General features: G+C 31.8%; 2 protein-coding genes and 1 long non-coding RNA gene across 3 annotated transcripts; all 3 read left to right on the top strand.

Moving 5' to 3' along the window:
• Nucleotides 1-32,012: 32,012 nt before the first annotated feature.
• LOC146882279 (uncharacterized) lies at nt 32,013-33,560 on the top strand. Its single transcript, XR_014985143.1, has 4 exons — nt 32,013-32,073; nt 32,398-32,455; nt 33,242-33,282; nt 33,365-33,560. It is a non-coding gene; the product is annotated as an uncharacterized LOC146882279 (long non-coding RNA).
• An 8,751-nt stretch (nt 33,561-42,311) lies between these two features.
• LOC146882278 (uncharacterized) lies at nt 42,312-45,506 on the top strand. Its single transcript, XM_085667740.1, has one exon. The coding sequence runs from the start codon at nt 42,312-42,314 to the stop codon at nt 45,504-45,506; it is 3,195 nt and encodes a 1,064-aa protein (XP_085523866.1).
• A 115-nt stretch (nt 45,507-45,621) lies between these two features.
• Nucleotides 45,622-48,477, top strand: LOC146882277 (uncharacterized). The gene is made up of 10 exons (XM_085667575.1): nt 45,622-45,903; nt 45,988-46,194; nt 46,274-46,522; nt 46,599-47,231; nt 47,327-47,562; nt 47,637-47,798; nt 47,873-47,977; nt 48,047-48,122; nt 48,204-48,299; nt 48,382-48,477. The coding sequence occupies exons 1-10, from the start codon at nt 45,622-45,624 to the stop codon at nt 48,475-48,477; spliced, it is 2,142 nt and encodes a 713-aa protein (XP_085523701.1).
• The last annotated feature ends 23,612 nt before the right edge of the window (nt 48,478-72,089 follow it).

Here is a 72,089-nt window from a genome sequence, read left to right as displayed (position 1 = left end):
AAGGACTCAAACACAATTTGATAAGTATAAGTCAACTATGTGATAAAGGCTTTAAAGTCATGTTTGAACCAAATAGTTGTTTGATATATGATGCACATGGTAGTATTATTTTAATAGGCAAAAGAGCCAATAATATATATCTACTTGACCTGCATCATGCATCATTTAGCATCCATTGTTTGCTTACAAAAGAGGATGATACTTGGTTATGGTATAGAAGACTTTGTCACATACATATGCAACATTTCAATCGGCTGAATAGAAATCAGCTGGTTGAAGGACTACCAAAACTCAAGTTTGAGAAGGATAGAGTGTGTGAAGCATGTCAAAAAAGAAAACAAACTAAGGTCTCTTTTAAATCCAAAAATGTTGTTTCAACTGAAAGACCTTTAGAGATGCTTCACATGGATCTATTTGGTCCATCTCGAACCATGAGTCTTGGTGGCAATCTTTATGCATTAGTCATTGTTGATGATTTCTCTAAGTACACATGGACTTTGTTCTTAGCTGCCAAAAATGACACTTTTCATACTTTCAAAAGACTTGCCAAGATGCTTGAAAATGAAAAGAGTTCCAAGATAATGTCTATTCGAAGTGATCATGGTGGGAAATTTCAAAATGAAAAGTTTGAACACTTTTGTTAAAAGCATGGTATCAACCATAATTTTTCTGCACCAAGAACCCCACAAAAAAAATGGTGCTGTTCAAAGGAAAAATAGGTCACTTGAGGAACTAGCTAGAACTATGTTAAATGAAAACTCACTACCTAAGTACTGTTGGACTGATGCAATCAACACTGCTTGTTATGTTTTAAATAGAGTGTTGATTAGGTCAATTTTGAAGAAAACCCCTTACGAACTTTTCAAAGGGAGGAGGCCTGTTTTAAGTCACCTAAAAGTATTTGGATGTAAGTTCTTCATCTTAAATAATGGCAAAGAAAGTCTTGGAAAATTTGATGCAAAAGTGGATGAAGGTGTTTTTCTAGGCTATGCTACACAAAGTCATGCTGATATCGCTGTCGTTAGGCGATCAAATTACCACTACTTTAGCAACTTCAGTATTGCCAGTTAGTAGTGAACAAAATAGTTAGGGTTAAGATAACCTTGAGTCGTCTCACAACGAATACAGAATTGATCTCAAATATTTGATTCTTAAAAATGCAATTAAAACTAGCAACTATAAAAATAGGGGGGATTTTGATGTGCAAAGAAAATGACACGGAAGATTGTAAACACAGTAATAGTAAATAGGTCAATTCCACTGCTTTTTCTAAATAAGATTCTTCATTGGTTATCTAGAGATTATTGTTAAATTAATTATTGTTGTTGATTTACAAATCAATCAATGTAAAGACTCAATTCATTTGTTGGCATCCTCATTTTTAATCAAAGTACAGTCTCAATTAATTTTACTATGTCTAATCATGTCTATTCCTTTGTTTCTTCACCAAATAGAAAACTTAATTAATCAATGTACAGTCTTGACTAATTTTAGTTAAAGTAATTACCTCTAATCAAATTAAAGTCTCAATTATTGGCAAAAACTTATTTAATCAAATGAAAGTTTCTAAACAAAATCAAAGTAAAGTCTCAATTTAATTTAAAAACCTTTTAACTCATATGATTAGCATGCATGTAGATTTAAAATCATTATTTTCTATTCGATTAAGAAGCAAAGGACATAGATAAACAGAAACCACAACAATAATCAAAATAACAAACACATAAATTAATCTAACCTCAGAATCCAGTTAAGAAATTACAGTGGAATCAACCCTAAAAGCTTAGCCCTCCATGGCTTTGATGGAATACATGATAATATGATGAAGGAAAGAAAATAAAAGAAAAAATGAGAGATGTGTTGGAGACGGTATCTGCCAAAACCAGAGAGTTCTAAGTTGTAAATTGTAAGTTTTTCTTCTGCTCCCTAAGTCTCTTTATATAGGCTTCCACTGGACTTTGGGGTTTATCTGTCAGTTGCTAAAATCTTTTATTTTTATTTAATTAATTAGCAACTTAATTCCTGTCCAATTTCCAATTCTGCCCCTCTCATTTAACCATATTTGCAGTTTTGACCAGAGTTGACTACTGACTTTGACCAGTTTACCAGAGTTGACCAGTTGACCAGAGTTGACCAGTTTGACTGTCCTATCAGATGCTGACACGTGGCAGTGTACGCTCTCTCCAGAATTAGGGTTTGCTGCTCCTTCCTCCTTCCTCCCTTGGCTGCGCAGGTGCAAACCCACACTTATCCTTTTGCACTCCTGGGCAACATTGAACAATTTCAAAACTTTATTCAGAGGTCTTTTATTCCATATTTTTAGTGGATTAAAGAAATGAATACAAATGGAAACAGATCAATCTTCTAGAAATCATGTTGTCACGCACAAACAAATGGATAAAATTTTGTTTTTCACACATGAGTTAATCTTTTGAGTTTACAAGATAATCAACTATGAAAGAGAAACACTCAAGTTAAATATATATTTTCTCACCAAGATTCGCTCAAGTGTTTTGGCTTGTGTTTTCACTCAAAATACCCATGCAAGTAAACACTCTCAATGCTTAGCAAGACTCTAATATTCACAACTTTCAGAAAACATGCATTCAAAAATCATGAGGACTTTTCACAGGTTATAATGAGGCCAAGGCAAAGGTAGGAAAAACTTTAGGATTTGTGTGTTTTTGAAATAGTATGGAAGAAAGAATTATGGAGCATAATTTCAAAATCAATCCTTACTTCTTTTTTTTCTCTTTTATCCTTTGTTGCTCTTTTTCAGACAACAATCATTTTTCATTTCAACACTCTGTCATCAACAATTATTTTCCTTTTTGCCATTTTTATAACTTTGTGGGGGAAATACTCACCCCCACACTTTATTCCTCAACCAATCTCAACATAATCCACTAGCTCTTTTTTTCTCCCTAAGGTAAGGACAAACATGGTTTTTTTCTTTTTAAGGTTTAACAATATGCTCAAAACAAGAAAAAGAGGTTTAAGCTCAAGGGGCTGCCAATGGATCAATGTCATGGTTAGCTTATTTGGCCAAGTAGCTAAAAACAAGAAATGCCTCAGTCATATCAAATCATGCATGTTCGCCTAAGATGCAAAACAACAGAATCAAGTTAAACATTTGAGTACAAACAAGACATGAGCAAGTCACACAAGAAAAATAGGAATGACACACAGTAGTTCATCCTTACAATAAAGCTCAAAACTCACAAGGTCAAAAACTCTTTCACAAAAGATTTATTCCAGAAACTCTCAAATCAACTCAATCAGTAAATCACAGAAACAATCCATTCATAACACGTGACTCTTATTTTCCCATAATTATGACCGTTCCAATTAGTGAATCAAATCCCAAAATCCAATGTCAATATGCTTTATTGAAAACAGAAACTTTTTTTTTTAAGTAAAAACAAACAGAAAACAAAATTAGAAAAGGAAAAATAAAACAAATAGAAAACAAAATCAGAAAAGGGGGAAATCTCCCCACACCCCCACACTTTATCCATGCATTGTCCTCAGTGTATTCAATATGTATAAAATGCAAAGAAAAAGTATGAGTTGTACTTACCTGCTCAAGGTGGAAGGTATGAGGGAGAAGTCAAGTTCATCCCCCATCGTCTTGTTCAGCATATCTTGATTTTCATTGAATATCCGAAGACGATGCCCATTAACTTTAAAAGTTCTTGCTGAGGATTCTTCCTTGATCTCCACTGCTCCATAAGGGAAGACTTCTGTAACAATGTATGGTCCTTCCCAAGTAGAGCGCAACTTACCACTCATGTGACCAAACTTGGATTTGTATAGTAACACCTTCTGGCCTACCTTGAAATCCTTTCTTGCCACAAGCTTTTGGTCATGGAACTTCTTGGTTTTCTCTTTGTAGAACTTTGAGTTTTCATAGGCTGCAAGCCTAATCTCCTCTAATTCTTGCAACTGGAGTTTTCGCTCATTTCCTGCTTCTTCCAAATCCAAGTTGCATGCTTTCACGACTAATAGGCCCGATGTTCAATCTCCACAGGTAGATGACAAGCCTTTCCAAAAACCACCCTGAAGGGCGACATACCTATAGGTGCTTTGTAGGCTGTCCTGTGTGCCCAAAGTGCATCATCCAATCTTGTGGCCCAATCCTTTCGACTAGGCTTCACTACTTTCTCTAGTATCTTTTTAATCTCCCTGTTAGAGATCTCTGCTTGCCCATTAGTTTGGAGGTGATATTGTGTAGCAATGCGATGTGTGACCCCATACTTCTTCAACATGTTCTCAAGTAGCCTATTAGAGAAATGAGTCCCCTGGTCACTGATGATGGCCCGTGGTATCCCAAATCTGCAGAAAATGTTAGACCTGACAAAACTCAAAACAACTCGAGAATCATTAGTCCTTGTAGCTATGGCTTCCACCCATTTGGAGACATAGTCTACAACAAGCAAAATATAAGAAAACCCAAAAGAAGGAGGAAAAGGACCCATAAAATCAATACCCCAAATATCAAATACCTCACAATATAGCATGGGTTGTTGAGGCATTTCATCCCTTCTTGTAATGGATCTGGCTGCCCTTTGGCACTGCTCACAATTTTCATATACCCTCTGTGCATCTTTAAAAATAGTAGGCCAATATAATCCACAATCCAAGACCTTCCTACCTATTTTTTGTGTGCTATAATGTCCACCAAAAGGAGACGAATGACAGAACTCAAGCACATGAGGTATCTCGATATCTGGAACACACCTCCTTATGATTTGGTCACTACCAATGCGCCATAAGATTGGGTCTTCCCAGATATAGTACTTTGCCTCACTTTTTAGCTTGATTCTTTCATATTTGGAGAAGGAAGGAGGAATAGCAGAAACAACCAAATAGTTAACAATGTCAGCAAACCAAGGTTCAGGAAACATACCTTTCACAACAGTCAATGCTAGGAGGACTTCATCAGGAAAGTCATCCTTAATAGGAATGTTATCTTCTCCATTTTCAATCCTGCTAAGATGATCGGCTACTAAGTTATGTGCTCCACTTCTGTCTAGAATCTCAATGTCAAACTCTTGGAGCAGTAGCATCCATCTGATCAACCTTGGTTTCGAATCTGCTTTCTTCAGAAAAAATTTTAATGCTGCATGATCAGTATAAACAATTACCTTGGAACCAAGTATATACGGTCTGAATTTGTCCAAGGCAAACACAACAACTAATAATTCCTTCTCAATCGTGGTGTAGTTAGCCTGCGCTGTGTCCAATGTTCTGGAAGCATAATATATCACATGTGATAGCTTCCCATCTTTTTGTGCAAGCACCGCTCCTACTGCAAAGTTTGATGCATCATAAATCAACTCGAATGGTAATGTCCAATCAGGTGGCTGGATGATAGGAGTGGTGGTAAGCGCCTTTTTCAATGTATCAAATGCATCTTTGCACCTCTCTCCAAAGTCAAATACTACATCCTTTTGCAACAAGTTGGAGAGAGGGTTGGCTATCTTGCTGAAGTCCTTGATAAACCTCCTGTAAAATCCTGCATGTCCAAGAAAAGATCGAACCTCTTTCACAGAAGAGGGGTAAGGCAATTGTGAAATAATATCAATTTTAGCAGGATCTACAGATATACCATTCTTGGAAACAACGTGACCTAAAACTATACATTGTTCCACCATATAATGACATTTTTCAAAATTTAAAACAAGGTTAGTTTCTTCACATCTCTCCAAGACTCTAGCAAGATTAGACAAGCAGTGATCAAAAGATGAACCATATACACTAAAATCATCCATAAAAACCTCAATACAATGCTCTAGCAAATCTGTAAAAATATTGATCATACATCGGTGAAATGTTCCAGGAGCATTGCAAAGGCCAAATGGCATTTTCCTATAAGCATATGTACCGAATGGACAAGTAAAGGTAGTCTTATGTTGATCCTCTGGGGCAATACAAATCTGAAAATACCCAGAGAATCCATCAAGAAAACAATAATGAGACTTACCTTCCAATCGATCTAACATCTGGTCCATGAATGGTAAAGGGAAGTGGTCCTTCTTGGTGGCCTGGTTTAGTCTTCTATAATCAATACAGACCCTCCAGCTATTCTGAATACGAGTAGGAATCAACTCGTTCTTCTCATTCTTGACCACGGTGATCCCAGATTTCTTGGGGACCACATGTACAGGACTCACCCAAGTGCTGTCAGAAATAGGATATATAATACCTGCTTGTAGCAACTTGGTGACTTCTTTCTTCACAACCTCCATCATTTGAGGATTCAGTCTCCTCTGAGGTTGCCTTACTGGCTTAGCATCCTCCTCCAAGAGTATTCTGTGCATGCAGAAAGAAGGACTAATACCAGGAATATCTGCCAAAGTCCAGCCTATTGCTCGCTTGTGATCTTTGATAACCTGCAATAGCTTTTGTTCCTGCTCGTCAGTAAGCAAGGTAGATATAATAACAGGGAGTTTCCCATCCCTCTCAAGATAAACATATTTCAAATGAGATGGTAAAGGTTTGAACTCCAACGTGGGTGGCTGTTCCACAGATGGCAACATTTTACTGCCTAAGGTAATTTTAGCCACCTCAGCATCACACTTGGACGCCACAGAGGTATCAAATAGTGACACCGCATCCTCAACATCACCTGTTTTACAATTTTCTCTTTCGTCTAAAATTGAGCCCAAAATATTTGAAAAAGAGAAATCCAAAGAAGAAGAAAAACCAGATAAAACGTCCAAAAGTCCAAAAGCATAATTGTTCACTACATTACTCAATAAATCAATACAAAACAAAGAATGGTCTTCGGTCGGGTGCTTCATGGCTTCTAGCACGTTGAACTGCACCTTCTCATCTCCTATCTCCATATTTAAGGATCCTGCATGCACGTCTATCTTGGTACGTGTTGTCATCATGAATGGTCTTCCCAAGATAATTGTGGTTGAACTCATTCCTTCATCATCCTTCATGTCCAAGATGTAGAAATCTGCAGGAAAAATTAACTTGTCCACACGGACAAGCACATCTTCTAGCACACCTGCAAGGTTAACTGTGCTACGGTTGGCCAACTGAATGACCACACCAGTAGACTTAAGAGGTCCAAGATGAAGTGAAGTAAAAACTGATAAAGGCATTACATTAATGGAAGCTCCTAAATCTAACATAGCATTATCAAACTTAGTACTTCCTATAATGCAGGGAACAGAAAACATACCTGGATCCTTACACTTTTGCGGCATTCTGACTGCAGGCCTCTTAATTAAGCTAGAGATGTTTCTTCCCATGTTCACTACCTCTTTGTCCATAATACGCCTTTTATGTGTGTATAATTCTTTAAGAAACTTGGCGTATTTAGGAATTTGTCTTATAGCATCCAACAAAGGGATGTTTATCTCCACTTTCTTGAAAGTATTCAGGATTTCTTTGTCTAACTCCTCCATCTTTTTAGTTTTTGGTTTCAAACGGTTTGGATAGGGAGGAGGAGGAGCATAAGGAGAAGAATTTTCAGAGGAAGTATTAGGGGATACCAACCTGGAGTTATCACTGGGTGCAGGTATTTCAGATGTTGCTTGTGTTACTTCATCTGATCTTCACTTTCATTATCAGGTACAACTTCATCGTCCTTATTTTCATCTTCTTGTGCGTCCCCAAGGCCTTGTATTTGCTTACCCGATCTTAAAGTAATAGCACTTACATTTCGCAGGTTAATTACAGTTTGTGCAGGCAAATTGCTTGAGCCTTGTTGAGACTTCATCTGATTTAACTCATTTGCCATTTGTCCAATCTGATTTTGCAAATTTTGATTGGTTGCTTCCATCGTTTGTTTCAACTCATTGATTTGTCCCATCATCATGTCAGCCATCATTTTCATCATTGCTCCCATGTTTGAGTCACTAGAGGTTGCAGCTGGTTGTGGTTGTTGCCTCTGTTGAGGTGGAACATAGACTTGTTGGTGTTGAGGCTGTTGATTTCCCCATTTCTGGCTGGGATATTCCTTCCAATCTGGGTTGTACTTGTTGGAGGACAAATCATGGTTGTATTGCTGCCGAGGTGGTCTATTATTGCCATAGATGTTTGCAGCATATGTTTGAGGTTGTTCATTGTCTAACGTCCCTGTCTCTTTTAACATAGAACAAGCCTCTGTAGGACGATTAGTAGAAGCACAAATTCCACATAAAGTAGAAGGGATAGGCTTTTTCTGTAAGTCTGTCAAGGTCCTTACCATGGCCGCTAAGTCATCCAACTTCCCTTCTATTTTCTTATAATCTGCAACATATGACGCTTCTACTCCATGGGTTCCCTTCAATAGAGTTATAGAATTACTCCTTGTGGAAAATTGATGATGGTTCGACGCCATAGTTTCAATCAATTGTCTTGCATTTGTTGGCGTTTTGTCCACCAATGACCCTCCACTTGCAGCATCTATCATTTGTCTATCTATGATACTCAATCCCTCATAAAAGTACTGAATGAGGAGATGCTCATTTATTTGGTGATGCGGACAGGAAGCACATAACTTTTTGAATCTTTCCCAATACTCGTGAAGACTTTCTCTTTCTTGTTGCCTTATCCCATAAATATCTTTGCGAATAGCAGCAACTCTAGATGCTGGAAAAAACTTTTCCAGAAATAATCTTTTCAGAGTCTCCCAAGTATTGATGGATCATGGCGGAAGGCAGTATAACCAATTCTTAGCGGCATCTTGCAATGAGAATGGAAAAGCCTTAAGCTTGATATGTTCCTCTGTCATTGTTGTAGGTCTCATGGATGAACAAACAACATGAAATTCCTTCAAATGATGGTACGGGTCTTCTCCTGCTAATCCATGGAATTTGGGTAAAAGATGGATTAACCCAGACTTTAGCTCACATTCTCCATCTGGATATTGGATGCACATGTTTTGTGTAATTGCTGCATCCGGTGAAGCCAACTCTCTTATTGTTCTTTCTTCCATTTTATCTTCTTGAATTTCTGGTTCAGGTGATGGATCAGAGGATATGTTAATCACCGGAGGTGATTCTAGCTGTACACTTTCAGTGGTAGGTTCAGATGATGATGGTGCTCCTTCAGTAGAACACCTGAGTTCAAGTCTCCTACGTGATTTACGCAAGTTCCTTTCAAGTTCTGAATCAAGTTGATAAAATTGACTCGGATTGGCCCGAGTCATGCACTATGCAGTCCACCTGAAAGTGTTTCCCTATGTGTTTTTTTTTCTTCCTATTCTTGTTTTGGAGAAAGATTTCAAGAAAGAAATAAGTTAAGATGTCGTTGGGTCTACTCCCAGGAAAGAGAGGTGCGTCACAGTGGACAACTTAAATACCAAGTCTTTCCTAGACAGAGTTTTCCAAACTAGTCTCAAAAAAAAATTCTTAAAAGAAATTCTTAATCAAAACAAAAATAGAACTTTGCTTGAGATATATTAAAAGAAAACTAGAGACTACAAAATAACAAACTATATTAAACATATATGTGTAAAATAAATAAATAAATAAAAATAAATAAAAAAAAACAGAATCAAAATAAAAGAAATACTAACCATATTCCCAGGCAACGGTGCCAAATTTGATATCGCTGTCGTTAGGCGATCAAATTACCACTACTTTAGCAACTTGAGTATTGCCAGTTAGTAGTGAACAAAATAGTTAGGGTTAAGATAACTCCAAGTCGTCTCACAACGAATACGGAATTCATCTCAAATATTTGATTCTTAAAAATGCAATTAAAACTAGCAACTATAAAAATAGGGGGGATTTTGATGTGCAAAGAAAATGACAGGGAAGATTGTAAACACAATAATAATAAATAGGTCAATTCCACTGCTTTTTCTAAATAAGATTCTTCATTGGTTATCTAGAGATTATTGTTAAATTAATGATTGTTGTTGATTTACAAATCAATCAATGTAAAGACTCAATTCATTTGTTGGCATCCTCATTTTTAATCAAAGTATAGTCTCAATTAAAAGTGAGAATTGTTAGATTGTCCATAGTAAATTCAATCAAAGTACAGTCTCAATTAATTTTACTATGCCTAATCATGTCTATTCCTTTGTTTCTTCACCAAATAGAAAACTTAATTAATCAAAGTACAGTCTTGACTAATTTTAGTTAAAGTAATTACCTCTAATCAAATTAAAGTTTCAATTATTGGCAAAAACTTATTTAATCAAATGAAAGTTTCTAAACAAAATCAAAGTAAAGTCTCAATTTAATTTAAAAACCTTTTAACTCATATGATTAGCATGCATGTAGATTTAAAATCATTATTTTCTATTCGATTAAGAAGCAAAGGACATAGATAAACAAAAACCACAACAATAATCAAAATAACAAACACATAAATTCATCTAACCTAAGAATCCAGTTAAGAAATTACAGTGGAATCAACCCTAAAAGCTTAGCCCTCCATGGCTTTGATGGAATACATGATAATATGATGAAGGAAAGAAAATAAAAGAAAAAATGAGAGATGTGTTGGAGACGGTATCTGCCAAAACCAGAGAGTTCTAAGTTGTAAATTGTAAGTTTTTCTTCTACTCCCTTAAGTCTCTTTATATAGGCTTCCACTGGACTTTGGGGTTTATCTGTCAATTGCTAAAATCTTTTATTTTTATTTAATTAATTAGCAACTTAATTCCTGTCCAATTTCCAATTCTGCCCCTCTCATTTAACCGTATTTGCAGTTTTGACTAGAGTTGACTATTGACTTTGACCAGTTGACCAGAGTTGACCAGAGTTGACCAGTTGACCAGAGTTGACCAGTTTGACTGTCTTATCTGATGCTGACACGTGGCAGTGTACTCCCTCTCCAGAATTAGGGTTTGCTGCTCCTTCCTCCTTCCTCCCTTGGCTGCGCAGGTGCAATGACGGCGGCTGCTGCCGTTTTTTGGCGAGGACGCGGTGGTGGAGGCGTGAACACTGTTGCTGTTTCGCATTTTTAGATTTGTGGCAGTTCAGTGGCTGTTCATCTCCTTCCCAGTGCTGCGTTTTTCTTCCTTCACGATCTGCAACAGTGCGGAGACGATGCTAGCTGCTGGTGGTGGCGCGATTCGCTAGCGTAGATGGATTCCGACGCAGCTCCTGTTCGAAGATGGTGGTGAAGCTGTGGTTGTCGTGGCTGTCGTGGCTTGAATGGCGCTGCTGGTAGTGCAGGCGTGAATGAAGATGGTGGAGTTCTTGCTGCAGCGGTGGCTGACGATGGAGATGGAGCTGTCTCGTTGATGGTTGACGATGGAAGAAGATGATGGAGAGAAAATGGAGGTGCTACGTCGCGGTGGCTGAATGCTCGCGGGAAGAAGAACTCGCGGTGGTGGTGTTCGGATTGGCTGCTGCTGTTGCTGCAGAACTGCCATGGTGGTGCGCGAACTGTTGCGTTCTTGTGGTGTGCGGACGTTGTTGCAGAGAAGATGGTCGCGATTTGATGGAGGAAGATGGTGGCGCCGCCGCTGCTGCAGATTGGTGGTGGCCGGCGAGGAGATGGCGACGGCGGCTGCCATGGTGATGGAAGGAGATGGAGGCTAGGGTTTGGGAGGTTGAAGGTGATGACGTGGCAACATGTTATTGGCTGAATTTTGAGTTGCTAGATCATGACACATGTCTTTATCTGATTGGTTAATTTAATAAGTGGAGGATTGCCACATGGCATGATCTGAGTGAGTTGGGTTTAAGTGGTAGGAGGGGTGCAACTTAGTGAAAACTGGGGGTGCAGAACAGGTTTTTGTGGTCCACTTGCAGGAGGAGTGTGCAAATAAAATCTGGGGGTGCATTTAGCTCCTGATTTATTCTTTTCCAGAATTTCTTGATTTTGGACTTATTTTGTAACTTTGAATATTTCAAAATCACACTATTAATTGACCAAAAATAAATTCCAGCTGCATTAACAAACGTTAGAATATCCAATAATATTTTATGCAACTAAAATCAATTTTTACGCCATTTTTACCAAACGTACTCAATAAATCCAATAATCACAAATCCTAATTAAATCAATCTTTAAGCATAGAAAATTCAATTAAATCCCCAAATTTAAATATTAAATGAGGGCAAAAATTTGAACTCATCACATGCATATAGAGTCTATAATAAAAGATTGATGACTGTTGAAGAGTCTATGCATGTTGTATTTGATGAAACTAATCCAAAGTTGCAAGATCAAGTGTCAAAGAATGCAGATGAAGAAGATCTACTGCATGAGCATATTTCTGCTGCAGAAAAGCCCACTACTGCAGGAAATTAGTCGGCTGAAAAGGCAAAACAGTCGACTGAAAAATCTGCAGACAACAACTTGCCCAAGGATTGGATCCAACCTAGATGTTTATCAAAGGACAACATCATAGGTGATATCAAACAGGGAGTATCTACTAGACGTAGAATTGTATTTTGTGAATGATGAGTGCGTATTTTTGCCCTTATTCAGTGTTTAATTCTGGGTATTTAATTGAATTTATGTGCTTAAAGAGTGATTTAATTGATAATTCTAACAATTAGGCTACTTGAGCTTGTGTGATAAAAATGTGTTAAAAAGTGATTTTTAGCTACATAAATTATTTTTGGATATTTTAACGTTTGTTGATGCAGCTGAAGTTAAGATTAAGCTTATTCAAGGTGAAAATAAATTAATTAAAGTTACAAACATCTTTGAATAAGGCTAAAATCAACAAGTTCTGAAAAAATCACTTTTGCACCCCATACATTACTTAAACACTCTCCTATTTCCAAATGGACCATAAAAAACCTGTTTTGCACCCCCAATTTTTACTAAGCTGCACCCCTCCTACCACTTAAACCCATTTACACCAGATGCTGCCAAGTGGCAATCCTCAACTTTTAAAATTGGCCAACAAAAACAAGCCATGTGGCATTAATCCTTGCAAACACATATGCACCAATTAGACACTGCCACGTCATCATCTTCCATCTCTCCCACAAACCAGAAACCATAGCCTCACATTCCAACGCCGGCAGCCACTATTTCGCCACCGCGAGAAACCTCCACCACTTGCCGGAAAACGCACCACCAAAGCAGCGCCATCACCTTCATGCCGCTCCCAAGAACGCAGATCTGCACCACCATCGTGAGTTCGTTCACCGCAACCACCTGCATCCTTGCGAGAGTCCAGAAGCAACATCACCTTCTCGTCGGAAACCACCGTGAGTAGAACCTCCATGCCTGCGCCATTCACGAACGCAATTGCAGTAGCCATGGCAGTAACTTTACCACCTTCGAAAAGCTTTGTAACAGCACGCCCCTGCACCACCGCGACGTCCACACCAGATCAGACCTGCAACAACGAACAAGCATCACGCGAGCACACAACAAGCAAAACCAGTGATCTGCGCGAACTTGCAACACCACCATCGCACCACGCGCAACTTCATCCTTGCTGGAAAAAAGCTGCTGGAGCGAAGCCACCGTGAGCCACCACGTTCTGCATCAGTACCGTGAAGAACCAGCACCAGCAGCTTGATCGGAAGTGCAACATCAACAATTGCACCTGCGACATAATCCATGAAGGGAGCAAAAACCCTAATTTTGGGAGAGGGAAGGGAATGACATGTGTCATCCTGTCATTGCACAGTCAAATGGTCAAATCTGGTCAAGCATTCAAAATCTTGTCAAACAGTCAACTCTGGTCAAATGTTCAAAGATTGGTTAAACAAGGAGGGTTTAATTGCAAATATTGATATTTTTGGATGTCTCTGCAAATTTGTACTATAGGATTAAAAATGGCTTGTTGAGAAAATTAATGCAAATATTATTTGTTAATAATTTATTAGATATCATTAAATAATTAATTTATTTAATTATATCATAAATTATTAACCAAACTATATTTGTCAAATAGTTTAGATCTCTCCAAATATCTTTGAATATTTATCTTTATCTTTATTTTAAAAGATATTTGAGAGGTTTTAGCAACCGAAAAGCTCAGTCCAATTCCAATATAAAGAAACCAAGGGAGAAGTAGAAGAACAAGCTCGGGACTTCGAAGTTTAGGAACCGTTAGGGGCCCTATTTTCGTTTCCTTTCTCTTTCTATTCTTCTTCTATTTCTATTTTGTATTTTATGGAGTGTTGAACTTCTTGAGTTGATTCCATTGTAATTTCTTAATTGGATTTTCAGGTTAGATCAATTAATTTGTTTGTTCTTTTGATTCTTGTTGAGATTTATTTTCATCTATGTCTTTTGGTTCTTAATTTAGTAAAAGTAATGATTTTTACAATGTAGCAAGATAGCACGGTGTTAAATCTACATAACATAACAATCGTATGAGTCCAAGAGTTTTTAAATTTTAACTTAGAAGTTACTTTGATTAATTTTAGAAACTTTCATATGATTGAATGAGTTTTTGCTAATAATTGAGAAGTTACTTTGATTAAAGGTGAAAACTTATATTAGAATTAATCAAGAAGTCACTTTGGTTAATTAGCTTTTTACTAGATATAAGAGGTAAAAGAATGGACATGATTAGGATTAGTAATATTTAATTGCGAAGTTACTTTGGTTAAATTTACTAAGATTAATCTACATAGTTCATGCTTTTAATTGAGAAGTTACTTTGGTTGGAAGTAAGAACCCCAACAAATTAATTGAGAAGTTACATTGATTAATTTGAAGTCTTAAACAAGAAATCAATAACAATAATCTTTAGGAAACCAATGATGAATCCTATTTTGAAAAGCAGTGGAATCGACCTATTTTTCTTTATTATTGTTTATATCTTATTTTATCTTTTTATCTTTATCTCTCATATTTTTATTATTTTATTTGACTAACTCTTTTGTATAGATATTATAAGAACTAACTTGTTAATAATCAATTTTGTGTTCGTTGGGAGACACCATAGATGAAAGGTTACGAGCTGATCAACGATGCAAAGATATTGAGCAAGAATGTATGGAAATGATAAAGTATTATATGAAATGATGGAGGATGCAAGTAACAACAATTTTTTAGAATTACTTGGTACTGTTAATACCACCCTCCAATGCCATCCGAGATTTGTTGAAATCCCAAAATTTAGAGCACTTTGTTAAGAAATAGAAGATATGCTTCTAAAGTTGGCCATTAGAACTGAACAAATGTTAGAAGATTTAAGTCAACTAATGAAAGACAAAGCTATGGAGGCCACCTTAGAAAAACTTATGAAGACGATAGTTGAGCAAAGGGATGAAATGATAATGTTAAGGAGCATGAATCAAAGGATGGAACAATTGAGCATTGATGTGAATGAGTACACAATTCAAATGTTAGATCAACCAACACCAGAATCACATCACACTGATATATCTACTGATAGATATAGTGATGCTCATAATAATATGTCTACTGATGGACATATCAATTTTGCTAAAGATGTTTCTAATGAAGAAATTGAAGATTCTCACTCATAAATATCTACTGATGGATATGTTGATGATGCTCAATGTGAATATAAAGTTTTAGCTATTAATGATGATATGAGTATAGATGATCTTTTTGAGGAGCAAAGTTGTGAGAACAATACAATGGAGGAACTAAGAGCAGTTGAAGAGCCAACGATATTCGAAGATGCAGCTGAAGCATCAACTATTGCAACTGACTTGGTTAATGATGAAGCAGCAGATTCAACTACTTCAAGTGCAGATTTTTGCTCACAAGGTGAGATTATGAGGATTACTGATGATCCTGTTAACCATCTAAATGCACCTGATGATGCTCAAATTGAGTTGAAGCCACACACTCCACACATCAAGTTTATTGATGTGAATGATGCAAATAAGTTTTTAGTGGTGATTTTTGTTGACTTGACTGCGGAGCAAGAGGAAAGGTTGCTTCAAAAGGAAAAGAGGTTAGACTCATATTCTTTTGAAAACATTGTTGATAAAAATGTTAAATTGCATGCATGTTTGTTTTTTGTTTCTGTTTTTAATTTTAAAAATATTAAAAAAAAATTAAAAATATGTGTTTTTGTTTTCTTTAATGAAATTGTATAAGCTGACTTGTACTTTATAAAATTAAAGAAAATAAATTTTGACATATGGCCAGATTGAGCCAGAAGTCACAATTTTTCGTTTCCTCCCCAAAATAAGTCCATCAAGGACATTTTTTTGAAATAAGTGAGGGGGAGACAAACTGTAGGTAGGATTTTCTTTTTCTGTTTTTCGTTTTTGTTTTTGTTTTCATAAAAAAAGAATTGTGATTTCTTTTTGAGAAAATTGTGAAAGTATTAACTTTTTACTAAGTGAAACTTTTAAACAATATATCTCATAAGAAATCCACCAAAAACATTTCCCTGCTTTCAATAAAACATATTGACATTGGATTTTTAGGATTTGATTCAATAATTGGGATGATGATAATTCTGGAAAACTAAAAGTCATGTTGATATGAGTGGATTGTTTCTATGATTTGCTAATTGAGTTGATTTGAGAATTACTTGATTAAATCTTTTGTGAAAGACTTTTGACCTTGTGAGTCTTGAACCTTAATGTAAAGGATGGATTGCCATGTGCCATTCCTTTTTTTTCTTGAGTGACTTGCTCATGTCTGTTTATACTCAAATGTTTAGCTTGACTCTTTTGTTTTGCATCTTAGGTGAATATGCATGATTTGATATGACTGATGCATTTCTTGTTTTTATCTACTTGGCCAAATAAGCCCACCTTGATATTAATCCATTGGTAGCCCCTTTGAGCATTAAACCTCTTTTTCTTATTTTAAGCCTATTGCATAACCATGAAAAGAAAAAGACCATATTCTACCTTAGGAAGAAAGAAGGAGCTAATGCATTGTGTTCAGGAATGGTTGAGGAATAAAGTGTGTGGGTGAGTACCTCACCCACAAATTAATAAAAATGGCAAAAGAAAAAATTGTTGATGAAAAAGTGTTGAAATAATTGCTTTCTAAAAAAAAAGAGAGAGCAACACAGCAATCAACGAAAAAAAGTTGTTTTTGAAATTATGCTCTATTATTCTTCCTACATTACTATTTCAAAAACCCAAAAATCCTAAACTTTTTCCTACCTTTGCCTTGGCCCCATTATAACATGTGAAAAGTCCTCATGATCTTTGAATGCATATTTTTCTGAAAGTTTGTAAATATTAGAATCTTGTTAAGTATTATGAGTGTTTACTTGCATGGGTATTTTGAGTGAAAACACAAGCCAAAAACACTTAAACGAATTTTGGTGAGAAAATACACATTTAACTTGAGTGCATTCTTTCATAATTGATTGTCTTGTGAATTCAAAAGATTAACTCAAGTGTGAAAAATAGAATTTTTCCATTTGTGTATGCATGACAACTTGATTTCTAGAATATTGATTTGTCTCAAGTAAGATTCATTCCTTTGATCTAGTGTTGATGTGAAATAAAATACCTCAGAAGAAGTTTTGGAATTGTTCAATTTTTCCCAGGAGTGCAAAAGGATAAGTGTGTGGTTATGATGAGTGCATATTTTTGCCCTTATTCAGTGTTTAATTTTGGGTATTTAATTGAATTTATGTTCTTAAAGAGTGATTTAATTGATAATTCTAACAATTAGGCTACTTGAGCTTGTGTGATAAAAATGTGTTAAAAAGTGATTTTTAGCTGCATAAATTATTTTTGGATATTTTAACGTTTGTTGATGCAGCTGAAGTTAAAATTAAGCTCATTCAAGGTGAAAATAAATTAATTAAAGTTACAAACACCTTTGAATAAGGCTAAAATCAGCAAGTTCTGAAAAACTCACTTTTGCACCCCATACATTACTTAAACACTCTCCTATTTCCAAATGGACCACAAAAAACTCTTTCTGCACCCCTAGTTTTTACTAAGTTGCACCCCTCCTACCACTTAAACCCATTTCAACCAGATGTTGTCATGTGGCAATCCTCAACTTTTAAAACTGGCCAACCAAGACAAGCCACGTGGCATTAATCCTTGCAAACACATATGCACCAATTATACACTGCCACGTCATCATCTTCCATCTCTCCCATAAACCACAAACCCTAGCCTCACATTCCAACGTCGGCAGCCATTGTTTCGCCACCGCGAGAAACCTCCACCACTTGCCGGAAAATGCACCACCAAAGCAGCGCCATCACCATCACGCCGTTCCCGAGAATGCAGATCTGCACCACCATCGTGAGTTCGTTCACCGCAACCACCTGCATCCTTGCGAGAGTCCAGAAGCAACATCACCTTCTCGCTGGAAACCACCGTGAGCAGAACCTCCATGCCTGCACCATTCACGAACGCAACTGCAGTAGCCATGGTAGTAACTTCACCACCTTCGAAGAGCTATGCAACAGCGCACCCCCGCACCACCACGACGTCCACACCAGATCGAACCTGTAGCAACGGAGAGGCATCATACGAGCACACAACGAGCAAAACCCGTGATCTACGCGAACTTGCAACACCACCATCGCACCACGCGCAGCTTCATCCTTGCCGAAAAACGCTGTTGGAGCGAAGACACCGTGAGCCACCACGTTCTGCATCATTACCGTGAAGAACTAGCAACAGCAGCTTGATCGGAGGTGCAGCAGCAACCATTGCACCTGCGGCATAATCCATGAAGGGAGCGGAAACCCTAATTTTGGGAGAGGGAAGGGAATGACACGTGTCATCCTGTCATTGCACAGTCAAATGGTCAAATCTGGTCAAGCATTCAAAATCTGGTCAAACAGTCAACTCTGGTCAAATGTTCAAAGAGTGGTCAAACAACGAGGGGTTTAATTGCAAATATTGATATTTTTGGATGTCTCTGCAAATTTGTACTATAGGATTAAAAATGGCTTATTGAGAAAATTAATGCAAATATTATTTATTAATAATTTATTAGATATCATTAAATAATTAATTTATTTAAATATATCATAAATTATTAACCAAACTATATTTGTCAAATAGTTTAGATCTCTCCAAATATCTTTGAATATTTATCTTTATCTTTATTTTAAAAGATATTTGAGAGGTTTTAGCAACCGAAAAGCCCAGTACAAGGGAGAACAGAAGAACAAGCTCGGGACTTCGAAGTTTAGGAACCCTTAGGGGGCCTAATTTCGTTTCCTTTCTCTTTCTATTCTTCTTCTATTTCTATTTTGTATTTTATGGAGTGCTGAACTTCTTGGGTTGATTCCATTGTAATTTCTTAATTGGATTTTGAGGTTAGATCAATTAATTTGTTTGTTCTTTTGATTCTTGTTGAGATTTATTTTCATCTATGTCTTTTGGTTCTTAATTTAGTAAAAGTAATGATTTTTACATTGTAGCAAGTTAGCACGGTGTTAAATCTACATAACATAACAATCGTATGAGTCCAAGAGTTTTTAAATTTTAACTTAGAAGTTACTTTGATTAATTTTAGAAACTTTCATATGATTGAATGAGTTTTTGCTAATAATTGAGAAGTTACTTTGATTAAAGGTGAAAACTTAGATTAGAATTAATCAAGAAGTTACTTTGGTTAATTAGTTTTTTACTAGATATAAGAGGTAAAAGAATGGACATGATTAGGATTAGTAATATTTAATTGAGAAGTTACTTTGGTTAAATTTACTAAGATTAATCTACAAAGTTCTTGCTTTTGATTGAGAAGTTACTTTGGTTGAAAGTAAGGACGCCAACAAATTAATTGAGAAGTTACATTGATTAATTTGAAGTCTTAAACAAGAAATCAATAACAATAATCTTTAGGAAACCAATGATGAATCCTATTTTGAAAAGCAGTGGAATCGACCTATTTTTCTTTATTATTGTTTATATCTTATTTTATCTTTTTATCTTTATCTCTCATATTTTTATTATTTTATTTGACTAACTCTTTTGTATAGATATTATAAGAACTAACTTGTTAAAAATCAATTCCGTGTTCGTTGGGAGACGACTTAGGGTTAACTTAACCTATACTAATTTTTTGGCTACTTTCTTAACAATACTGAAGTTGTTATAGATAAGTAGTATTAATTTGATCCTTGACGACAACGTTATCAGTGAACATGTTGCATGTGTATCTCAAATTGAACCTAGGAATGTGAATGAAGCTTTGAATGATAGTAATTGGATTGTGGCTATGTAGGATGAACTCAATCAATTCACAAGAAATGATGTGTGGTTTCTAGTGCCTAAAACTAATTATATGAATATAATTGGAACCAAATGGGTTTTTAGAAACAAAATGGATGAAGATGGTAATATTGTAAGAAACAAAGATAGACTAGTTGCTAAATGTTATAATCAAGAAGAAAATATTGATTTGGATGAAACTTATGCACCTGCAGCTAGGCTAGAAGCTGCGAGATTACTCTTAGCATATGCTTGCATGTGTAACTTTAAATTGCATCTAATGGTTGTGAAAAGTGCATTCTTGAATGGTTTCCTAAATGAAGAAGTGTATGTATCACAACCTCCTGGATTGGAGGATCATCTTTATCCTAACCATGTTTTCAAATTGAAAAAGGCCTTATATGGTTTGAAACAAGCACCAAGACAATGGTATGAAAGGCTAAGCAATTTTCTCTTATAAAAAGGTTATGTCAGAGGTGCAGTGGATAAAACACTTTTCATTAGAAAACATGAAAATGATGTTATACTTCTTCAAGTGTATGTTGATGATATCATCTTTGGTTCAAATAACAACACATTATGTGAAGAGTTTGTTGCAGCTATGCAGGGAGAATTTGAGATGTCCATGATGGGTGAGCTTACCTACTTTCTAGGGCTGCAAGTCAAGCAACTCAAGCATGGAACATTTTTAAATCAATCAAAATACTATTTTGACTTGTTGAAAAAGTACTAAATGGAGGATTGCAAGGAAGTTGCCACTCCAATTGCAACAAATTGCCTTATGGATGTAGATGAGGTTGGCCAACCAGTAGATTCAACCAAATATAGAGGGTTGATTGGTTCCTTGCTCTATCTTACAACAAATTCAGACTATGTAGGGTGCAAATTGGATAGGAAAAGCACAAGTGGTACTTGCCATTTGCTTGGATCAAGTCTAATCTCATGGAATAGCAAAAAGCAAGCTTGTGTGGCACTTTCCACAACTGAAGCTGAATATATTGCTGCTGGACATGGCTGTGCACAAATCATATGGTTGAAACATCAACTTTTAGACTATGGTGTAAGGCTAAGCAAGGTACCTTTGTATTGTGATAATACTAGTACAATCAGCTTAACCAAGAATCCAATACAACATTCTAAAACCAAGCATATAAAGATTAGGCATCATTTCATTCGTGATCATGTTCAAAAGGGAGATTGTGAAATCAAATTTGTTAAAACTAAAAATCAATTGGCAAATTTGTTTACAAAACCATTGGCTAGAGATAGGTTTAACAAGCTAAGAACTGAACTAGGCATTTTAGACATCAAGAATGTGGTCTGATGGGTTTGTAGCATGTTAATCTTATGTACTCATGCATTGATTCATAAAAATCTTTGTTGTATGCAAAAGTTAAAAATTGTCATAGTCAACATGTTGATTTTGCATTTCAACGTGTTGATTTCACTTAAATTTGCCTCTGTTTGCACAATTCATGATCTGTCAACCTGTTGTTTCTGTATTTCAACATGTTTATTTCACTTAAACTGCCATTGGATGATGAAAAATTGATCTGCTATGATTTTTAATCTGTTATTTTCATAATTCAGTATGTTGATTTCATTAAAACTGAACATGGAAAAATGTAGTTCAGTTTCACGGTTTTCAATCGATTGATTTTCAAAATCAGTCAGCTGATTTCACTTAACCAGATTCTGTTTTTAATCTCTGATGCTCGGATGTTGTTTTAGTCGACTGATTCTGTTTTTTAACATGTTGATTTTACTTAAACTGTGCTTTTACTAACGAATTGAATTATTAAGCTGACTCAGTCAAAGAAAGCATCTTTTTGTCACGTACTATCTACTCTTAACTGCCCATTTCATCAGCCATGTGTTACTTTTACTGAATTGTTTGACCAAAAAGCATTCTAGTTTACAATTCCAATGTGCCTGCAGCTCACATGATCTGAACTGATTGATTCTCTCATAAAAACACATTGAAAACATCATGAATGCATGAGATACTATTTTGGACCGCATTAAATTGATTTGGGTAACATAAAACGAATTAATTAGAAAAATCTGTACCATTTAATCAATTGTTTCTGAAAATCAGTTTGTTGAATTATAAATACTGCACTTGTATTACTGCATTTGCATCATACATCTTTTAGAAACGGCAATACCAACACTCATCATGCCTCTTCGTTCCCAAAGAGCTATCCAATCTGATGATAAGCATTCCACTCTTCCTACTCCAAGGTCTCCAAATCATGAAAGCCATGGAGGAATTGAAGCATGATTTGAAGATCATGAGGATAACATTCAAGTGTTCCTTATTGAGATGAATAGGAAGCAGATCAGCATTCCTAAGGTGTTGAGGTTCTCATGGCTAAGGGTTGAAGGCTTTGAAAACCTATTCCAACAACTAAAGCATCAAAAGTTGAAGTCCTTCCTTGAACTTTCAGGGAAAATCTATCCAGACTTGATGAAGGTGTTTTTCACCAACTTGGAGTTCAAAAATGATGTCCTACTGTCCAACATCAAGGGTGTCCAAATGGAGATCAACAAGAAAGCTTGGAAAGATGTGGTTGGACTCAAACCAAGGGGTGTACAAGTGAGAAAAGGTGAAACTAGGGCTGTTCCAAAATTCAACAAGATGCAATATTATGGCCAATGCTTGAGAAATCCTATTGTTGAAATCAAACACTTCCATGTTGGTGGTCTCAAGGTGGATCAAAGGTTACTTGGTATGATTGTCACAAAAATCCTTGTTCCGCGTGGTAGCAACCATTCAACATTGAATGAGGGAGATTTGATACTCATGTACTGCATTCAACACAACATTCAAGTGGATTGGATCTATGTGTTTCGTGATCACATGCTCAAGGCCAAGAGGTTCATGGATTTTAGGCTTCCATATGTGGTTTTGGTGTCTAAATTCATTGAATACTTTAGTATTGATGTAAAGGATGAGCTAGAGGAGTCAACTGGACTATTGAACCATACCTCCAACCAAAATCTGCAAAAAATGGGCTTTATCAAGGTGGGAAATGGATGGACAACTACTGAAGTTGTTGTTGTTGGTGCAAATGACCATGAAGCTGGTCCAAGTGGTGCAAATCAAGAAGATGAACCAATTGTTGGACCTATGGACTTGATTCCCTACAACCCTCCAGAGGATAGAGGCCCTGTGTACTCACATTTTGAGAGGATGGTGCTGAACCAGCTACATGAGCTCAATGTGTCTCAACATTAACATCACAACTATTGCAATGAGAGGTTCAATGCATTAGATGGCCAAATCCATGATATCCATGATATGCTCCACTCATTCCAGACCAGAAATGATCCTCAGGATGACTGAGTGTGGTAGCTGTTTAGGATCATGCATTGCATCCTTGTGTTTGTGATCTTTCAGTTTGAGTTGTGTTTGTTTCAGTTGGTTGTTTTTCATTTCAGTCGACTGATTGTATCAGCTTTATGCATCTATTTTCTGTTTTCAGTTTCTGTTGGTTGTATTCCCTTCCCGTATTAATGAAATAAAATGCAATGCTTGTTATCTTTATTCATTTCTTCTGTTTGATGAATCCAAAGGGGGAGAATAATTGGAAAAATTGGAAATTGGATAATTAATCACATTAAACTAAGCATTAAAATTGGAATCAATAATCAAATCTAAATTTGAACTCATATTATTGATAAGGGGAGCATGATTAGAGTTGTATACTTGCTAGCTTGTGTGTATTGCTGTTGTAAATGTTTTTCAGGTTCACAAGCTTCAAGCTAAGGTTTTACTTCATTAATTGGTATCCAACAAATGGAAGCTTTTTTGCAATGGAAGATAGAAGAAGATAGATGGAATAGAGGTTGGCTTCATCAAATCAAGGGGAGATTGTTGACATGTGAAGCCAATGTGGTTTGCTTCTTGAAGATTTGATGAAGACTTAATGAAGCTCTTTTGAACTATCTTGAAACCATTACCATTGGAATGAAGCCTACATTGATGAAGGAAAGGTGATTTGATGATATCCATGGTGATCAAGGCTAGAACATGTGCTCTCCATGTAGTTACATCATTTAGAAAGTGTATTTGTAGCTTGTAATTCATGTCGTAGACCTTAAAGCATTAATTAAATGTAGTTTGGTCTTTATTGTGTTTTTAATCTGTTGAATGGTTTTTCAACAGGTTAAAATGTCTCTTTTAGTCTGTTGAATGGTTTTTCAACAGGTTAAAAGGTTGGCTGCAATAGTCTTAAACTGTAAAACTTTGTAAAACTTTTGAAATAGTGCAAAGTCAAGCTAAGGTTGCCTTGAAAAACTGGATGTAGCTCAGGTTTGAGTGAACCAGTATAAAAATTCGTGGTGTCCTCTCTTCTCCAACCTTTCTCTCTTGTATTTCCATTTTAAAGTTTCAGGAACTTGTGCTTTAATCATCTTTTTCATGTTCTTGCATGTTTTCATGGCATCTGTAGCATTGAGCATGTTTGTATGATCATTTGGAACTGGTCTTGATCATTCTTGAGCATTGTTTCTGGTTTAAAATTCAAATTCGCATTTCTGCATTTTTCCCAATATTTCAGTCGACTGTTTTTTTAGTTTCAATCGATTGATTATACTAGAAGAGAATCTGTTTAGTAAAATCAATCTGTTAACTTTGTTTTTGATCGATTGAAAGTGTATAGTTCTGTATTGTTTGCATCCTAACTTGGTGATCTATTTGATTCAATTAAAGGTGGTTTTTAGCTTGCAAAGATAGCCTAAATTTTTAACTAGCCAATTCAAACCCACCCTTCTTGGCTTTTCAACCATTTCAAAACTAACATGCTTAAGTGCTGGTATAACTTTGATTGGTGAATGTATGTATATAATATATAGATGTGTGATTGATGAGTATGTTTCCTATCTATTGTGCCTTGTATGAACGAAATCGTATGAAATCCCCTTCTGTTTACGCTGCTTTCCGCAAAACTCTAGGTTTTTGCCCAAAAACTGCCTGGCTGGCATGAATGTGCCGCCAGGCGACACATCAGAATTGACCCAGTTTCTGGGTTCTGCTATGAACCACCTGGCGACGATGAACTACCGTTATGCGGTGCGACGATGTTCTACACGATTTTTGTTGTGATGCAGAAGTCATTGCGATTTTTGGAATTTGTTGGTGTATACTATGTTTGATTTTACTAATGCAAATTGAATAATGGGATTTGGTGATAAAATTTCATATCAAAGGTGTGGCATAACCATGGAATTAGTGATAGAGGTGGAGAAAAGTTAATTAGGAATTGATTTATATGTCTGATTATTAAGTATTCGTATCCATCTATGTGCATTTTATTTTCTGGATATGCATAAGGGTTCGGCCTAGTGGAATAGTGAGATGGGTTGGGAAAAATGTAAGGGTTCTTCGCATAGAGGGAAAAATTGGGAAGTTTCCAGGACTTGTTACATCGCCTGGCGGTGCATTATCTACCGCCAAGCGATAGTTGGGGGCTTTCCAGCTTGGTGTTCTGATGGTGTAGAGGCCGAGAGTGGTGTATGGGCTCTTGTGATAAATTTAGGTGGACAAGAGTATTAAACTAAAGTTGTGGTAAGTGGAAGGCTATAGCGAAAAGAATATGAAGGTGTATAACTTATTAGTATGTGAGAGTGGGGTTGCATATGACATTATGAACATGATAAGGAATGATGTTGATGGTCAATAAGTTTGGGGGTGCTGGGAAAAGGTAATGTTTTGTTGGATATATAACTATGATTTTTTGACACTTACTATCTATTAGGGTAAGGTTTAAATCTTAAATTGGTGTAGCTTTAGGTGAAAGAGATTGAATAAAAGGTTGGCATCATTTCAATAGAGAGGTAACAGGTAGTTTAATTATTTATGTACTGGAATTGGTGGACCTTTTCCATGAGCTTCATTGAGGTATTATGCAATGTTAAAGGACTTGGTAAAATCATAGGATTTGAATAAGGGAATTGAGAGTTATGAATGATAGACATTCGAACCCTGTGAGAACTGTAGATTACCAAGAGTCTAACCTTGAGTGACGAGTGTATTTATGGACTTTTGGAAGTACTTTAGTCTTTAAGCCAATCTGTTTTGGGGTGCTAAATCAGTAGATATCGCTACTAGTATAACGCCTGGTGGCCCGGGTGTATGTGCCAGGCGATAGGACCTCTAGGGAAGTCCCTACACTGCGTGGCGCCTGGCGGCAAGGTGTGTTCCACTAGGCGACAGACCTTGAAACGGTGGGGTTGTCTGGAGCTTGGCGCTTGGCGACGAGGATGTTTTGCCAGGCGGTCTGCATAGGTTTTGTCTAGAGGCGGTTAGGCTGCACTAGACTATAATGTTGTGGTTAGTGGCTTGTATGTGTTGTTTTCACGCAGTGATGCGATACTTGGATGGTGGTGAACACGTGATGGTATAAGCAGGGAGGTTCATATCCTCATACTTTCTGTGGGGATACGAGCGAGGTAGGTTCATATGTTCCGTGCTCACACTTGAGAGATGCTGCATGCGGGGAGGTACGTAGCTGGTGGATCACGTGTGTTGGACTACGAGCGGGCAAGTCCGTAGAGCAGGACTACAAGCGGGGAGGTTCGTAGAGGCAGGACCACGAGCGGGCAGGTTCATGTGAGCATCATAAATCCTAAATCCAAGGCTAAGTATTGTGTGATTTGAAGGTTGAAAAACCTTGGGGTATTAAGGTCTTGGCCAAGAACTGACTAGACTAAATTAGTTGGGTAATTGATATTATTAATGTATGTGTTATTTTCATTATGAGCTCACCCATTTTGTTTGTGATTGGCGATGATCATGTGATTCGTTACACGGGAGCAGATGATGATACAGGTGATGCTGAGGATGCTTAGGCGACGGAGTGAGGGCTAGCTAGGATTAGAGTTAGGGATTTTTATTATGTTTTTATGATTTCATATTTTTGGAGATTGTAATGTTTTTTTTCTATTACTGCTTATAGATTTTGGCGCGATGATTAAACATTTTAACTTTTTTCGCATTTGGGAATAATAATATCGCGACGTATTAATTTCATTTTTTTTATTTATTTATTTAATTAAGTAATATTCCTTAGGGATGTTACACCTCCCGCAAGCTGGAGAGGAGTTTCAACCATCTCTAGCTTGGACAAGTTTGCATGGAATAGCCAAGGGGGAAGAGCTTTAGTGAAGATATCAACAAGTTACCGAGATGATGGAACTAGAAGAAGTTTCATTAATCCTGCTTGTATCTTTTCTTGAACCAAATGGCAATCGATCTCCAAGTGTTTCATTCTTTCATGAAAGACTGGATTTGCAACAATGTGTAAAGCACTTTGATTATCACAATAAAGTGTTGCTGACTTAGAACACTAGATTTTGAGATCATGGAGAAGTAAGTTAACCATTGCAACTCGCAGGTAGTAGTAGCAAGGGCTCTATATTCTGCTTCGGAGGAAGAACGAGACACGATATTCTATTTTTTGGTTTTCCAAGAAATTAAAGAGTTCCCTATGAAGAAACAATAACCTGTGACTGATCGGCGTGTGAATATGCAAGGTGCCCAATCGGCATCACTAAACCCAATTAGGTGGATAGGATAATTCCGTTTGAAGTAGAGCCCCTTGGTTGGACAACCTTTCAAGTATTTAAGAACTCTTATTGCAGCACCTAAATGAGACTTTGTAGGATTTGCCATGAACTGACTTAATTATTGAGTCGCAAAAACGATGTCTGGACGAGTCGTTGTGAGGTAAATCAAACGACCAACAAGGCGCCTATAGGATAGGCGATCATCAAGTAATTCACTCGAATTATCCTATGTTAAACGAAGAGAACTATCCATAGGAGTGGAATCTGAAAGCAACCCAAGGCAGCATTTTTGTTGAGATACAAAGATGCCATCATCAAACCAGCTTACTTCTAATCCTAGAAAATATTTGAGTTCCCCCAAATCTTTAATTCGAAAATTGGATTGAAGTATATGTTTGAGCTTTGTTATTTCAGTGGAAGAGTTGCCAGTTAAAACAATATCATCAATGTATATCAATAAACCAGTAAATTCCCCTTTTTCATGCTTGATAAACAAGTTGTGATCGGCATGTGATTATGAATAACCAAATGAGAGAAGAAGGTTAGAGAGTTTCTCATACCATTTTCGACTTGCTTATTTTAGGCCATAGAGAGATTTCTTGAGCTTGAAACACTGTAAGGATTCGTACCCATATAGACCTTGAGGAATCTTCATGTAAACCTCCTCGGACAAGTCATTGTGTAAAAAGGCATTACTAACATCCAGTTGCTGCAATTCCCAATTGTTTATGGAATTTAGGGCAAGGATAACTCACATGGTGATCATTTTAACCACTAGAGAATCCTTTCATAATAAGCCTCGCCTTATATCGCTCCACACTCCCATCTGGTTTCCTTTTGAATTTGTAAACCCATCTACATCCTATGGGCTTTACATTCTTAGGAGTTTCCACAATCTCCCAAGTTTTGTTCAACTTTAAAGCCTCAATTTCATCCTTCATGCCTTCTTTCCAACAAGGCTTCAAAATTACTTCTTGATAGCTTAGGGGATCAATCTCAGAAGTTAGGTTCATGACATAATGATGCTCAAACTCATTAATGGAAGAAAGAACATATTGGATAGGATACCTGCACGTTGACGATGATTGATTTGGTTTGGTCTCTAGGTTGTAGCAAACAAAATCTATAAGTCGAACATTGGGTTTAGAGCTACGAGTGGTTTGTCTTGGTATGAAAGGAATAGGGTTTGGATGAGGTGAGGAAGAGATATGTGGCGAGATTGACTAGGATGGAGAAGAAGATGGCGAAATTTGTAGAGAGGATGAGGTTGTTGGGGAAGGTAAGGTTTGAGGTAAAATGGGAGTCTTTGATGGAAGTTGGTCCTGAGGTGTAAAATTATTGTGTTAAGGTGTAAGTTGGAGAGGATCAATGTCATGGAAGGTCTTTGTTTGTGGAGGAAATAACTTTTCTTTTTCTTGGGCCTCGGGTTTGTTATTAAAAGGAAAATGGGACTCATAGAAGATAACATCTCTAGAGACAAAAATGTCTTTATTTTGTAAGTCTAAAATAATATAACCTTTTGTGCCAAATTGATAGCCGAGAAAAACTTCTTTTCTAGACCTAGAATCAAATTTCTGTTTGGGCCTAGTGGTTGATGCATAACATAAAGAACAAAAAACTTTAAGCATGGAAAAATCAGGTTTTTGGTTATGCAAAAGTTCGTAAGGAGTTTGTTTCTTTGTAACTAGTGAAGGTATACGGTTAATAAGATAAACTGCATGTTTTATTGCATAAGACCAAAAATGTTTGGGCAATTGAGATTGAAACATGAGAGCACGTGCCACATTAAGAATATGTTGGTGTTTTCTCTCAACACGCCCGTTTTGTTGAGGGGTATAAACACAAGTAGTGTGATGTATAATCCCTTTTGAAGCAAAAAAATCTTTAAGAAAAAATTTTGGACCATTATCCGTCCTAATACATTTTATTTTGGAATCAAATTGATTTTCAATTAAAGAAATAAAATTTTGAACATGTATTTTCACTTTGGATTTTGATTTCAATAAGACAATCCAAGCATAACTACTAAAATCATCCAAGATAGTTAAAAAATATTTTTCACCATGAATGGAGGCCTTAGAAAAAGGCCCCCAAATGTCCATGTGCACTATATCAAATTTTTTTGAAGCTCTACTATCACTAAGGCAATAAGGCAATTTTCTTTGTTTTGCAAAATGACAATGACAAATGTCACAATTTTCATTAATATGTTTTGGAATAAAAGGGAATTGTTCACATAACATATTTAATCGGTTTCCCGAGATATGTCCTAATCTATAATGCGAAAGGTTGGAGTTTGAGATGGTATTGGTAGCACTTTCATTAATGGAAGGTTTGTTTGTTGAAAGAACCTTGGCTTCTTTGTTGACTTATAGATGATAGAGACCTTATTGAAGATTAGCCAAACGAGAGAGTTGGGCCCTGTTACATCAGAAGAATTCTTTTGTTGTTGTGGTTGGAGCAGGGACATTAGGGTTTGATATTGGGCCTGGGTTAATGTTATGGGGCCTCCCTCCTTCTCGAAACTGTTGCCTCCCTCAGTTGGTTCGATCACAGCTGCATTGTTAATGGAGGAAGAGCTAAAGGCATCGTGATTGAACTTTGGCCTCCCTGGGTATCGAGGATGACTAGGGGGATAGCCATGCTTTCCCCAACACACGTCAATGGTATGTCCAGGACGGTGACAATAGGAGCATTTCTTAGTGGAGGCCCCTTTGAGAGCGGAAGAAGGACCAGAGCCACACCCTTTGCCGAAGAAAGAGTGAGTAGCTGAATTCACAAAGGCGTTGGGTTCAGTAGGTGAAGATAAAACGAGTTGGCGTTCCTGCTGGACAACCATGGAGAAGACGCGGTTGATAGCAAGGAGAGGATCCGTCAAAAAGATTTGGGAACGCACAACAAAGAAGTGTTCATCCAGAACTTTGAGGAATCAGATTATGAAATCCTGTTGGTGGTAATTTTTGACAAGACACAAGCAAGAAGAAAAGGGTTTGTAGTTATTGAGTTCTTCCCAAAGGGTCTTCAATGCGATGTAGAACTCATAGACATGACGAGTTCCTTGAGTGGTGTCCTGATTGTAAAACAAATCTAATACTATATACAATTGGGAACTAACAAAAGGCAAGATTTTCAATTGAATAATATATCTGACCTACTTCTCAATTCAAATTTTTATCTGCAAAAGGTAAAAACGCTGATGTGTCAATCTCTCAGCATTTTAAAGTCTGAAAAAAAAAATGGAAAAGAAATTGAAAACCGAAAGTTTTAATTAAAACTTCTTTCTCTCTCTTCCTCAGTCTTCTCACCTTCCTCTTTCTCAATTCTTTCTCTCTCTTTCTCATTCTCTCTGCGACCACCTTCTTTCTTCTTTCTCTCTCTTTCCCATTCTCTCTGGCACCGCCTTCTCACTTCTTTCTCTCTCTGTCTTTGTTTCTCCGCGTTCATCATGGTTTCTTTGCCTTTCTTAGCTTCTTCTCTAACATCTTCTTCTGTTCATCTTCTTCTTTTCATCAAGTTGTTTTTAAATCGCAAAAAAACGACTATGGAGATGGTTTATATTTTTTTCTGAGCTTTGTTATGTTCATCTTCTTCTGTTCATCATTTTTTTTTCTTTACAGGCTTCAACTGACGCTTACAAAGACATGCATCTGAGATTTGCCGTTCATCTGTCCATTTTTTTTGTGGATATCTATTTTTCTTCTTATATTTGTCAGATCTAACTTTTTCATGCGTTTTTTTACAGGTAAGAACCCAGAAGTCAATTTTATTTTGAATTTCTCAAGCGAACAACTCATTTTCTTCTTATATTTTGTCAGATCTAACTTTTTTCATGCGCTTTTTTACAGGTAAGAACACAGAAGTCGATTTTATTTTGAGTTTTCTAAAGCGAACAACTCATTTTCTTCTTATTTTTTGTCAGATCTATCTTTTTCATGCGTTTTTTTATAGGTTTAAACCCAAAAGTCGTTTTTATTTTGAGTTTTCTCAAGCGAACATCTATTTTTCTTCTTATATTTTGTCAGATCTAACTTTTTTATGCGTTTTTTTACAGGTTTAAACCCAGAAGTCGATTTTATTTTGAGTTTTCTCAACCAAACAACTCATTTTCTTCTTATATTTTGTCAAATCTAACTATTTTTCGTTTTTGTACAGAACTAATATGGTTCACTGAGACATATGGTTTTATTACGCAGATTTCGTTTTCATTTTGACCTTTCTCAAGCGAACAACTCATATTCTTCTTTTATTTTCTCAGATCTAACTAATTTTTTCCGATGATGGTATTTTCTAGGATTGCTACATGTCTAATATGGTTCACTGCGACAGATTTAACATCAGGTTTATAAAAAAAATTTATCTAACTATTTTTGGCGTTTATGTACTTTGATCTAACTGTTTCTTATATTTTTCTTCTGTTTACATGCTTCAAATCAAGATTTCAAACTGATTCAAGAGTCTTTTTCGCTGTACAACTTAACTGGTAAGTAATTTGTATCAAAATCTACCTTTTTATTTACCAATTTATCTATATTTTTCCACCTTTTACAAGCAACCCGTTCATCTTCTTCATTTTTCTACCTTCAACTCTCTTGGTGTCATTTTTTTTTCGTTCATGGTATTTTTTTAATAATGCATTCTATCAGCAGATCTCTTTATTGTTACCCGATTTACATTTTTATTTGGACATTTTTCAAAGAGTTCATCATACACTATATTTTTTCAAAGTTCTACACCAAAAAGAGTTAATCTAACTATTTTTTCCGTTTATCTACCTTGATCTAACTGTTTTTTCTTCTGGATACAGGCTTCAAATCAAGATTTCAAAGTCATGCACGAGTCTTTTTCGCTTTACAACTTAACTGGTAAGTAATTTGTATCAAAATACCTTTTTCTTTACCAATTTATCTGTATTTTTCCACCTTTTACAAGCAAACCCTTCATCTTCTTCATTTTTCTACCTTAAACTCTATTTGTGTCATTTTTTTTCATTAATGGTATTTTTTAATAATGCACTGTATCACCAAATCTCTTTATTTTTACCCAATTTTTGACTTTATTCGGACATTTTTCAAAGAGTTCTTCACATTTTTCCAATCACCGTTTACTCCATCAAAACCATTTCGTTTACAAAACGTTTTGTATTCCAACCCCTTCAAATACTGCTTCGAATTTTTTCCAAATCAACCTGTCAATCAGTATTCAAACGCATTAAATTTCGCACTGCTCGAGATAATGATGAATAAACTGCTCCATCATCTGCCACACGTTATAATTACTAAACTTTACTATATTCCAATATTAAATGCCCCTTCCTGAAAAAAATCAACATTAGTAAATTACATTAAATAATTCTTCTTCTACTTTTACGACGCTTCATAATTCTTTTTTTTAACGTATTATTTTTTAATTTGTATTTATTATCCTGTACTTTTACCAATTCAGACTGTCCAGTATGTACGGATACTTCCAATAGCTATGATTTCTCCTATTCTTTTTATATATATATATTCCCTATGTTTACCAATTCACAGTCAGACATCTGATTTTTCTACTGTTACCCATTTTCTTCTCTTACAATTATACTTAATCACCAACCTATTCTCCTGCAATGGAATCCATGCTCACACCACAATCCATACTTTTTTCAGAAATGGTTGGCAGATTCATTTCTATGTTTTTGAAAGACCAGGTATATTTTTTGATTCAAACTCATGTATTTTTGTAATTTATATTTATTTATTTCTTTATTCTTAACTTGCTAATCTTTTAAGGACTTTGGACACGTCGACCGAGTGTTCATAATACGCTGTTGGAAGGACCTTGCTACTAAATGGATTGTTGTTGATTACCAAAGTAATGTTCACCATGTTACTTACAACATGGATATTCACACTCCAATGATTACCCAAGGCTGGAACCAACTAAGATCTTTCTATGGAGATCATCAACTCTCTGCAGAGGATCACCCTGAATTGTTTTTTGATATTGAAAGTGAAAGAACAAGCAGAGATATCAAAGTTCTTTATCCATTTTTTTGGTATTAAAGTTGAAAATTTTGTATGTAATTTTGTTTGAACTTCTTATATATATCAATATATAAGAAGATTTCAATTGGACTCTTATTTTGTATGCAGTTATTATATATCTCAATATAAAAGTTATATTTTATTCTCTTTTATTATATGTATTTTCCTTTTTTGTATTAGATTTTGTTCGACTTCATTTTAGTCAATATAAATTAGTTTTAATTAGAAATTGAATTAATTAACATTAATTACCATTCCATATAAATTGGAAATTTAAAAGTCAGTGAAATACAATAACTATTACTTATTAATTATTATTATTAAAATAATATAAGTTATAAAATAATTAAAATATTTTTCACCATTTTCATAGTCAGAAGAATTTAAGATCAATTTTTATGGAAAAATAAATTTAAAATGACTTTTAAAAAACTTTTTGTATTCCAACGCCTCCAAACAGTGGTTCGAATTATCTCCAAATCAACGTGTCAATTAGTATTCAAATGCATTAAATTTTGCACTGCTCGAGATAATGATGACAACGTGTCAATCAGTATTCAAATGCATTAAATTTCGCACTGCTCGAGATAATGAGGATTAAACTGCTATATCATCTGCTACACGTTTTAATTATTAAATGTTTTCATATTCCAATATTAAATACTAAATCGCCAACCAAGGAGCGTTTCATTTTTTTAAATTTCTCTTCATTATGGTTTTCACTTCTCAAGATAAAATTAATTGCACTGTCCAGAGTTATCAACACTTCTCAAGACGATAATCATGATTGCTCTACGTAATATTATTATCACTAACACGCTTTGATTACCAGTACCTCTCTTCACACTCAAAGATAGACATGTCAAAGTGAGCCAACCCGGCTCACACGGGTTGGCTCACCACGAGCCGGGTTCAAAATGAGTGAACCCAACCCGGCTCACTTTCTGGTGAGCCAGAAATTTTGTAACCCGGCTCAACCCACCACGGGTTGGTGGGTTAAGTGGGTTGGCTCACCAACCCACCTAAAAAAATTATTTATTTATTTATTTTATTATTCAAATATTTAAAAAAATTTTAAGTAACCCATGAGATGACAATCATAGTAAAATCAAGAACCAATGTTTTGATCATGCTCACCACCAATATATGAAGAATTATTTCCAAGAAAGTATCCATTAGTCTAAGAAAGCATGACTAATATTACAAATTTTCTGTCATGCTATTCAACAAAATATAAATAAAAAAAAAAACTATACATTTTTTTCATGCTAATTTAGAAAAAATTGTTTATAAGACGGTTACTTGAGTAATTTACTATAAAGATTATAGTTAAAGATTAAAGTATCAACATATATATAACTTGACAATCAAATTAATTAAACATTCAAATAATTCAAATATAATTAAGCAACATTCTAGCATTTAAAAATATGAAATTGTGAACAAATATAATTGGAGTAGTAAATAATTTAAAAAAAAATTTAAAGAAAATTTAAAAAAAATTTGTAAAAAAATGTTGGTGGGTTAAGTGGGCCAACCCACCTTCAATCCGGCTCGAACCCGTTTAACCCGTGGGTTAAGTGAGCCGGGTTGAGTTCAACCCACTTTTGAAAAAGTTGAATATTTTTCAACCCAACCCGGCTCGAACCCGTGGTGAACCGGGTTGGCTCACGGGTTGAAACCCATTTTGACATCTCTACTCAAAGATCGCTGCTACGCCTACAATTTACAACTTATCTTCTTTCAAGGATACTCATATGGGTTCATATGTGTAGATCAGATTTCCAGACATGTATTGGAATATACAACATTCATTTATTATAGTAAGAGAGTGTCATGTCCCAGAAAAACATAATTGGTGGTCTTCATAATTAATGTTTTGGAGCAGTAAGTGTCATAAGATGACATTTTAGGAACCTTTACAAAGTTTTTTTAGAGAAAGTAACTATTGTTTTTAAAATAAATTAAACTAAAAATGGTAATACAATAAATTAATTAGGATTTGGTGTGGAATTTACAAAATATTACATGATATTTACTGAAATGTTTCGTAGTTTTGAGAGTGAATACTTTCAAATATAATTTTCATGTTATTTGATATAATAATATTTACTGTTTAAGAATTATAATAGTGAAGTGAATGGAAATCATAAGTTACAATTTATTTTTAAAATAAATGCAAATCGAGGTAAAATCTAAATTTTCTAAATTTTTCAACAAACAAAATTGAAATAAAGCTCATGCTTCAATAAATATTTATTAAAGTTTAATAAGTTAAATCCATGAATGAAATATATTTGTTTGCTTCCTCATTCCAGTCCCACGTCTTAAAAATTTCAGAGTACAAAAAATATTTATAATTTAAAATTAAAAGAATACATAATGATAACTACCAAATATTTTTATATAACTATTAATAGTTTCTCCTTTTTTATAGACAAAATTAGTTATTTTTTTAATTTTTGTTTTAAAAATAATATTACATATTACAGTTTTTTGAATCTGATTAATTAATAATTTCTTATTAATAAAAAATGCAAATAAAATTATTTACTTTAAATACATTTATTTACCAAATTAAAAATTAAAACTTTTTTTTACTTGGCTTGCTAGATATGCTGTTAATACTTTTCAAAAAATACTTTTCATCTTCCAGAAATTAAAAGATGTTTAGGAGAATAAAAACAAATTTTCAGTTTCTTTCAACACTACTTTCAAGATAAAAATTTGTCTCTTCCAACACATTTTTATAATCAATTTAAATTAGCATTAATTATGAAGAAACCAACAACTTTTTTAGTGTCTCAATACAATGTTATATTTGAATTTATTGTATTATAATTTTAAATGGAAAATATTTTAAAAAATCTACATACCTTCTTGAAAAACTTTTATACGGGATCCAAAAATCTTCTCACATTCCCATAGAGTAAAAGTCATTTTGAATGACCAAAATCTCTAATAGTATATAATCTAATATATAATTATATACAATTGCAAAGCTAACAATATTGTTTTGAGTTTTAATGGCATTGTCCCAAAATATACATCATTGGTGGTCTTCATAATTAATATTTTGAAGTAAATATGATAAAATAACAACTTTAGAAACTTTTACAAAGTTTCTTGGAGATGGTAGCTAATTTTTATAAAATAAATCTAATTAAAGAACGTAATATAATAAATTAATTAGGATTTTGTGTGGAATTTATGAATATTACATGACTAAAATGTTTTGTAGAATCGAGAGTGAATACTTTAAAATATAATATTAAATGTTATTTGATAAAATAATATTTACTATTTCAGAAATTTTATAGTGAAGTAAATGCAAATCATAAACTACATTTTATTTTTATAATAAATACAAATTATAAAGGCATAATCCAAGTTTTTAAATTTTTGAACAAACAAAATTAAAATAAAGTTCTGACTCCATGAATTTGTCTCATTAATGATAACATAGACTTTTAAAAAGTTCAAAGTAGAAGAAAGATTTATAACTAACAAATATTTTTTATATAAGTATTAATATTTTCTCCTCTTCTACAGAAAAATTATGTATTTTATTAATTTATTTTAAAAATAGTCATTACATATTACACTTTTCTTAAAATCTGATCAGTTAATAGTTTCTTTAAATTAGTTACCTTAAATATATTTAATTACCAAATTAAAAATTAAGACTTTGTTTTTTTTACCTAGCTTACTGAAAAATATATTTATATGTTTCAAAATCTACTTTTCATCTTCCAAAAATATAAAGATGTTAAGAATTAAAACAATTTTCCAGTTTTTTCCAACACTACTTCCAAGCTATATTTTTTCAACTTCTTAAAGAACTTTTCAGTTTCTTCCAACCTACTTCCAAGATATATTTTTACGGCTTCTCAAAGATGAATGTCTTTGTCATTAAATAACATTAAATATTAGAAACCAACAACTTTTTGTGTTTCTCATTGCAATGTTATATATGAACTTATTGTATTAAAATTTTAAATGGAAAATATTTTAAAAATCCACCTACCTTTTTAAGAGAGCTTTATATAGTTTTCAAAAATCTTCTTAAATTTTAACGTAGCTTATTGAATAAACTTTATAAATCAACACTTACGTCTTTCAATATACATGTAAAAAATATACAGAATAAATGGAAAACTTTTCGTCTTCCAAGAATTTTTCATTTTGAATTATGACTATTTATTATGAACAACAACAATCATGATTTGTGGGACTCAATGAATCATGAAGTATCAATCAAACACATAATTAGAGTTTAAGACATTCACGAAAAATATTATTTATCAATTTTAAGTATATAAAAAATATAAAAATTTTATATCATCATGTTGTTTTTTGAGATGTTATATGCTTCTTTATTTATCGCTAATGATTAATACAAAATGCAAAATCTTCTTCTATTAATATGCTTGAAAACCGATTGATCTAATATTACTTATTATGGTTGTATTCTTAACTTTATATCAATTATGGTTTTAAAATATTGCATTGGAAACCAAAATCTTCTTCTATTAACGTGTTTGAAAACTGATTGATCTAATAATACTAATTATGGTTGTATTCTTAACTTTATATCAATTTATGATTAAATTTAAATATTAATTTAAGAATAAATTTATATTTATGTAGGATTAATGTAATATTATCATTTTATATTTTTATATAATATTACATCACATTGAATTTACATTGGAAACAATTTTTTTCATTTAATGTCCTTTGAAACTGAAATTTTCTTATAGTTGATTTTTGTAAACATCAAGCAGTAGCTAATATTAGGTAATATATTCCTTCCGTGTGTTTTTAGAATAAATTTCAAAATTAATTCATTGAAAATAATATCATTTTTAAGTTGTGAAAAATTAATCATAATACATATAATAATATTAATAAATTTTGGATTCAAATTTGAAATCGTAACGGACAGTAAAAGAAATAGAATGTGATAAAAAAATTAAATTTAACATTTAAAATGAAAAATATATACAAAAAGTTAATTTTTGTAATAAATACTTGAATATTTCTGATAAAAATATATAAATTCAAATATTCAAAAAATTTGATGACCCATGATATAATAATATATTATAAAATATAATAATATGTAACAATGTAAATATAAAATATAATAATATTAATATAATTAAAATATAAGGTAAAAATTATAAATTATAAATTTTTTAAACTTTTAAAGATATGGAAATAATTAACTATTTCAATTTCAATATTATTGCAAGATTAAAATTCATATATTGTGAAAATTGGAATTCGAAGTATATACAGTAACATTTTCTCTAAAAACAATTACCAAACTGAAACTTTAGAATGAAAGTGGTACTATTTGATTAATTAAACAAAAAATATACCAATAAAATTTAAATTTTAACATTAAAAAAAATTGTAAAATAGCATAGGTTTTTCAATTTATAATGTCTCTAAACAACTTTCAAATATTTTTAACTTATAAGAAAGGTTCGTATTTTATATATTATCAAAATATGAAAAAATGATAAATTAAAAAAATTTAATGGAAATACATTAATATTCACAATTAAAAACAATAAAAGTTAAAAATATGATATAGAAAATAAACAAGTAATATAATATTTAGGAACAAAAGATCTATGGTTCTTAATAATATAATAATATATTAACATATTAGTCCTAATATAATAATAATAGTAAAAATAATTAAAATATAGTGTAAAATAATAAATAAATAATTGTAAAATTTAAATATGAATTTTTAAATATTTTTAAATATTTTTCACATATTTTTTGACATTTTACACAAACTTAAACAATAATTTAAAAAATAATTTTTATAACATAGACATTGGTATATCATTACAAGTTAAAATTATACATTCTTAAAATTTTTAAAGATATAAAAATCACTAATAATGTCGATTTCAATATTTTTTTTTTCTAAATTAGGATATATATTGTCAAATTTGAAATTCAAAATATATAGTAATAAAGTTTGAATTTAAATTCTAAATTTCAAAAGCTATGAAATATGGGAGCAAAGTTAAAATTTGAAATTCAAAATCCAAAAAAATTGTAAAAAAAGGACTTCAATAGAAAAGTCTATCAATGTCTAACCTTTGTATTTTTGCATAGTGTACTATTTATATTTGTCTACATAGTCTACATTTTGTAAGTTTTGATTGTTTACTATTTATATTTTGTTTGCAATCTAACATTTGTATCTTTAAAGAATCTACTATTTATATTTAGGTGTAATTAGTCGGATAATACTCACTTTTGTTTGGATATGTCAGTTTCATACCCACTTTTACAAAGGTATCAATTGGGTCCTAACTTTGGAAAATATGTCTCAATCAGGTCCCTTTGAGAAAAAAATATTAACGCCATTAATGATATCGATATTTAAAACGACTTACAAGAGTGAAAGGAACCTAATTGAGACATTTTTTCAAAAGTTGGGATTCGATTGACACATTTTTAAAAGTGAGTACCAAATTGACACATCTGAAGAGATTGAGTACTATCTGACTAACTAAACATTACATTTATATGCACGATCTATCATTTGTAGCTTTATATCGCTTACTCTTCACATTTTTTGTATCGTCTAATGTTTGTATCTTTATTAAGTCTACTCAACAATTTCTATATTGTCCATCATTTTTATTATTAGAGAAACAACTATTATATTTTTCTACATTTTTTACTCAATATTTCATTCAAAATTAAATTTGATTTCTTAATTTTAATTATCTAAATCTTAATATATTATTTAAAATAATTATATATAATACATTTTGTTAAAAATATATATAAATAACTTAAATACATTTTTATTATAAAATCAATTAAAATATTATTATTGAATTTTATAAAATAAAATTTATATTAAATTTAATTATATTTTTATAATTTCAAATTAATTTAATAAATATACTGTAATTTTTAATTTTAAAATTCGATATCCCGTGCGTTGCACGGGTAAAAATACTAGTAAACTTCAAATTGGAGAAATATATAAAACTTCTTATTCCAATATTTTTTGTCAAACAAAAACTTTATAAAATGGAGACTAGTAAAGTAGTAAAATCATAATAATAATAATAAAGAAGGTGCATAATATAATCATAATAATAATAATAAATATATTCATATATTTATTTAAGGTATCGTTAAAAATATTTTATTTAATTAAAATGTAAAATATAAAAAATATCAACATATTTAAAAAATATATAAAGATAAAATATAAATTATAAATTATGAGTTATGAATTACAAATTACAAATAGTAAATAATAATAAAAATAATAATATATTATATTTATTTAAGGTATCGTTAAAAATATTTTATTTAATTAAAATGTAAAATAAAAAATATATCAACATATTTTAAAAATATATAGATTAAAATAAAAATCCTACATCTCAAATAGTAATTATATATTCTTAAAAATTTATTATAATTTTTTTTTCACTAGTGTATTTTAGAGCTTTTACAGCGCTGTATATGCCTCGGTTCATGCGGAACCGCTGCATAAAAGCACGCGGTGGCAGTTTTGTAATTAAATTGAACTTTTATGCCTCGGTTGTCATAATAACCGAGGCATATAGTGCTAAAAAAATTTGACTCAGCGCGTTGACCACTAATTTAATTTATTTAATTTTTTCACTGATACAATATGCCTCGGTTCTCTCTTAACCGAGGCAGTAGAGACACTTAATTATTTTGACCACTGCGTTGACCCCCAATTTGAATTTTTTTTTTTTTTTTACTGAAGGAATATGCCTCGGTTCTTCAATAACCGAGGCAGTAAGTGTAGTATATGCCTCGGTTCAGCGCCTAACCGAGGCAGTATCTCTTCGTAGGGTTAAAAAACCCCAATTCCTTTGTTGTTCTGCGATTTCATCTTCTCCGTTCTTCTGCGAAATCGTCTTCTCCGGCCAACCTTCATTTCTCCGACGACCAGCACCACCTTCACGCACAGGTCCCATCGTCCGGCGCACCTCCGGCGCACCTCCGACGCTCCAGCGCGGCTCTACGCCACCGTCCCGACGCTCCAGCGCCTTGGCTTCTTCTTCTTCGACCAACCACCACCGCATTGCTCCGCCCTTCTCCGACGACCAACGCTGCTCTGCGCCATCGTCCCGCACACCTCCGACGTTCCAGGGCATCGTTTCGTCGCAGCACCGCACCGCCGCGGCTTCTTCTTCTTCTTTGACCAACCACCACCGTCGCTGCACCTTTGAGGAGTCGTGCACTGCCACCGGAGCCGCAGCGTGTTTGTTCTTTGAGCAACCATCACCAACGGCTACTGCAATTCTGTTCGAGGAGGTTCTTCCGGTGCCGTTGCCATTGCCTCCATTCAATCCACCGCTCCTTGGTATGTTTATTTTTACGATTTGGATTATTTTTGGATCCTCTGGATTTAATTTTTTTGGATTGCTTGTATGTTTTTATATTTTCAATCTTGAATTTGAGATTATTAAAAATATGGAAGAAATTTTGGATTGTTTGTACTAGAAGATAATTTGGATCCTAGGAGTTAGTATGTATCAATTTCATGAGAATTTATTTTAAACTTTTGACAGTGTTGACGTAGTATCCCTGTTGTCCGACTGTGGGTACTGAAATTTTAAAGATTACTGAAATTGTTCACACAATTTCAGTATATAAACGTATGGATCGAGACTGGATTTACTTGCCACGCATCAGTGTTGAGTATGAGAAAGAAGTAGAAGAATTTATACAATTTGCGCAACGTTATGAAGGTAGAAGTGATGATGAAGTGAAGTTTAGATGTCCTTGTGTGAATTGTTTGAATGCGAGAAAGTTGAATGCAACTGCAATTAGGGAACATCTTATTTGCGATGGTTTCCTTCCAAGTTATACAATATGGACATGGCATGGCGAATTAATAGACTTTCCAACTGTCTCCCGAACTGAAAATTTTGTGGATTCCATCGTGGAAGATCAACATGAAGAAGACAAATTAGAGGACATGATTCGTGATGTTGGCGCTGAAGCTTTTGCCCAAGCGCACGTGTATGAGACAATCTCTACTGATTCAGAGACTCCGTTGTATGTTGGTTCAACTAAGTTTACAAGGTTGTCAGCGGTGTTAAGATTGATGAATTTGAAGGCGACTAATGGGTGGACCGATAAGAGTTTCACAGAATTATTAGTGTTGTTGAATGAAATGCTTCCAGATGGAAATACACTACCCACTCGCAACTATGATGCCAAAAAAATTCTTTGTCCGATGGGTATGGAGTATAAACGGATACATGCATGTCCTAATGATTGCATACTCTATAGGAAAGAATTTGAAGGATTGAAAAAGTGTCCGAAGTGTGGCTTATCACGGTACAAGGAGAAAATCAACAATGAAGATAAAGGTGAGTTAGAAAAGGATGGACTCGCTTTGAAAGTAGTCTGGTACCTTCCAATCGTACCTAGACTTAAGCGTTTGTTTGCGAATCCAAAAGACGCTAAAAACCTTCGATGGCATGCAGATGAGAGAAGATGTGACGGCCTGCTTCGTCATCCAGCTGATTCAATGCAATGGAAAAATATTGATCACGAGTTCCCCCAATTCGGTGAAGAATGTAGAAATATTCGCTTTGGTTTAGCTACTGATGGAATGAATCCATTTTGTAATTTAAGTACCAACCACAGCTGCTGGCCCGTTATATTATTTATTTACAACTTGTCTCCTGGACTTTGCATGAAGAGAAAGTACATGATGTTGTCTATGATGATATCCGGTCCAAGACAGCCTGGAAATGACATAGATGTTTATCTCAGTCCACTAGTTGAAGACTTGAAGATGTTGTGGGAGGATGGGGTTGAAACATTTGATGCTTTTACTTCTAAGACTTTCATGATGCGTGCAATGTTATTTTGCACAATTAATGATTTTCCAGCTTACGGTAATTTGTCAGGATATAGTGTCAAGGGTCATAAAACATGTCCTATATGTGAAGAAAATACTGCAGCTCATCAATTGAAATACGGAAGGAAAACAGTATATATGCGCCATCGAAGATTTTTGCAATCGAATCATCCTTATCGAAGGTTAAAAAAATCATTTAATGGACATCAAGAGAATGATGATGCACCAATTCCATTGAATGGCTTTCAAATTCATGAAAAAGTTAATAAAATACATCATGTATTTGGGAAAACCTCTAAGAAATCATCTACAACGAGCCCTTGGAAGAAAAAATCAATATTTTTTGATCTTCCATATTGGTCGAAGTTAGAGGTTAGACACTGCATAGATGTAATGCATGTGGAGAAGAATGTGTGTGATAGCTTGATTGGTACACTACTTAACATTCAAGGAAAGACAAAAGATGGAGTAAATGCTCGGTTGGATATGCTTGAAATGAATATTCGCAAAGACTTGGCACCAAGGGAGGCTGGTAAGCGTACTTATTTGCCTCCCGCATGTTACACCATGTCTAGACAAGAAAAGATAAGTTTTTGCCTTTGTCTTAAAAGTGTCAAGGTACCACAAGGATACTCTTCAAATATTAAGAGTTTAGTGTCAATGCAGGATTTGAAGCTTGTTGGCCTGAAGTCTCATGATTGTCACGTCTTAATGCAACAATTGTTACCGGTGGCTATTCGTGGAATTTTGCCAAAAAATGTTCGACAAGCTATAACTCGTTTGTGTTCATTTTTCTCTTCAATTTGTAGTAAAGTCATTGATCCTTTAAAGTTAGATGACCTTCAAAGTGAAATTGTTATCATCTTGTGTCAGCTGGAGATGTTTTTCCCTCCATCCTTTTTTGATGTTATGGTACATTTGCTTGTTCATTTGGTAAGAGAAATCAAGTTCTGTGGGCCAGTATACTTAAGATGGATGTATCCTATTGAACGCTATATGAAGATTTTGAAAGGGTACGTGAAAAATCAATATCGTCCAGAAGCTTCAATGATTGAAAGGTATATAGCAGAAGAAAGTATTGAGTTTTGTTCAGATTACATGACAAAAGCAAATCCGATAGGAGTTCCTCCTAGATCATGGTTGAACAGGTGTTCTATAAGTAACAACATCCGGGGTGTGAATGTGGTAACCAAATCTCGCGCAGAACTATTGCAAGCACATCTATACATATTGAACAACACTGATGAGGTGATCCCTTACTTATCTGCACACAAAGCCATTGTAAAGAAACAACATCCAAGACAATCAGAGAAATGGCAGTTGATGGAGCATAACAAAACGTTCATGCCTTGGTTTAAATCTGAGGTTTTGAAAGATTCACAATCTTCTGAGACTTTGATGTGGCTAGCAAATGGATTGAAATTTGATGTCGTAACTTCTACAGGTTATGAAATTAATAATTGCACATTCTACACAAAGTCTTTGGATGATAAAAGCACAGTACAAAATAGTGGAGTGAGTCTTGAAGCTGAGTCGCTGCAATTTTCCACATCCAAAGATCAAAATCCGGTAATTGGGTCAATGACGTACTATGGTGTAATAGAAGAGATATGGGAGGTTGACTATACTGTGTTCACTATTCCACTCTTCAAATGTAAGTGGATTGATAATAAGAGTGGTGTGAAAATTGATGAATCGGGTATGACTCTAGTTGATTTTCGAAAGGTGGGTTATCGAGACGAGCCTTTTATCATGGCACATCAACCATCTCAAGTTTTTTATGTAAAAGATCCTGCAAGTGAACATTGGTTTGTTGCTCTTCATGGCAAGAAACAAATTGATGTTAATGAAGAGAATTTGAGTAACCTTCATATTGCTGACACTCATCCATTTAAAACAGCGATAAATTTTGATGAGGCCCCAGTACTTGACGATGTACAAGCAATTCGGGAAGATCACGATGAGGGAATATACATATGACCAATCCATAACTTTATGTATGAATCTGAATTGTTTATATAAATTTACGTGTTTTGTGAAATAATATATTATTTGTTATTAATCTTTTGTATTTTTTTGTTTTAACAACAGATATATGGCTGACCATCAGACTTCATCATCATCATCGGAGGATGAATTGCCTAAAAAGAGAACCACTAGAGGAGCCACTAGATTGAGGAAGCTCATGTTGAGAAAAGCTAAAGGTAAGAAGACTCATGTCATTATTGACGTCATCACTGGTCAAGCTTCAGGTCGTAATGGAGACCTCTTTAGAAGCTATTTAGGAGTACTGGCACGTGAAAGAATATCCATCCTTACTCCTAGTTTCGATCATGTGTCTGAAGTTCAACGGAACATGATATGGCAGGATCTAACGGTAAATTATGTCACGTAATTTTTTTAATTTATATTTTTATTATATTGGTAAAACACTTATTGATGTTCATTTTCTTTATTGCAGACGACATTTGATATTCCAAATGTGCCGACACTTAAACATAGATGTCTGGCAGCAGTCGCCGAAGATTTTCGTGGTTTTAAGACAAAACTAACGTCTAGGTATGTCTATGGATCTAAAAAGAATGAAGATCCACGTGAGCTATACACTTCAATTGATGAAGACACTTGGCGTCAGTTTGTTGAGTCTCGTACATCTGAGCGATGGAAGGTTAGTTTACTTGAATTCAAAAATTTGTTGAAATTGTCTACAAGTTGAACTAATTCATAAAATCAATTATATGTTACAGGAAATAAGGACAAAAGCCCAAGCAATAAGTAAAAAAAATAAAAACCCACACATATTGTCTCGTGGTGGGTATAGAAAGCTTGAAGAAAAGATATTGAAGGAAAAAGAAAAATCTAGGCCCCCACCTTCTGAAGATGATTGTCTTGCGCCTCCTTCACCACCATCTCGTCATCAAAAGTGGAAGTTAGCCCGCCTACGATCATCGGGCACCTACACTTCCGAAACTGCACGAGAAATCTCTGAAAAAATTGTAAGAGTTAACTTTACTAAAATATTAATATCATTTTATACCGAGTTTCTCTTAATTTTCTTGTGTTATATTGTAGGACTCCTTGGTTGAGCAGAGCTCCCAAGGTACTTTCATTCCAGAAGGTCGTCATGATATTCTTGCTGCTGCAATTGGACAACCTGAGCACCCCGGACGTGTGCGTGCTGCTGGATCAGGAGTCGGCATTCGTCAATTTTTTGGTGGCTCCTCTAGTCAATCTTCATGGACACATAGTGCTGAGTATGAAGAAAAACTGACTCAACGGTTGACAGAACAAATCACTGAAAGGGTTATGCGTCAATTCGAGCAACATTTTGGTGGTCATTGCAACCCTCCGCAACTAATTCCCCAAGCAGAACCTTTTGTGCCCCCAACAGGTAGAAGCAAAAAGGGGAGTTGCTCGGGTCCAGCTGTACCAGGGGATGATGCAGACAACACTCATCGATGTGAACTATATGTTCTGCATGGTACAGGGAAGACACTAGTTGCTCGTGGAACAAAATTTGAGGCAGCCACTATTCTTCATGGTATGGAGCTGGCGGATGATGAGGTTAAGGTCACTGTAGAGGAAGTTATTATACCAGATGCTTTAGTTCCTGTGCCAACAGATGAGGTATATACTGTGGCACAGGCATTTCAGTCTTTCCTCGCCTGGCCTAAAGATTTAGTTGGTTCTATTTCTGACCCTTCGGTATGGATCCCCAAACTCACCTTATAGTACTTTGCATTTTAAGTTTACATGTTATTTATGTTCACAATCAAATTATTTTTTCCATGTACTAATAGTCGCATGAAGTGGAAAGTCCTGAACCTATGAAGATTCCAATATCTTTGGACGATCCTCTTGGTGCATTACACCAGCTTGCTGACATCATTAGTGATAAGCCGATGGTAGTTCCATGGGATTCTGATGTATTTGGGAGAGATAGTGACATCCCAATGTACCTGCATAAGCAAGATGTCTTAGAGCTTGCGTCGGGTACAGAAGAACTGAATATTACCCTTATTCAGTTATGGATGATGTAAGCATCTAAATTATTCATTATGTTTAATTAATTTATATAGTAACTTATATTAAATAAATGTTTTTGTCCAGGTATATTTTTAGTGTCAGTAACAATATGGGGTTGAGTGATGTATATGGGTTCATAGACCCCCAACTCACTCATGTAGGCAATAAATTTGATGACATTCAAGCATACGTCACTGAATGCTTTGGACAAGGGAAGCAAATATATTTTGTCCCTTATATTTCTGGGTAAGTGTAGTTTGTTGACTTCTAATTATAATATATTATTTTAAGGTACAACAACGAATTTTTTTTTATTGCAGGCGTCATTGGCAACTAGTTGTAATTTCCATGAAGGACAACATTGCTGTGTGGCTTTGTTCCTTGCACAGGCCTCCTCCTAACCATCTGAGACAAGTTATAGATTGGTAAGAACCTTAATTTTATGAACTTTCTTTCTTATATAATTGTATCTTAACACATTACCTTTTTCATAGTTCAATCGCTGGACATAGCATGTTGTTAGGGAAATCAACTGCTATGACAAAAAGGCTAGCATGGTTGAGCCTCAAGGTTTGCTATTTTGGTCTATAGTATTATAATTATTCAATTTCTTTTCTTCATCAATTACTTATATATGTGCATTCATTGTAGTGTAATTTACAAACCGGCTCATATGAGTGCGGTTACTATGTAATGCAATGGATATCAACCATTGTACGTGCTCGTATCACAAGTGGTTGGGAAACGGTAATTGTTTCACTATATGAAATACTTATATGCAATTTTGGCTTAGTTTATATACTAATTTAAATTATTCTCTTGTGTGCAGAGATTTGGTACCAGTACATCAATCCCCGTCAAGTCCATCAAATATTTAAGGATAGCTTTGGCAAAGTATATTATTCAAATATACAATAGTACTTAGTATATTTGTTTATGGAAGCACATGATATTGTAATGAGTGCTACAATATGAATAGTATTTAAGTATTGTAATGAGTCCATCAATTATAATATGATATTGTTTCTGGCTGGGTTTGTATTTCTGGTTCAAAATTTGCAGGTTAAATGTGCTAGATTTGAATGAAATAGGACCAGAATTTAAAAAAAAAAATAGCTTTATGCCTCGGTTGTAACCAAAACCGAGGCAGAAGATCATCGAATTTTTAATTTTTTTTTTTTAAATGGCCATATGCCTCGGTTAGACCAGAACCGAGGCAGTAAAATGCACTTTCTGTCGCGGTCAAAACAGACCCGAGGCAGAAAGTATATTAAATTTTTTTTATTTTTTGAATTTCTGGTACGCATTAGGCCTCGGTTGGGCGAAAACCGAGGCAGTAAATATTTTATATGCCTCGGGTTGTAACCGAGGCATAAACTAATGGCTTTTTACCTCGGTCGTATATGCAGCGGTTGCGGACCCGAAGCCAAAAGCTGAAAATAACCGCTGTCATTTCCCTTCCCTGCACTAGTGTTTGTGAAATTTCTTAAAAAACATATTAGTAGAAAAATATATTTATAAATTCATTTCAGCATAAAAAATTACTTGCGAATTTTTTTTCAAGAAATAACTTATGAATTTAAAAAACGCAAGAAATTACCTATAGAATTGCGTTCTCGTGGTTCTCATGTGCAGGGTTCAATTGTTTTGGGGTTGTGACAGGTGACTCGCATTTCAAATCTGGTTTGTGACACAATAAGCAATTTCTGGCATGTTTAGGTTTGTGATTTCGAACTGGTTTTCTTTGGTGTTCCAATTTGTGTTGTATTGATGGGTGGCTTGTCATAGCGCAATGGCGCAATGGCATGGTGGACATGTGACATCCTATGATTAGTGCAGATTTGTGTGCAAGGATTATGACTATGCAACAAGATATGGTTCGAAAGATATATGAGTGTAGGATAGTGCCACGTGGCATTCCCTGGTTAGGCTGATTTATGAGTCTTAGAGGGGTGAAAATAGAAAAAAATAGAGATGTGAAATTTTATTGAAATTGAATAAAATTAAAATAAAATAGAATTTTATTGAAAAAAAAAACTAGAGTTACATTGATAAACTGAACGAAAATCGAAAGCAAAATAGTATTTAAACTTAAAATTATTTTATAATTTATTGAGTTAAATTTAATTAAAATTAAAGTTTAATTTATATTTTATTAGGTTAAAATAATATATGTAGGTATTTTTAATACCCGCAAGTTTTAAAAAATTTACTTGAAAAATCTAGTTGGTATCTGACACACGACTTGTTATCATCCTTACTTGCAACACAATTCTACCAACTTTCATTCATACCACGTTCTAACATCCCTAAAAATATCTACTATATCTCTAACCACATACACATATACTATATTTCTAACTACAGACACATAACTACGTATCTACTACAACCATTATTAATAACCATTATTTTCTAAATGCACTCCATTAATTATCATTACCAAAATCAAAATATTATGTTTGTTTCTTCTCCCATTAAATATACTATGAAACTCACCGACTAAATATGTTTGGTAAAATAATATAAAGGAAAATCATAACTATCTATTTGACACGGTAATAGTTAATTACAAAGTAGAGGTAATAATTCCTAACAGTCCAACGGTTACATCTTCTACCAACAATAAGATAAAACCTGTGCAAAGTTTGCAATAAATAGATTTATGTATAGTTTGAATATTTTATAAAAAAAAATAATGGGGTAAACTTATCAAAAGGCGTTAAGTTTGGTTGATCAGGCGCGAATTTCCCTAAATAACAAATGATGGAAAATTGCAAAGAGATGAAGAGTGTGGGAGACACTCAAGCAAGGCGCGTGTGGGATCGAGATGATGGTTTATTAGCACCTAACGGTTAGCATGCGGAATCCTCTTACAATCAATGACTCCCGTACGCACAAACACACCAACATCACTCTCTGTCTCTTTGTCTCTCCGATTCTCTGTTTTGGTCTCAAATGGTATCACACTCTTTCCCTCTTCTTTCCTCTCTCACTCACCTCACCACTAACGTTTTCTTGTTCCGCTTCACATAACACAAGAACAATGCCTTACGGTGGCACCTTCTCTTTCCTTACTCTTTCAATCGAAATATTTATCCACGGCGGTTCCTCCGTCGGTCGCCGCCTCTCCGGCGTGCCCTACGTCGGCGACCTCCATTCTGGCGCGTCTCCGACAGCCACCTAATTGATGCATTCTGAGTTCAAGAGCCTTAAGTGTGTCCGCGTCTGCAAAGACTCCTCCACCGGTAAATCCCTCTGTTATGGTTAGGTCTATTTTGTTTGTCATCCTGTGCGTTTCGTCTCCATTCATGTTTTCTTCGTTTAGGTTTGACGCAATTGTGCTCCGTTTTCTTTTCTTGAAATCTTGATCTTCGTATATTTCTAACTTAATTAATTTCTTGTTATGACATTATATATAAACACGTTGCTTGAATGAAAGAGAACGATAAAGGTGTGTTGATCCAGATCTTTGAGATCGTGTTACTGAAATGGTGTTTGTCATAGCAATTCGTGCAATCAAAACTAAGAATCATACGTTGTTGAATGGAAAAATTATGAGAGTGATGTGGTCACGTCGCGATACTGATACGAGGAAGTAATCGTTAGGCACAGTGAGAGTGGCGGAGAAGAGGTGAGAGGGAGGAATGTCGATTCTTTGTTCACTTTTAATAATATAATATATATTAGAATTTTACAATGCCATATAGATTTTTTATTTCCTTAATCAATTACTGTTTAAATCAATTTATTTTTGTTATATTTAGTGATTTTATTTTATTTCGTAAAAAAACAATTATTATTTGAACTGATGTAACTGTTATTTTATTTTTTATTTTCATTTTCCTGTACTAAATTTTTCGTAGTTTAATTTTAATTTTATTTTATTTGTTTACAAAATATTCAATTAATGTTTGAACTAGTATATAATTATTATATTTTTTCTTTCTATTTTTCTGATAAATATTAATTTTTGTTTAACGATTCTGATTATTTTTCTATTAATATTGATAAAAAAATTTGTCACATCTGTAGGGTTGAGAGCTATATGTTTGAAGAAAAAATAAGTAAGATGAACTATAAGATGATATCATATTAAAAAAAAGGAATGAAATGAGATTGATCTGGAAAATGATTAATGAACATATAACACTAAAATGTAAATTTAAAAGTTGAAAATATTAATTACATTTATCATCTGGTTTTTATGAGTTTAATACTTCATTTTTGCATAGAATATCGTTAGTATTTTTCCCACGTCTCTTATATTTACCATTCATAATATAGTTTCGTAATAAATGTAAAAGCATTTAAAATTCCGATCGAGTTTCCACACCCATTCTACATCAAACACTATTTGTCTGCAATGCCTTAATTATGTTTAAGTTAATCTTATGTGACACAGGATTCATGTTTCATGGTAAACCACTGTATGTTGCCCTTGCTCAAAGGAAAGAGGATAGGAAAGCATAATTGCAGCACAGACAGCAAATAACAGTTTGACTTTCGACTACCATTATCCCTAGCGGATACGCTCATTATTATGCTGCTACTGGTGTTATTTCACATATGCCTCCTCGAGCTGGACTGATGTATCAACCTTTTGCGTTGAGGCCAGGATGGGGAGCTAATGGCTTTGCACCCCTGCTATATCATTTCAACAGCCATCTATTCCGCAATGAGTAAAAGCTTTGTTTTGGAACCCAAGAATTCTTCATGATTTTTTAGAATGCGTCAAGATCTTTTAGCATGAAGGAACTAAATTGCCACATTTGTTTTACTTGGAAAACTGGTCTTGTCTCGATGAAAGCTGCAATGACTAGAATACATATTGTTTTATTAACATTTGATTTTCATCTGTTATTGTTTAATTCCATTTGTACATGTTTGTCAACAAGTAGTAGTGAAAGATATTTACTACTTTGGTATCAACATTTCAATATCATTTTTCTAACTCTTATACATTTCTTTTTGCTACATTGATAATTATGTTATGTTACATTAGTTTGTGTAATTAATTTTCCGTTGATTATATTATTGCTCTATTTAATTTCATTATGCACTATTTTGTTTCATTCAATTAGATTTCAAATTTAGTTTTTACAAATTTAACTAGTTTTTCTATGTGTTTCCTTCTACTAATCTTATTTGTTATTCACATCTCCTTACTTAAGTGTACTAATATTTCATTTTCATATGTTTTATTTTAATACTGTTTGTGCAGGTTTGTCAACAGGAAGTTGTCACACATTATTCATGCCTCTCTATAGATGTTTTGGTTATGTTTTTTATCTCCTATATTCTAACGTTATGTCTATTTTGATAATTTTTTTCTATTATAGTGTGTGTTTAATTTTCATTGATTAGATTTTGGTTTGGGTAATTTTCATTTTGCATTATGTTTGTTTATTTAATCAGATTTGAATTTGAATTTTTAGAAACATAACTAGTTTTTATATGTGTTCTCTTTTATTAATATCTGCTTACCCACTCTAGTGTACTAACATTTGGTTTTCATATGTTTTTGTTTAACTCCATTTCTACAGGTTTGTCAACAAGTAGTAGTGAAAGATTGTTACTACTTTGGTATCAACATTTCAATATCATATTTCTAACTCTTATACATTTCTTTTTTCTACATTGATAATTATGTTATTTTACATTTGTTTGTGTAATTAATTTTCCATTGATTATATTATTGCTGTATTTACTTTCATTATGCACTATTTTGTTTCATTCAATTAGATTTTAAATTTAGTTTTTACAAATTTAACTAGTTTTTCTCTGTGTTTCCTTCTAGTAATTGTATTTGTTATTCACATCTCCTTACTTAAGTGTACTAATATTTCATTTTCATATGTTTTGTTTTAACACTGTTTGTGCAGCTTTGTCAACAGAAAGTTGTCACACATTATTCATGTTTCTCTATAGACGTTTTGGTTTTGTTTTTCTATCCCCTATATTCTACCGTTGTGTCTATTTTGATATTTTTTTTCTATTATAGTGTGTGTTTAATTTTCATTGATTAGATTTTGGTTTTGGTAATTTTGATTTTGCATTATGTTTGTTTATTTAACCAGATTTGAAGTTTAATTTGTACAAACATAACCAGTTGTGCTATGTGTTCTGTTTTATTAATATCTTCTTACCCACTCTAGTGTACTAACATTTGATTTTCATCTGTTTTTGTTTAATTCCATTTCTATAGGTTTGTCAACAAGTAATAGTGAAAGATTGTTACTACTTTGGTATCAACATTTCAATATCATTTTTCTAACCCTTACAGATTTCTTTTTTCTACATTGATAATTATGTTATGTTACATTAGTTTATGTAATTAATTTTCCATTGATTATACATTATGCACTATTTTGTTTCATTCAATTAGATTTAAAATTTAGTTTTTACAAATTTTACTAGTTTTTCTCGATGTTTCCTTCTACTAATCGTATTTGTTATTAACATCTCCTTACTTATGTGTACTAATATTTCATTTTCACATGTTTTGATTTAATACTGTTTGTGCAGGTTTGTCAACAGGAAGTTGTCACACATTATTCATGCGTCTCTATTGATGTTTTGGTTTTGTTTTTCTATCTCCTATATTCTACCGTTATGTCTATTTTGATAATTTTTTTCTATTATAGTGTGTGTTTAATTTTCATTGATTAGATTTTGGTTTTGGTAATTTTCATTTTGCATTATGTTTGTTTATTTAATCAGATTTGAAATTTAATTTTTAAAAATATGACCGGTTATGCTATGTGTTCTGTTTTATTAATATCTTCTTACCCACACTAGTGTATTAACATTTGATTTTCATCTGTTATTGTTTAATTCCATTTGTACATGTTTGTCAACAAGTAGTAGTGAACGATATTTACTACTTTGGTGTCAACATTTCAATATCATTTTTCTAACTCTTATACATTTCTTTTTGCTACATTGATAATTATGTTATGTTACATTAGTTTGTGTAATTAATTTTCTGTTGATTATATTATTGCTCTATTTAATTTCATTATGCACTATTTTGTTTCATTCAATTAGATTTCAAATTTAGTTTTTACAAATTTAACTAGTTTTTCTATGTGTTTCCTTCTACTAATCTTATTTGTTATTCACATCTCCTTACTTCAGTGTACTAATATTTCATTTTCATATGTTTTATTTTAATACTGTTTGTGCAGGTTTGTCAACAGGAAGTTGTCACACATTATTCATGCCTCTCTATAGATGTTTTGGTTATGTTTTTTATCTCCTATATTCTAACGTTATGTCTATTTTGATAATTTTTTTCTATTATAGTGTGTGTTTAATTTTCATTGATTAGATTTTGGTTTGGGTAATTTTCATTTTGCATTGTGTTTGTTTATTTAATCAGATTTGAATTTGAATTTTTAGAAACATAACTAATTTTTATATGTGTTCTCTTTTATTAATATCTGCTTACCCACTCTAGTGTACTAACATTTGGTTTTCATATGTTTTTGTTTAACTCCATTTCTACAGGTTTGTCAACAAGTAGTAGTGAAAGATTGTTACTACTTTGGTATCAACATTTCAATATCATATTTCTAACTCTTATACATTTCTCTTTTCTACATTGATAATTATGTTATTTTACATTTGTTTGTGTAATTAATTTTCCATTGATTATATTATTGCTGTATTTACTTTCATTATGCACTGTTTTGTTTCATTCAATTAGATTTTAAATTTAGTTTTTACAAATTTAACTAGTTTTTCTCTGTGTTTCCTTCTAGTAATTGTATTTGTTATTCAAATCTCCTTACTTAAGTGTACTAATATTTCATTTTCATATGTTTTGTTTTAATACTGTTTGTGCAACTTTGTCAACAGAAAGTTGTCACACATTATTCATGTGTCTCTATAGACGTTTTGGTTTTGTTTTTCTATCCCCTATATTCTACCGTTGTGTCTATTTTGATATTTTTTTTCTATTATAGTGTGTGTTTAATTTTCATTGATTAGATTTTGGTTTTGGTAATTTTGATTTTGCATTATGTTTGTTTATTTAACCAGATTTGAAGTTTAATTTGTACAAACATAACCAGTTGTGCTATGTGTTCTGTTTTATTAATATCTTCTTACCCACTCTAGTGTATTAACATTTGATTTTCATCTGTTATTGTTTAATTCCATTTGTACAGGTTTGTCAACAAGTAGTAGTGAAAGATATTTACTACTTTGGTATCAACATTTCAATATCATTTTTCTAACTCTTATACATTTCTTTTTGCTACATTGATAATTATGTTATGTTACATTAGTTTGTGTAATTAATTTTCCGTTGATTATATTATTGCTCTATTTAATTTCATTATGCACTATTTTGTTTCATTCAATTAGATTTCAAATTTAGTTTTTACAAATTTAACTAGTTTTCCTATGTGTTTCCTTCTACTAATCTTATTTGTTATTCACATCTCCTTACTTCAGTGTACTAATATTTCATTTTCATATGTTTTATTTTAATACTGTTTGTGCAGGTTTGTCAACAGGAAGTTGTCACACATTGTTCATGGCTCTCTATAGATGTTTTGGTTATGTTTTTTATCTCCTATATTCTAACATTATGTCTATTTTGATAATTTTTATCTATTATAGTGTGTGTTTAATTTTCATTGATTAGATTTTCGTTTTGGTAATTTTCATTTTGCATTATGTTTGTTTATTTAATCAGATTTGAATTTGAATTTTTAGAAACATAACTGGTTTTTCTATGTGTTTTCTTTTATTAATATCTGCTTACCCATTCTAGTGTACTAACATTTGGTTTTCATATGTTTTTGTTTAACTCCATTTCTACAGGTTTGTCAACAAGTAGTAGTGAAAGATTGTTACTACTTTGGTATCAACATTTCAATATCATTTTTCTAACTCTTATACATTTCTTTTTGCTACATTGATAATTATGTTATGTTACATTAGTTTGTGTAATTAATTTTCCGTTGATTATATTATTGCTCTATTTAATTTCATTATGCACTTTTTTGTTTCATTCAATTAGATTTCAAATTTAGTTTTTACAAATTTAACTAGTTTTTCTATGTGTTTCCTTCTACTAATCTTATTTGTTATTCACATCTCCTTACTTAAGTGTACTAATATTTCATTTTCATATGTTTTATTTTAATACTGTTTGTGCACGTTTGTCAACAGGAAGTTGTCACACATTATTCATGTGTCTCTATAGACGTTTTGGTTTTGTTTTTCTATCCCCTATATTCTACCGTTGTGTCTATTTTGATATTTTTTTCTATTATAGTGTGTGTTTAATTTTCATTGATTAGATTTTGCTTTTGGTAATTTTGATTTTGCATTATGTTTGTTTATTTAATCAGATTTGAAGTTTAATTTGTCCAAACATAACCAGTTGTGCTATGTGTTCTGTTTTATTAATATCTTCTTACAACTCTAGTGTACCAATATTTGATTTTGATCTGTTTTTGTTTAATTCCATTTCTACAGGTTTGTCAACAAGTAGTAGTGAAAGATATTTACTACTTTGGTATCAACATTTCAATATCACTTTTCTAACTCTCATACATATCTTTTTGCTACATTGATAATTATGTTATGTTACATTAGTTTGTGTAATTAATTTACTATTTATTATATTAATTCTCTATTTACTTTAATTATGCACTATTTTGTTTCATTCAATTAGATTTCAAATTTAGTTTTTACAAATTTAACTAGTTTTGCTATGTGTTTCCTTATAGTAATCTTATTTGTTATTCACATCTCCTTACTTATGTGTACTAATATTTCATTTTCATATGTTTTGTTTTAATACTGTTTGTGCAGGTTTGTCAACAGGAAGTTGTCACACATTATTCATGTGTCTTTATAGACATTTTGGTTTTCTTTTTCTATCTCTTATATTCTACCGTTATATCTATTTTGATAATTTTTTTCTATTATAGTGTGTGTTTAATTTTCATTGATTAGATTTTGGTTTTGGTAATTTTCATTTTGCATTATGTTTGTTTATTTCATCAGATTTGAAATTTAATTTTTTCAAATATGACCAGTTATGCTATGTGTTTTGTTTTATTAATATCTTCTTACCCACTCTAGTGTACTAACATTTGATTTTCATCTGTTTTTGTTTAATTCCATATCTATAGGTTTGTCAACAAGTAATAGTGAAAGATTGTTACTACTTTGGTATCAACATTTCAATATCATTTTTGTAACCCTTATACATTTCTTTTTTCTACATTGATAATTAAGTTATGTTACATTAGTTTATGTAATTAATTTTCCATTGATTATACATTATGCACTATTTTGTTTCATTCAATTAGATTTAAAATTTAGCTTTTACAAATTTTACTAGTTTTTCTCGGTGTTTCCTTCTACTAATCGTATTTGTTATTAACATCTCCTTACTTATGTGTACTAATATTTCATTTTCACATCTTTTGATTTAATACTGTTTGTGCGGGTTTGTCAACAGGAAGTTGTCACACATTATTCATGCGTCTCTATTGACGTTTTGGTTTTGTTTTTCTATCTCCTATATTCTACCGTTATGTCTATTTTGATAATTTTTTTCTATTATAGTGTGTTTTTAATTTTCATTGATTAGATTTTGGTTTTGGTAATTTTCATTTTGCATTATGTTTGTGTATTTAATCAGATTTGAAATTTAATTTTTAAAAATATGACCGGTTATGCTATGTGTTCTGTTTTATTAATATCTTCTTACCCACTCTACTGTATTAACATTTCATTTTCATCTGGTATTGTTTAATTCCATTTGTACAGGTTTGTCAACAAGTAGTAGTGAAAGATATTTACTACTTTGGTATCAACATTTCAATATCATTTTTCTAACTCTTATACATTTCTTTTTCCTACATTGATAATTATGTTATGTTACATTAGTTTGTGTAATTAATTTTCCGTTGATTATATTATTGCTCTATTTAATTTAATTATGCACTATTTTGTTTCATTCAATTAGATTTCAAATTTAGTTTTTACAAATTTAACTAGTTTTTCTCTGTGTTTCCGTCTAGTAATTGTATTTGTTATTCACATCTCCTTACTTAAGTGTACTAATATTTCATTTTCATATGTTTTGTTTTAATACTGTTTGTGCAGCTTTGTCAACAGGAAGTTGTCACACATTATTCATGTGTCTCTCTAGACGTTTTGGTTTTGTTTTTCTATCCCCTATATTCTACCGTTGTGTCTATTTTGATTTTTTTTTTCTATTATAGTGTGTGTTTAACTTTCATTGATTAGATTTTGGTTTTGGTAATTTTGATTTTGCATTATGTTTGTTTATTTAATCAGATTTGAAGTTTAATTTGTCCAAACATAACCAGTTGTGCTATGTGTTCTGTTTTATTAATATCTTCTTACAACTCTAGTGTACCAATATTTGATTTTGATCTGTTTTTGTTTAATTCCATTTCTACAGGTTTGTCAACAAGTAGTAGTGAAAGATATTTACTACTTTGGTATCAAAATTTCAATATCATTTTTCTAACTCTCATACATATCTTTTTGCTACATTGATAATTATGTTATGTTACATTAGTTTGTGTAATTAATTTACTATTTATTATATTAATTCTCTATTTACTTTCATTATGCACTATTTTGTTTCATTCAATTAGATTTCAAATTTAGTTTTTACAAATTTAACTAGTTTTGCTATGTGTTTCCTTATAGTAATCTTATTTGTTATTCACATCTCCTTAATTCAGTGTACTAATATTTCATTTTCATATGTTTTGTTTTAATACTGTTTGTGCAGGTTTGTCAACAGGAAGTTGTCACACATTATTCATGTGTCTCTATAGACATTTTGCTTTTCTTTTTCTATCTCTTATATTCTACCGTTGTGTCTATTTTGATAATTTTTTTCTATTATAGTGTGTGTTTAATTTTCATTGATTAGATTTTGGTTTTGGTAATTTTCATTTTGCATTATGTTTGTTTATTTCATCAGATTTGAAATTTAATTTTTTCAAATATGACCAGTTATACTATGTGTTCTGTTTTATTAATATCTTGTTACCCACTCTAGTGTACTAAAATTTGATTTTCATCTGTTTTTGTTTAATTCCATTTCTATAGATTTGTCAACAAGTAATAGTGAAAGATTGTTACTACTTTGGTATCAACATTTCAATATCATTTTTCTAACCCTTATACATTTCTTTTTTCTACATTGATAATTATGTTATGTTACATTAGTTTATGTAATTAATTTTCCATTGATTATACATTATGCACTATTTTGTTTCATTCAATTAGATTTAAAATTTAGTTTTTACAAATTTTACTAGTTTTTCTCGGTGTTTCCTTCTACTAATCGTATTTGTTATTAACATCTCCTTACTTACGTGTACTAATATTTCATTTTCACATCTTTGGATTTAATACTGTTTGTGCAGGTTTGTCAACAGGAAGTTGTCACACATTATTCATGCGTCTCTATTGACGTTTTGGTTTTGTTTTTCTATCTCCTATATTCTACCGTTATGTCTATTTTGATAATTTTTTTCTATTATAGTGTGTGTTTAATTTTCATTGATTAGATTTTGGTTTTGGTAATTTTCATTTTGAATTATGTTTGTGTATTTAATCAGATTTGAAATTTAATTTTTAAAAATATGACCGGTTATGCTATGTGTTCTGTTTTATTAATATCTTCTTACCCACTCTAGTGTATTAACATTTGATTTTCATCTGGTATTGTTTAATTCCATTTGTACAGGTTTGTCAACAAGTAGTAGTGAAAGATATTTACTACTTTGGTATCAACATTTCAATATCATTTTTCTAACACTTATACATTTCTTTTTGCTACATTGATAAATATGTTATGTTACATTAGTTTGTGTAATTAATTTTCCGTTGATTATATTATTGCTCTATTTAATTTAATTATGCACTATTTTGTTTCATTCAATTAGATTTCAAATTTAGTTTTTACAAATTTAACTAGTTTTTCTCTGTGTTTCCGTCTAGTAATTGTATTTGTTATTCACATCTCCTTACTTAAGTGTACTAATATTTCATTTTCATATGTTTTGTTTTAATACTGTTTGTGCAGCTTTGTCAACAGGAAGTTGTCACACATTATTCATGTGTCTCTATAGACGTTTTGGTTTTGTTTTTCTATCCCCTATATTCTAGCGTTGTGTCTATTTTGATATTTTTTTTTCTATTATAGTGTGTGTTTAACTTTCATTGATTAGATTTTGGTTTTGGTAATTTTGATTTTGCATTATGTTTGTTTATTTAATCAGATTTGAAGTTTAATTTGTCCAAACATAACCAGTTGTGCTATGTGTTCTGTTTTATTAATATCTTCTTACAACTCTAGTGTACCAATATTTGATTTTGATTTGTTTTTGTTTAATTCCATTTCTACAGGTTTGTCAACAAGTAGTAGTGAAAGATATTTACTACTTTGGTGTCAACATTTCAATATCATTTTTCTAACTCTCATACATATCTTTTTGCTACATTGATAATTATGTTATGTTACATTAGTTTGTGTAATTAATTTACTATTTATTATATTAATTCTCTATTTACTTTCATTATGCACTATTTTGTTTCATTCAATTAGATTTCAAATTTAGTTTTGACAAATTTAACTAGTTTTGCTATGTGTTTCCTTATAGTAATCTTATTTGTTATTCACATCTCCTTAATTCAGTGTACTAATATTTCATTTTCATATGTTTTGTTTTAATACTGTTTGTGCAGGTTTGTCAACAGGAAGTTGTCACACATTATTCATGTGTCTCTATAGACTTTTTGGTTTTCTTTTTCTATCTCTTATATTCTACCGTTGTGTCTATTTTGATAATTTTTTTCTATTATAGTGTGTGTTTAATTTTGAATGATTAGATTTTGGTTTTGGTAATTTTCATTTTGCATTATGTTTGTTTATTTCATCAGATTTGAAATTTAATTTTTTCAAATATGACCAGTTATGCTATGTGTTCTGTTTTATTAATATCTTCTTACCCACTCTAGTGTACTAACATTTGATTTTCATCTGTTTTTGTTTAATTCCATTTCTATAGATTTGTCAACAAGTAATAGTGAAAGATTGTTACTACTTTGGTATCAACATTTCAATATCATTTTTCTAACCCTTATACATTTCTTTTTTCTACATTGATAATTATGTTATGTTACATTAGTTTATGTAATTAATTTTCCATTGATTATACATTATGCACTATTTTGTTTCATTCAATTAGATTTAAAATTTAGTTTTTACAAATTTTACTAGTTTTTCTCGGTGTTTCCTTCTACTAATCGTATTTGTTATTAACATCTCCTTACTTACGTGTACTAATATTTCATTTTCACATCTTTGGATTTAATACTGTTTGTGCAGGTTTGTCAACAGGAAGTTGTCACACATTATTCATGCGTCTCTATTGACGTTTTGGTTATTTTTTTCTATCTCCTATATTCTACCGTTATGTCTATTTTGATAATTTTTTTCTATTATAGTGTGTGTTTAATTTTCATTGATTAGATTTTGGTTTTGGTAATTTTCATTTTGAATTATGTTTGTGTATTTAATCAGATTTGAAATTTAATTTTTAAAAATATGACCGGTTATGCTATGTGTTCTGTTTTATTAATATCTTCTTACCCACTCTAGTGTATTAACATTTGATTTTCATCTGGTATTGTTTAATTCCATTTGTACAGGTTTGTCAACAAGTAGTAGTGAAAGATATTTACTACTTTGGTATCAACATTTCAATATCATTTTTCTAACACTTATACATTTCTTTTTGCTACATTGATAAATATGTTATGTTACATTAGTTTGTGTAATTAATTTTCCGTTGATTATATTATTGCTCTATTTAATTTAATTATGCACTATTTTGTTTCATTCAATTAGATTTCAAATTTAGTTTTTACAAATTTAACTAGTTTTTCTCTGTGTTTCCGTCTAGTAATTGTATTTGTTATTCACATCTCCTTACTTAAGTGTACTAATATTTCATTTTCATATGTTTTGTTTTAATACTGTTTGTGCAGCTTTGTCAACAGGAAGTTGTCACACATTATTCATGTGTCTCTATAGACGTTTTGGTTTTGTTTTTCTATCCCCTATATTCTAGCGTTGTGTCTATTTTGATATTTTTTTTTCTATTATAGTGTGTTTTTAACTTTCATTGATTAGATTTTGGTTTTGGTAATTTTGATTTTGCATTATGTTTGTTTATTTAATCAGATTTGAAGTTTAATTTGTCCAAACATAACCAGTTGTGCTATGTGTTCTGTTTTATTAATATCTTCTTACAACTCTAGTGTACCAATATTTGATTTTGATCTGTTTTTGTTTAATTCCATTTCTACAGGTTTGTCAACAAGTAGTAGTGAAAGATATTTACTACTTTGGTGTCAACATTTCAATATCATTTTTCTAACTCTCATACATATCTTTTTGCTACATTGATAATTATGTTATGTTACATTAGTTTGTGTAATTAATTTACTATTTATTATATTAATTCTCTATTTACTTTCATTATGCACTATTTTGTTTCATTCAATTAGATTTCAAATTTAGTTTTGACAAATTTAACTAGTTTTGCTATGTGTTTCCTTATAGTAATCTTATTTGTTATTCACATCTCCTTAATTCAGTGTACTAATATTTCATTTTCATATGTTTTGTTTTAATACTGTTTGTGCAGGTTTGTCAACAGGAAGTTGTCACACATTATTCATGTGTCTCTATAGACTTTTTGGTTTTCTTTTTCTATCTCTTATATTCTACCGTTGTGTCTATTTTGATAATTTTTTTCTATTATAGTGTGTTTTTAATTTTGAATGATTAGATTTTGGTTTTGGTAATTTTCATTTTGCATTATGTTTGTTTATTTCATCAGATTTGAAATTTAATTTTTTCAAATATGACCAGTTATGCTATGTGTTCTGTTTTATTAATATCTTCTTACCCACTCTAGTGTACTAACATTTGATTTTCATCTGTTTTTGTTTAATTCCATTTCTATAGGTTTGTCAACAAGTAATAGTGAAAGATTGTTACTACTTTGGTATCAACATTTAAATATCATTTTTCTAACCCTTATACATTTCTTTTTTCTACATTGATAATTATGTTATGTTACATTAGTTTATGTAATTAATTTTCCATTGATTATACATTATGCACTATTTTGTTTCATTCAATTAGATTTAAAATTTAGTTTTTACAAATTTTACTAGTTTTTCTCGGTGTTTCCTTCTACTAATCGTATTTGTTATTAACATCTCCTTACTTATGTGTACTAATATTTCATTTTCACATGTTTTGATTTAATACTGTTTGTGCAGGTTTGTCAACAGGAATTTGTCACACATTATTCATGCGTCTCTATTGACGTTTTGGTTTTGTTTTTCTATCTCCTATATTCTACCGTTATGTCTATTTTGATAATTTTTTTCTATTATAGTGTGTGTTTAATTTTCATTGATTAGATTTTGGTTTTGGTAATTTTCATTTTGCATTATGTTTGTGTATTTAATCAGATTTGAAATTTAATTTTTAAAAATATGACCGGTTATGCTATGTGTTCTGTTTTATTAATATCTTCTTACCCACTCTAGTGTATTAACATTTGATTTTCATCTGGTATTGTTTAATTCCATTTGTACAGGTTTGTCAACAAGTAGTAGTGAAAGATATTTACTACTTTGGTATCAACATTTCAATATCATTTTTCTAACACTTATACATTTCTTTTTGCTACATTGATAAATATGTTATGTTACATTAGTTTGTGTAATTAATTTTCCGTTGATTATATTATTGCTCTATTTAATTTAATTATGCACTATTTTGTTTCATTCAATTAGATTTCAAATTTAGTTTTTACAAATTTAACTAGTTTTTCTCTGTGTTTCCGTCTAGTAATTGTATTTGTTATTCACATCTCCTTACTTAAGTGTACTAATATTTCATTTTCATATGTTTTGTTTTAATACTGTTTGTGCAGCTTTGTCAACAGGAAGTTGTCACACATTATTCATGTGTCTCTATAGACGTTTTGGTTTTGTTTTTCTATCCCCTATATTCTAGCGTTGTGTCTATTTTGATATTTTTTTTTCTATTATAGTGTGTGTTTAACTTTCATTGATTAGATTTTGGTTTTGGTAATTTTGATTTTGCATTATGTTTGTTTATTTAATCAGATTTGAAGTTTAATTTGTCCAAACATAACCAGTTGTGCTATGTGTTCTGTTTTATTAATATCTTCTTACAACTCTAGTGTACCAATATTTGATTTTGATCTGTTTTTGTTTAATTCCATTTCTACAGGTTTGTCAACAAGTAGTAGTGAAAGATATTTACTACTTTGGTATCAACATTTCAATATCATTTTTCTAACTCTCATACTTTTTTTTTTGCTACATTGATAATTATGTTATGTTACATTAGTTTGTGTAATTAATTTACTATTTATTATATTAATTCTCTATTTACTTTCATTATGCACTATTTTGTTTCATTCAATTAGATTTCAAATTTAGTTTTTAAAAATTTAACTAGTTTTGCTATGTGTTTCCTTATAGTAATCTTATTTGTTATTCACATCTCCTTAATTCAGTGTACTAATATTTCATTTTCATATGTTTTGTTTTAATACTGTTTGTGCACGTTTGTCAACAGGAAGTTGTCACACATTATTCATGTGTCTCTATAGACATTTTGGTTTTCTTTTTCTATCTCTTATATTCTACCGTTGTGTCTATTTTGATAATTTTTTTCTATTATAGTGTGTGTTTAATTTTCATTGATTAGATTTTGGTTTTGGTAATTTTCATTTTGCATTATGTTTGTTTATTTCATCAGATTTGAAATTTAATTTTTTCAAATAGGACCAGTTATGCTATGTGTTCTGTTTTATTAATATCTTCTTACCCACTCTAGTGTACTAACATTTGATTTTCATCTGTTTTTGTTTAATTCCATTTCTATAGGTTTGTCAACAAGTAATAGTGAAAGATTGTTACTACTTTGGTATCAACATTTCAATATCATTTTTCTAACCCTTATACATTTCTTTTTTCTACATTGATAATTATGTTATGTTACATTAGTTTATGTAATTAATTTTCCATTGATTATACATTATGCACTATTTTGTTTCATTCAATTAGATTTAAAATTTAGTTTTTACAAATTTTACTAGTTTTTCTCGGTGTTTCCTTCTACTAATCGTATTTGTTATTAACAACTCCTTACTTATGTGTACTAATATTTCATTTTCACATGTTTTGATTTAATACTATTGTGCAGGTTTGTCAACAGGAAGTTGTCACACATTATTCATGCGTCTCTATTGACGTTTTGGTTTTGTTTTTCTATCTCCTATATTCTACCGTTATGTCTATTTTGATAATTTTTTTCTATTATAGTGTGTGTTTAATTTTCATTGATTAGATTTTGGTTTTGGTAATATTCATTTTGCATTATGTTTGTTTATTTAATCAGATTTGAAATTTAATTTTTAAAAATATGACCGGTTATGCTATGTGTTCTGTTTTATTAATATCTTCTTACCCACTCTAGTGTATAAACATTTGATTTTCATCTGTTATTGTTTAATTCCATTTGTACAGGTTTGTCAACAAGTAGTAGTGAAAGAGATTTACTACTTTGGTATCAACATTTCAATATCATTTTTCTAACTCTTATACATTTCTTTTTGCTACATTGATAATTATGTTATGTTACATTAGTTTGTGTAATTAATTTTCCGTTGATTATATTATTGCTCTATTTAATTTCATTATGCACTATTTTGTTTCATTCAATTAGATTTCAAATTTAGTTTTTACAAATTTAACTAGTTTTTCCATGTATTTCCTTCTACTAATCTTATTTGTTATTCACATCTCCTTACTTCAGTGTACTAATATTTCATTTTCATATGTTTTATTTTAATACTGTTTGTGCAGGTTTGTCAACAGGAAGTTGTCACACATTATTCTTGCCTTTCTATAGATGTTTTGGTTATGTTTTTTATCTCCTATATTCTAACGTTATGTCTATTTTGATAATTTTTTTCTAGTATAGTGTGTGTTTAATTTTCATTGATTAGATTTTGGTTTTGGTAATTTTCATTTTGCATTATGTTTGTTTATTTAATCATATTTGAAGTTTAATTTGTACAAACATAACCAGTTGTGCTATGTGTTCTGTTTTATTAATATCTGCTTACCCACTCTAGTGTACTAACATTTGGTTTTCATATGTTTTTGTTTAACTCCATTTCTACAGGTTTGTCAACAAGTAGTAGTGAAAGATATTTACTACTTTGGTATCAACATTTCAATATCATTTTTCTAACTCTCATACATATCTTTTTGCTACATTGATAATTATGTGATGTTACATTAGTTTGTGTAATTAATTTACTATTTATTATATTAATTCTCTATTTACTTTCATTATGCACTATTTTGTTTCATTCAATTAGATTTCAAATTTAGTTTTTACAAATTTAACTAGTTTTGCTATGTGTTTCCTTATAGTAATCTTATTTATTATTCACATCTCCTTAATTCAGTGTACTAATATTTCATTTTCATATGTTTTGTTTTAGTACTCTTTGTGCAGGTTTGTCAACAGGAAGTTGTCACACATTACTCATGTCTCTATAGACATTTTGGTTTTCTTTTTCTATCTCTTATATTCTACCGTTGTGTCTATTTTGATAATTTTTTTCTAGTATAAAGTGTGTTTAATTTTCATTGATTAGATTTTGGTTTTGGTAATTTTCATTTTGCATTATGTTTGTTTATTTCATCAGATTTGAAATTTAATTTTTTCAAATATGACTAGTTATGCTGTGTGTTCTGTTTTATTAATATCTTCTTACCCACTCTAGTGTACTAACATTTGATTTTCATCTGTTTTTGTTTAATTCCATTTCTATAGGTTTGTCAACAAGTAATAGTGAAAGATTGTTACTACTTTGGTATCAACATTTCAATATCATTTTTCTAACCCTTATACATTTCTTTTTTCTACATTGATAATTATGTTATGTTACATTAGTTTATGTAATTAATTTTCCATTGATTATACATTATGCACTATTTTGTTTCATTCAATTAGATTTAAAATTTAGTTTTTACAAATTTTACTAGTTTTTCTCGGTGTTTCCTTCTACTAATCGTATTTAATATTAACATCTACTTACTTATGTGTACTAATATTTCATTTTCACATGTTTTGATTTAATAATGTTTGTGCAGGTTTGTCAACAGAAAGTTGTCACACATTATTCATGCGTCTCTATTGACGTTTTGGTTTTGTTTTTCTATCTCCTATATTCTACCGTGATGTCTATTTTGATAATTTTTTTCTATTATAGTGTGTGTTTAATTTTCATTGATTCGATTTTGGTTTTGGTAATTTCCATTTTGCATTATGTTTGTGTATTTAATCAGATTTGAAATTTAATTTTTAAAAATATGACCGGTTATGCTATGTGTTCTGTTTTATTAAGATCTTCTTACCCACTCTAGTGTATTAACATTTGATTTTCATCTGGTATTGTTTAATTCCATTTGTACAGGTTTGTCAACAAGTAGTAGTGAAAGATATTTACTACTTTGGTATCAACATTTCAATATCATTTTTCTAACTCTTATACATTTCTTTTTGCTACATTGATAAATATGTTATGTTACATTAGTTTGTGTAATTAATTTTCCGTGGATTATATTATTGCTCTATTTAATTTCATTATGCACTATTTTGTTTCATTCAATTAGATTTCAAATTTAGTTTTTACAAATTTAACTAGTTTTTCTCTGTGTTTCCGTCTAGTAATTGTATTTGTTATTCACATCTCCTTACTTAAGTGTACTAATATTTCATTTTCATATGTTTTGTTTTAATACTGTTTGTGCAGCTTTGTCAACAGGAAGTTGTCACACATTATTCATGTGTCTCTATAGACGTTTTGGTTTTGTTTTTCTATCCCCTATATTCTAGCGTTGTGTCTATTTTGATATTTTTTTTTCTATTATAGTGTGTTTTTAACTTTCATTGATTAGATTTTGGTTTTGGTAATTTTGATTTTGCATTATGTTTGTTTATTTAATCAGATTTGAAGTTTAATTTGTCCAAACATAACCAGTTGTGCTATGTGTTCTGTTTTATTAATATCTTCTTACAACTCTAGTGTACCAATATTTGATTTTGATCTGTTTTTGTTTAATTCCATTTATACAGGTTTGTCAACAAGTAGTAGTGAAAGATATTTACTACTTTGGTGTCAACATTTCAATATCATTTTTCTAACTCTCATACATATCTTTTTGCTACATTGATAATTATGTTATGTTACATTAGTTTGTGTAATTAATTTACTATTTATTATATTAATTCTCTATTTACTTTCATTATGCACTATTTTGTTTCATTCAATTAGATTTCAAATTTAGTTTTGACAAATTTAACTAGTTTTGCTATGTGTTTCCTTATAGTAATCTTATTTGTTATTCACATCTCCTTAATTCAGTGTACTAATATTTCATTTTCATATGTTTTGTTTTAATACTGTTTGTGCAGGTTTGTCAACAGGAAGTTGTCACACATTATTCATGTGTCTCTATAGACTTTTTGGTTTTCTTTTTCTATCTCTTATATTCTACCGTTGTGTCTATTTTGATAATTTTTTTCTATTATAGTGTGTTTTTAATTTTGAATGATTAGATTTTGGTTTTGGTAATTTTCATTTTGCATTATGTTTGTTTATTTCATCAGATTTGAAATTTAATTTTTTCAAATATGACCAGTTATGCTATGTGTTCTGTTTTATTAATATCTTCTTACCCACTCTAGTGTACTAACATTTGATTTTCATCTGTTTTTGTTTAATTCCATTTCTATAGGTTTGTCAACAAGTAATAGTGAAAGATTGTTACTACTTTGGTATCAACATTTAAATATCATTTTTCTAACCCTTATACATTTCTTTTTTCTACATTGATAATTATGTTATGTTACATTAGTTTATGTAATTAATTTTCCATTGATTATACATTATGCACTATTTTGTTTCATTCAATTAGATTTAAAATTTAGTTTTTACAAATTTTACTAGTTTTTCTCGGTGTTTCCTTCTACTAATCGTATTTGTTATTAACATCTCCTTACTTATGTGTACTAATATTTCATTTTCACATGTTTTGATTTAATACTGTTTGTGCAGGTTTGTCAACAGGAATTTGTCACACATTATTCATGCGTCTCTATTGACGTTTTGGTTTTGTTTTTCTATCTCCTATATTCTACCGTTATGTCTATTTTGATAATTTTTTTCTATTATAGTGTGTGTTTAATTTTCATTGATTAGATTTTGGTTTTGGTAATTTTCATTTTGCATTATGTTTGTGTATTTAATCAGATTTGAAATTTAATTTTTAAAAATATGACCGGTTATGCTATGTGTTCTGTTTTATTAATATCTTCTTACCCACTCTAGTGTATTAACATTTGATTTTCATCTGGTATTGTTTAATTCCATTTGTACAGGTTTGTCAACAAGTAGTAGTGAAAGATATTTACTACTTTGGTATCAACATTTCAATATCATTTTTCTAACACTTATACATTTCTTTTTGCTACATTGATAAATATGTTATGTTACATTAGTTTGTGTAATTAATTTTCCGTTGATTATATTATTGCTCTATTTAATTTAATTATGCACTATTTTGTTTCATTCAATTAGATTTCAAATTTAGTTTTTACAAATTTAACTAGTTTTTCTCTGTGTTTCCGTCTAGTAATTGTATTTGTTATTCACATCTCCTTAATTAAGTGTACTAATATTTCATTTTCATATGTTTTGTTTTAATACTGTTTGTGCAGCTTTGTCAACAGGAAGTTGTCACACATTATTCATGTGTCTCTATAGACGTTTTGGTTTTGTTTTTCTATCCCCTATATTCTAGCGTTGTGTCTATTTTGATATTTTTTTTTCTATTATAGTGTGTGTTTAACTTTCATTGATTAGATTTTGGTTTTGGTAATTTTGATTTTGCATTATGTTCGTTTATTTAATCAGATTTGAAGTTTAATTTGTCCAAACATAACCAGTTGTGCTATGTGTTCTGTTTTATTAATATCTTCTTACAACTCTAGTGTACCAATATTTGATTTTGATCTGTTTTTGTTTAATTCCATTTCTACAGGTTTGTCAACAAGTAGTAGTGAAAGATATTTACTACTTTGGTATCAACATTTCAATATCATTTTTCTAACTCTCATACTTTTTTTTTTGCTACATTGATAATTATGTTATGTTACATTAGTTTGTGTAATTAATTTACTATTTATTATATTAATTCTCTATTTACTTTCATTATGCACTATTTTGTTTCATTCAATTAGATTTCAAATTTAGTTTTTAAAAATTTAACTAGTTTTGCTATGTGTTTCCTTATAGTAATCTTATTTGTTATTCACATCTCCTTAATTCAGTGTACTAATATTTCATTTTCATATGTTTTGTTTTAATACTGTTTGTGCACGTTTGTCAACAGGAAGTTGTCACACATTATTCATGTGTCTCTATAGACATTTTGGTTTTCTTTTTCTATCTCTTATATTCTACCGTTGTGTCTATTTTGATAATTTTTTTCTATTATAGTGTGTGTTTAATTTTCATTGATTAGATTTTGGTTTTGGTAATTTTCATTTTGCATTATGTTTGTTTATTTCATCAGATTTGAAATTTAATTTTTTCAAATATGACCAGTTATGCTATGTGTTCTGTTTTATTAATATCTTCTTACCCACTCTAGTGTACTAACATTTGATTTTCATCTGTTTTTGTTTAATTCCATTTCTATAGGTTTGTCAACAAGTAATAGTGAAAGATTGTTACTACTTTGGTATCAACATTTCAATATCATTTTTCTAACCCTTATACATTTCTTTTTTCTACATTGATAATTATGTTATGTTACATTAGTTTATGTAATTAATTTTCCATTGATTATACATTATGCACTATTTTGTTTCATTCAATTAGATTTAAAATTTAGTTTTTACAAATTTTACTAGTTTTTCTCGGTGTTTCCTTCTACTAATCGTATTTGTTATTAACAACTCCTTACTTATGTGTACTAATATTTCATTTTCACATGTTTTGATTTAATACTATTGTGCAGGTTTGTCAACAGGAAGTTGTCACACATTATTCATGCGTCTCTATTGACGTTTTGGTTTTGTTTTTCTATCTCCTATATTCTACCGTTATGTCTATTTTGATAATTTTTTTCTATTATAGTGTGTGTTTAATTTTCATTGATTAGATTTTGGTTTTGGTAATATTCATTTTGCATTATGTTTGTTTATTTAATCAGATTTGAAATTTAATTTTTAAAAATATGACCGGTTATGCTATGTGTTCTGTTTTATTAATATCTTCTTACCCACTCTAGTGTATAAACATTTGATTTTCATCT

This window comes from Vigna unguiculata, chromosome 10 (assembly GCF_037176805.1).
Source record: "Vigna unguiculata cultivar grain cowpea cultivar isolate G323 ecotype 2 chromosome 10, ASM3717680v1, whole genome shotgun sequence".
NCBI lineage: Eukaryota > Viridiplantae > Streptophyta > Magnoliopsida > Fabales > Fabaceae > Vigna > Vigna unguiculata.
This window is presented reverse-complemented; position numbering and strand designations above follow the sequence as displayed.

What these genes read in the sequence shown, in the direction of transcription:
- LOC146882278 (XM_085667740.1), top strand. Translation starts at nt 42,312, where the DNA reads ATGGATCGAGACTGGATTTACTTGCCACGCATCAGTGTTGAGTATGAG.
- LOC146882277 (XM_085667575.1), top strand. Translation starts at nt 45,622, where the DNA reads ATGGCTGACCATCAGACTTCATCATCATCATCGGAGGATGAATTGCCT. An exon ending in TAGCATGGTTGAGCCTCAAG is followed by an intron (nt 48,123 to 48,203) that starts GTTTGCTATTTT and finishes CATTCATTGTAG; the next exon opens with TGTAATTTACAAACCGGCTC. An exon ending in TCACAAGTGGTTGGGAAACG is followed by an intron (nt 48,300 to 48,381) that starts GTAATTGTTTCA and finishes TCTTGTGTGCAG; the next exon opens with AGATTTGGTACCAGTACATC.